The sequence below is a fragment of the Globicephala melas genome, chromosome 12, assembly GCF_963455315.2.
Source record: "Globicephala melas chromosome 12, mGloMel1.2, whole genome shotgun sequence".
Classification (NCBI taxonomy): Eukaryota; Metazoa; Chordata; class Mammalia; order Artiodactyla; family Delphinidae; genus Globicephala; species Globicephala melas.
The window spans coordinates 74,959,839-75,031,517 of record NC_083325.1 but is presented as its reverse complement, the minus strand read 5'-3'; the positions used below and the strand labels follow the sequence as shown (position 1 = coordinate 75,031,517).

Sequence of the window (71,679 nt, the reverse complement as noted above, 5' to 3'; positions counted from 1 at the left end):
TTGAGTGAGTTATCCATCATGCCTATGTGATGAAGCCTCCATAAAAATCCCTAAGGTATGGGCTTCAGGTAGCTCCTGGGTTGGTACAGGGTGGTGCACCCCAGCTCCGCAGATACAGAAACTCCTGCACTGGGGACCCTTCCAGACCTTGCCTTATGTACCTCTTCATCTGGCTGTTCATCTGTATCCTTTATTATGTTCTTTATTATAAACTGGCAAGCATAAGTGTTTCCCTGCATTCTGTGAGCTATTCTAGCAAATTATCAAACTCAAGGAGGCGGTTGTGAGAAACCCCAGTTTATAATATTAAACTCTAGCAAATATGTTTCCTGAAGCTGTTGAGATAATATTTTTTCTCCCTTAATGTTTTAATATGTAAGTAAGTTATATTAATAGGTTTTCTGAAATTTAGACATCTTTGTGTTGGTGAGATAAAGCAATTTTATAATGAGAAACTAAAAAAAAATTGTTGGATTCAATTTTCTAATATTATGTTCAGAAATTCTGCATCTATATTCATAAATGGGTTACCTTTTAATTTTTCTTTCTTTTTTTTTTTTTTTGGCCATGGCGTGTGGCATGCAGGATCTTAGTTCCCTGACCAGGGATTGAACCCGCAACCCCTGTAGTGGAAGTGTGGAGCCCTAACCACTGGACAGTCAGGGAATTCTCAACATTTAATTTTTCTTTCTTGATCTGTTCTTGTCTGGTGGTGGTGAAGACTATTCTAACCTCATCAAATGATTTGGGCAATGTTTCCACTTTCATCTTTTCTCTGATAATTTGCATAATATTAGAACGATCTGTTCTTTGAAATTTGACAGATTGTTTCCTTTTTTTTTTTTGCTGTTGTTTTTCTTCTAAACTTTTTAACTTCTTCTCTTTTTTTTTTTTTTGCGGTATGCGGGCCTCTCAGCGGTGCGGCCCCTCCGGCCGTGGAGCACAGGCTCCGGATGCGCAGGCCACGTGGCCATGGCTCACGGACCCAGCCACTCCGCGGCATGTGGGATCTTCCCGAACCGGGGCACGAACCCGTGTCCCCTGCATCGGCAGGCGGACTCTCAACCACTACGCCACCAGGGAAGCCCACTTTTTAACTTCCGATTTAATTTATTTAATGATTTAGCATACAAGTTATCTATTTTTTCCTAACTTTCAGATTTGTCAAAAATGTAGTAGTAATGTTCTCTTACTCTCTTTCCTTAACTTTATTTGTATTTAATTGTTTAAAAAGTCAAAATATTACAGATCTCGGTTCCATTCCTTCCCACTCCTCTTGCTTCTATCCCAGAGAGAATCACTTTTGACTCTCATAGCTATGTCTTCTTTCTTCTAGAATTCAGACTTCCTTTTCCATATATTTCTGTCTTTTAATTCTTCCATATTTTCTTTACATTCTGTTATAACTTTTTTGCATGATCTATTTAATCCATTTAGATTTTTTAAAATGACATTAATAAGGGAAATAGCTTTTTTTCTCATTGTGTCTAGTGAATTGTACCAGTATAATGTATTGAAAAGTCCTTTCTTCCTCTGAAATCCATTTTCTGCGGGTCCACGGAGCCTGTGCTTCTCATAGCTACTCCCAGCTGATTACTGAGTAAGCTGGGGATACTATGGCAGGCCCTTTCCTGGGAGACAGGGGACTCCTGGGAGGGTGACTGTGGCCTGAGAAGTCCTTGCCCAGCTTTCCTTCTAACTGCACTGAAAACTTCCTCCCAACTTTCCATCCTTCCTTGCCTTTCTCCTTCACTCCAGGTCAGGCATATATCATGGGCTGACACCTCTTCCAGCCTTTCCTGACTTCCTCCCCATTTTCCTTCACTGAGGATTCCCCTGATAAATTTCCTGTACATTTAATCTTGTCTTAGTATCTGTTCCTTGGAGGATCTGTGGTAACACATATGTGCACGTATTGGGACAAGAGTCATGTAGAGATAAGAGAACCTCCAGATATGTTTGGGGATCTGAGGGTGGAGGAACCTTTGCTTACTTCTACGGGGAAGACCCAGGAAAGCACGTCAGGTCATGGAATTCCCCCATTGTACAAGACAACATGATGCAGCATAGAAATGTAGAAATGTTGGCATGACACGTTTAGGCAAAATGCCTCAAGATAGCCTCTCTGGTCTTCTGTGGCTCCAGAGTGGCGCTAGAGTATCAAAACATTCCCCATGCTCCTTACACCTGCAGCAACAGCAGGTCAGCTGTTAAGGTAGAGCAGACCCCAACAATGGCCGTGGAGGACCTGGACAAAGTGAATCCTCCCTGTCTATAGAGCCTTTAGCAACCTAGTGGCTCATTTGAAACTTAATAAGTAGCTGTACCTTATAACTCCTGTTTAGCAAGATATGGTATAAACTCTGGATTGGTGACTAATTGTATCTGGCAGCATTCTTAGTTGTAAACAACAGACACTGACTGATTTATGCATAAAAAGGAGTTTATTACTGTGATACTAAGTAATAAAGCAATACTAACATTTATTAAGCGCTTACATTTTGCCAACCATCATGTGAAATTCTTTGCATGTATGAAACTCATTGTAATCCTTACCACAACCTTTATAACAATAATAGTACCTCTGACACTGATACTATGGTTAACCCCACATTTTGGATGGGAACATAGCATAGAGAAGTTAAGGAACTTTCTCAAGGTCACACAGCCAATTGGTAATAAAGCCAGGGTTTAAACCCAGGCAGTTGGACTCCAGAGCTTCTCCATTGCCCACGACACTCTGTAGAACTTGTGATAGGAGTATTGTGTGTGTTAGGCTGGAAGGATATGAAGGCAGGGACAATAGTCTAGATCATAACATATAAATTATGTGGTGAAACCCTGAGGCTTGCCTTGCCCACACAATGATGCTGCCACTGGACACTGTCCCTAGAAATGTCACCACTCACAAACCAAATGGGTTTTCTGCCTCTTCACATCACAATTCTCTGATTCAAAAGGTAAATGCATCTGAGTGGCAGAACCAAGGCCATGTGCCCACACCGAAGCTGGAAGGGAGTCTGAGGAATATTTTTTAGCTTCTATAGTGGGATGTATACAGGTTCTGCTTCATAAGGTGAGGGACTCCTTATATGTAAAAAAAAAAAGTTCAAATGCTGGGCACCCAAAAATAATGACAAATGTCGTTATACTAGATATTTTGCCTTTCTTTTTCTGTTTTCTGAAAGGAACTTTGTTATCTTGTTTTTCTCCAGCATTGTTTACCAGGTGTTTTGGAGATAATTGAATTCCGCACTTAATGTGTGGGTTGCTCAATCATATCTTAAACTTACAGAGAAGAACAGAGATAATTAAGAGATCCTGGACAGCAGACTGTAACAACTGGATATAATCTTTGGTTGTTTCCCTTTGGGAATAGGATAAGTGTATCAGTTAGCTTTTGCTGTGTAACAAATTACCTTAGCATACAGTGGCTTAATATAGTCATCATTTATTAATCAATGATTCTGCAGGTCAGCGATTTGGGCTGGGTCCAGTGGATAGTTCCGTGGGTCTCGGCTGGGCCCATGCAAGCTTCTGTGGCCTTCCTTCAGTTTTGGAGGCCTTTGGTCAATAACCCCCTCACCACATTTCTGGCTGTTGGCTTGAAGAACAGGACAACTGGTTTTGTATCTCTCACCACTCAGCTCATTCACCTACCTCATGCACGTGATTGATGTCAGGGTTCCAAGTGGAATAAGAGAGGGTAAGCTTGAACGTGCAAGCACTTTTTAAGTCTCTGCTTGCTTCAAGTTTGCTATTGTCACCTGAGGTGACATGAGACCAAACCCTGGGGTAGTATGGGAGGGGACAGAATGATAAGACCTTGAGAGCTGATAGTTAAATTTGCATGAATTTTGCAAGCTAGTGGTTAAACTGCTTGTAGCTCGAAATTGGCCATGGTGCGAATATTTATATCATAGAAATTGGCAAATGCTACAAACCAGGGCTTTTTTTTTTTTTTCTTCTCTTTTCAGAGAACCAATTTAACAGTATGTCACTAGATCTATATGAGGGCATGGGCACATGGAGAGAAATTATAGCAGCTGTTCTGGAAACAATCTAATGAATATGGTCTTTTTTATATTTGAGACTCACAGTTTCTAAGCATGACCATTATTAGAATTGCATATATAAAAGATAGGATTGCATGTGTGTCAAGCAGCCTAGAGTTCACATTATAGTGGTCATTTACTTCTTTTAAAGCATCCTTTCATCTTTTCCAGTAACAGACCCTGCTTGAACCAAGCTAAGCCACTCTCATGACATAGTGATTTATCCAAAGGACAAGCACATGAACCAAACTAATTCAGTCAGAATTATTCCCCAGGGTTTTTTCAAACTGAAGTTGGGGGAGGAAAGTCCCTCTCCTTTCTCTTACAAATTATGAAGATATGAGCTAAGAGCCACCAGCAGTCGAAATGACATTTTTGTAGGGGACAGCTGGCCTAAGAGAGAAAAAGCTAACAGAGAGAGATTTGCATGACAGAGAGACAGAAAAACAGAGAGTGAAAGAAGGAGAGATGAGGGAGAGAGGAAAAGATGGATCCATCCCAACCCTTCTTGCTGTTTGGTTGTGTCTAACACAATATATGTATATTTTTGCCTATAGTAGATTGAATTAACAGTTTCTGTCACTTGCAACCAAATAGTCCTGACTAATACATGAACACAGATATCTTGTTGAAGAGGCAGAGAAACTAGGACAAGGAAGGGACCAGTATTGCAGTGCAAAGACAGGATCTGGGTCAGGGTGTCTTGTTCATTCTTGGGAGGTAAATTATACAAAGGAGAACATTGGTAATATCATATGAAGAGTTCCTCTGAGATTTGTAACTCTCCTCTCTACCCACTGTGTCAGTTCAGGGTATGGTTGCAGATAATGAAAATGACTCCAGACAACTGAAGTAGAAAGAGATTTAACACAGGGAGTTAGGTGATTACAAAATTATTGGAAGGGCAGGAGGGCCAAACTGGACACTGAGCTTCCAGGACTGGCTCTCCTATAACAATGCCACAGAACTGGCCTGCCGAGGAAATCATTGCCCCAGCTGCTGACTTAGGGATATACACCTCCACTGCAATTCACATAAAAAAATTGGACGCCCTGTACTCTATCTCTTTGCAACTACAAAGTTAGACCAGCCAAGGAGGTTTCTGTTTTTGCAACCACAGAAAAAACAAATACCTCCTTGACCATACTTGCCAGCAGAAACACCAGCAGCCACAGAAGCATGTACTCACTTCCAAATCTCACTCCTTACAGGCAACAACAGTTAACCTTTTCTGAAATTTTCCAAACATACACAAACACATGTGTGTGTGTGAACATGTGCGTAAAACAAATGGGATCATGCTGAGTATTGGTCTGGTTGCTAACTGATTTAAAGGACCTTTAAAAGGATGCCTTTTCTAGGTGAAGAATGAAAGAATATAACTGGGTTTCTTAAGCAGATCACTCTGAGCCCTAATTTTAACACGGAAACAGAATCCTTGGGAACAAAGATAAAATATTTAGGAACAACATTAAGAATTAAATTAAATAAATAATGGAAGAGGCACACAATTTCCTTGAAAGTCACATCAAAATGAAGTATTCTTTTGAAAGTAAAGTTTGCATTTGTATATACACACCTTTTTCATTTAAAAACGAAAAGCTTTTATAATTTATGAAGGTAAAAATGCACATTATTAATTTTTAAAAAGCAGAATTTTATAGTTTTATCTAAATGCCATTTCAAAACTTACAGAGCAAAGAGCAAATACATCGCTCTTTCAAAAACACAATATAAAGGGCAAAAGTTAAAACGATTTTTATATACCTGCCAAAGTTAGAAACTAAAGAAAACCTTCAAAAATATAGAAAGAAATAAAAATTCCTGAATCTAAGAGTAAATGGCATGTATAGGCTGATTTCACATAAGAGATAATAAGATCGATATATCACCTAGTCAGTGCCACAGAATCTGACTCTATATAGTTCAGTGCTATAAGACAAAAAAAATGTCTAGATGATGAGAAGAGAAAAAAGAAAGATAGCCACTTGCCGGAGAAGAGCACCGGCCTCATCCTCACTTCTCACTGGGCGCACGCATGTCCCGGGCCCTCCCACATGCCTGGGGACTGTGTGAGGGATACACTGTGTGAGGCTGGGGGAACCTGAGTTACTGCCTTTGTGCGCTGACCCTGCTCCAGGAGCCCATCTCTGCGATTCATTGATCCTGGCGCCGCTCACGACTGTTAATCATCGCAGCCCAGAGGGAGGCCTCTTGAGAGGGAGACTCAGACAGGGAGAGCTTCCACCCCGTCTCTATGGGCAAGCAGTCAGTTGTAAAGTCTGCAACACCCGGCTTCCCGCTCCAGCATGGGAGCGTGCCCCTGGCTAGCCTGCTCTGGGAGTGTGGTGGGGCCATGCTGAGTACGTATGGGGTCAAGAGAGGGAGAGGCTGTGAGGGCAGTTTGGCTCAGACAATGGGGGCCCCTGAGTGAGGCATCCGGGCTTGAGTTAAACTTCAGCATTGGGGAGGAGAGTGGTGCTTTGGAAGATGAATCTGGCTCCTTGTGCTGTAAGGAATTGAGGGTGAGAGCATCTGCGGAGGGGACCTGGGGTGGTAGCAGTGGGTGCGAGGGTCGTGGAGGGACCTGGGACATACGGCAAGGAGGACTGGCCTGGTCTTCTTGCTTGTGGGTGAGGAGGGGGGGGACGGAAGCCAGGACTCGGGGTTTGCCCCTGGGTGACTTGGTGAGCGTGTGATGGTTTACGGAAACAGGGAAGGGGGAGGAGGGGCAGGTCTGAAGGAAAAGGAGGTGTTTTACTTTGTTCAGTTTGAAGTGCTGCAGGCGGTTCCTGTGAAGATAGGGGGTTTGTGTATCTGGAGCTCAAAAGCCAAGTCAAGGTTGGAGATGCATATTTAGAAATAAAGGTGGAAATGGAAGCCACGGGAGTGAATAAGAGTGTTGAAGACAGAAGTTTTCAACGCCACGGACAAGCTGTTTTAAGGGAATGACCAACCTCATAGGAATCTACCAGGCCTGTTCTAAAAGTACCCCCCCACCACTGTTCATCACAGATACACACGTGCACGTTTCCTGCATTCGGGTCACAGCACTCACGCCCCTCTCTGAAGTGCATCTCAGAGAGGAGCTCGTAAACACCTAGCCCCTTAATATGGGGGAGGGGCTCAGAGGTCTGTCCATGCGGGCAACAGGGCACTCAGCGGATAGCCAGCTCCCTTGTTGTCTGCGGGCAGTCACGGCGCCCTGTCCTTAGAGCGGTCCCCTCCCGTAACCTGCCGCACTCGGAGCCCTGGCCCCGGGTCTGGCCTCGGGGATGTCTGAACAAACCACCAGCGCTGGGAAGGCAGAGTGGCTTCCTTGGCACCATAGCTTCCCTGACCCAGGCCCTGCCTCTGGCCCCCACTTCCCAGGGTCTGGGGTTTGCTTCTGACCCGCTCCGGCTCTGGCTCCTGCCCCCAGCTGCCCCTTGCTGGTATCGAGTGCTATGTGAGAGGGCCACCCTCACCTTGACCTTGCTGTTGTCCCCTGGGAGTCTTTCTGACGCTCCCTCCCCACTGCTTTACCTGGGTGCTCTCTGCACTGCCTCTCGGCTCCTGCTTCTTGTCAATTGCTCAGCCGCGGAGGCGGCAGAGACCTGGAGGCTTCCCTTGCTGCTTTCCGGCCCGTGGGCTCGTGCAGGGGAGAAGCTGGCAGGACAGTGACCAAACAAGGAGCGAGCGCCTTCCCTCCTTCTGCCTGCCAGTCTGCTTCTGGTGCCACCTACTGGCAGAACATACCAGGGACCCCTGACGAGGGAGGCGTGGAATCTGCAGGGCTCCAGCCCCAGCGGCACGAAGCAGAGGATCTACGTGGGTCTGGAGCGGAGACACCACAGCTTGAGGACTAACCAGCACAGTGCCCTGCTCACTGCATTTCTTCACAAACTCTTGCTCGTCCTCGGGGTCTCAGCTCAGGTGTGGCTTCCTCCTGGCAGCTTCCTCGGGACCCAGCGCCCTCTGTGGTTTCCCACAGAACCTTGCATCCACTTCTGAAGAGCACAAGCCAACTTGCAGGAAAGCCCTCTCTTTATATGTCTGCCCCCTTACTTGGCTGTGAACTTCTGAAGGAGAGAGACTTTGTCTATTATCTTGTAAAATTCTCAGGGATACCACACAGCTCAGGCAGTCCTTAGTGAGCTGCAGTTCCTGAAGTTGTAAGCACTCTGGAAGAAAGCTGGGAAGTAAGTGAGCAGCGATGTTCCTGGTTAAGCCACTTTTTTTTTTCTGACAATAGTAACGAGTAGCGTTTATCTAACACCTGGGAGATACCATCCACTTCTCTTCACATTCTGCATGTATCAACTCATTTAATCTTCACACACTTATGAATGAAGGTACAGAGAGTTTTAGCAACTTGCCTAATGTCGCACAGGTAGAAGGTGGTAGACCCCAAATTGGAATCCAGGCAGTCTGAATTCCAGAGCCTGTGCCTTTAGCCACTCTTTTGCCCAAGGATAAGGGGAATTAGAAAAATGTGGCCAGGTTATGTGGCTGATGCCAACGATAATAATAATACCACTGATAAAACATGACCTTCATAGTAGATACCTTTGCATTATTGTCTCCCTTTCTGAGGAATTCCCCCTTTCTCTTTTCTTTTGGGGAACCAAGGCTCCCAGATCTCCAAATATATGGTTCTAGAAGAGGGTGCTAAACCTAGTACCCTGCATCCACGGGTGGACACGTGACCCAGGTGGGACCGATGAGAGCCCTCCTTGGCATTTTTCATGTTGGCGCAAATAGATGAGGGAAGCACCTCGTGGCAGGTGAAGCTGGGAGATGCTCCAGGCTCGTGGGAGAAGCCAGTCTGCCAGAGAAAGAAGCTGATTTGCAGAGAGAAGCAGGGATGAGAGAAGAGGAGAGCGCCACCTTTCCCTGTCCTGCTGTTGATACTCTGAACCAGTAAACTCTCCTTTTGCCTCATCTGGTTTATGTCTGGTTTTCTCACACTTGAAACTAAGAGAGCCCTAACTCACAGCATTTTAAAGTTTATGAAATCCTTTCACAAGTAGTTGGTTCTTACACTAGCCTGAGGAGGCAGGCGGGGTAGTATCATCTCCCTATTTTACGCAAGGGAAACTGAGGTTTGGTGCAGCTAAGTGACTTGCCAAGCACCAAGTGAGGGGCGGAGCTGGCTAAGTGGCCAGTGGTTTGCCCTTGGGACCAGGCTTCTGTCTCCTCTTCCGCCTGTGCTCCCAGGGGGCCCGGTGCAAGGGGTGTCTCGGCCCCGCACCTCCCTCAGCACTAGTTGCCTTTGCCCTTGACCTGGCCTTTGCAGCCCCTCATTCCTCTAGTTTCTTGACATGGGGCCTACAGGGGGTGGGGCCACAGGGTGGGTGACGGCTGACTCCAGGACCCTGTGCTGCCCATGACCTTGGAGCTCACAGGGCCACGTAGGACTGAGAGGTGCCGACACACAGTACAGCATCTGTGAGACCTCCAGCAAACGGAGCACCCGGGGCTGGGGCGCCACTCACCCTGCACCGCGCCCGTCCTCTACTCCTGGACTCCCTGACAGCCTGGGAGAAGCTCTTCCTCTCGCCAAACCGGGTTTGGAGTTCTCTCTCTGGTCTGGGCCCTGGCACAGGGAGAGGACTGGGTGGGTGTGAGGGTCTCTTCTGGCTGGGAGCTGGAAAACTGGGGGCACCTCTGGGTTGGGGGCTTGGCCATCCCGCTTGGGGGTGCTGAACGCCAGCACTAGTGACTATTCTGAATCCTGGTTTAGAATCATCTTAACCCTGGCAAGAAGAGCAGTGAGCCTGTGGGTGGAGGGAACTTCCTGTTTACTGCTGGTGTCAGGGCTGGTCTGAGAGTGACATCCTTCTGTAGGTGGTGTGAGCTGTGATGTCCCCCAGCCTCCTCTCAAGCTGACTCACCCCCCGACCCCAACCCCAGTCCCCATCCAGGGTTGGAGGCTGGGCTTCCTGCAGCCCCGGGGAAACAGGTCTGCTCCCCCTTGGTGGCATGGCCTGGAAGCTGTCATTATGCTACCAGCAGCAGCAGTGCCCTACCCTCTCTGTGCAGCCCACCTGAAGCCTTCTCACACCCCCTTTGGTGGTACCCCATTTCACAAAGAAACTAGGGTTGCCAAACTGAGCAAAAAATAAAATACAACAAAAAAGAGGATGCCTAGTGAAATCTGAATTTCAGATAAGCAACAAATACTTTTCAGTGTAATGTTGTGCAATGCTTTATCTGTGAACTCTAAAAGGAGCTCAAGCCCAGGGAGGTGCTGTGGGCTGCATGGGCCCTGTGCCTGGCCGTGCAGGGTTCCTGCCACTCAGCCATGGGCTCTCTACACCCCATGGTCTGCAAGCAGGTCAAACTTGGTCACTGCTGTAGCACCTGCCCCAGAGTCATGGGTGCTACCCTCTAGATTGTGAGGATACTGCTGGAAGAGGGGATATGGTCTAACCCCACCTCAAAGGGAGGCAGATACTCTGCAGCAGTGGTTTCAAAACCTCGTCATGGGCCAGCAGCATCAGCATCCGTGTCCACTTGACTGTGTCACGTGGTGCCCAGACATTTGGTCAAATATTATTCTGGGTGTGTCTGTGAGGCTGTTTCTGGATGAGATTAACATTGCAATCCTTAGGCTGAGTAAAGCAGAGTGCCCTCCCCAGTGGGGGTGGGCCTCATCTAGTCAGGTGAAGGCCTGAATATAACAAAAAGGTTCACCCTCCTGCAAATAAGGGGGAACTCCTCCTGCCTGACTGCTTTCGAGCTGGGACATCCGTTTGTCCTGCCTTTGGACTCAAACTGAAATATTAGCTCTTCCTGGGTGTCAAGCCTGCTGACCTTCAGACTGGAATTACATCATTGCTCTCCTGGGTCTCCAGCCTGCTGGTTGCTGATCTCAGGACTAAGGTCACCTCTAAACCACACATAGATAGCAACTGCTGCACAGTGATAACGTCTAAAGCTTACAGCATTGAGCAGAGTCCTGCTAGGAAAACACTTCAAAAGATAAAACTGCGTAGTGATACATCTAACCCAAATTAGACTATCTATTATATGTATCCTCAGCCTTCATAATCACGTGAACCAACTCTCTCTCTCTCTTTCTCTCTCTCTCTCTCTCTCTCTCTCTATATATATATATATTCCATTTAGACCCTCAATAGTATATATATATATATATATAGTATAGTATATATATTCTATATACTATATATATTATTTCTATATATTCTATATTCTATATATATAGTATATATATTCCATTTAGACCTCCAATAGTGTGTATACACACACACACACACACACACACACATATATATTCCATTTAGACACTCAACAGATTGGACGATGCCACGTTAGTGAGGGTGACCTCCTTCACTCAGTCTACTGAGATTCAGATGCAGATCTCTTCCAGAAACACCCTCACAGACACACCCAAAAATAATACTTTACCAGCTGTTGGGCATCCCACAGTCCAGCCAAGCTGACACATGAAATTAACCATCACAGGCACCCACGATCATTCTCTACTCCTCTCTACTCCACTCACCCTGTTTCTAAAAGATTCTCTTGCCTGGCCTGAGGCATCTGGTCAGTATTCTTGTTGGTTCTGTCTCGCACTGTGGAGCATTTTTGAACAAGTTTCTTCAGCTCTGTGTTCCTCAGTAAGACAAGGAGGTTGAGCCTTACTTCACAGGGAAGTTGTAAGGGTTTAGCAAGCTTCTGAGGATTGAGCACGTGAGGTGGGGGAGCTGTTAAAATTACATGTTCACCCCCTTCTTGCGGCCACTTACATTGGGCATCATGTGTTACCAGAGGGATGGAAAGACTGGCTGGGTTGCACCAGGCCTGTGCACTGGATAACATGAAGGGCTCTGCAGCGGGCCCCGGCTGCAGCCACAAGCACCTCCTGCCACTTGGGCCATATGGTCCAGTAGGCCCCGTGGTGACGGAAGTATTGGTGGTGGGAAAACATGCCATGTAGAGTTGTGGCTGGTCCCAGTGGGAGAATCACAGTGAAGATCCTTGCAGCTCTGGAGCGAGGCCATGCCCTCTGGGCCAGAGAACTAAATACCTTTTGAGAAACAACTTCTGGTATGTTTCTGGGCCCTGGAACAGACAGGATTTCTGAGCACAGGACATCAAGTGACGATGTGGCTGACACTGCCCATCGTGAACTGAGTCCTATCAGAATCCCCAGATCATAAGGTTGAGCAGGCCAGCAGCACTCCACAGTGAGATGGGAGGGGGCATCTCTGAGTGCAAGCAGGACCAGAGGGCACAGCAAGTGGGTAGCCCAGAAAGAAACCCCACGGCTCCCAGCACAGTTGCACCAGTGGCTGTAGGGAGGACCCTAAGTGACCAGCAGAAGGAGGAGAATGAAAAGCAAGCTTGCTTTCTGGATAGATTCCCTTGGTTACGTGGGTGTAAGCTGGAAATGGATGGCAGCCACCCTACAGACTCTAAATAACATAGGTTAGAGCATCACGGGTGTTGATTTTCATTAATTCATTTTCTCATCTATACATTAATTTCATCCATTCATTCTCTTTCATAAAGCACCTGTGGGTTGGCCCCAGTGCTTCCTGCCTCTTCCGGCAGGACCTGATGCTTTTACTCAGGTCTTCTCTCTAGCACATCTCTAGCACTTACCTTTATGTGGGACCCTTTCCATCAGAGTTTTAAAATGCTTACGTTTCTTTCACTTTAAAAACCCCAAACTTAGACTTTCCTGGAAAAAAAAGACCAAAGAAACAAAACTTCACCCCCTTTCCCTCTATGTCTATTGCCCATCTCTCTTCTCCTCTTTATGGCTGAACTTCTTTTTTAAAGTTTTCTTTTAAAAAATTAATTATTTATTTTGGCTGTGTTGAGTGTTTGTTGCTGCCCGTGGGCTTTCTCTAGTTGCGGCGAGCGGGGGCTACTCTTTGTTGCGGTGCGTGGGCTTCTCATTGTGGTGGCTTCTCTTGTTGCAGAGCACGGGCTCTAGGCACGTGGCCTTCATTAGTTGTGGCATACTGGCTCAGTAGTTGTGGCTCGTGGGCTCTAGAGCACAGGCTCAGTAGTTGTGGCACATAGGCTTAGTTGCTCCACGGCATGTGGGATCTTCCTGGACCAGGGATCGAACCCATGTTCCCTGCATTGGCAGGCGGATTCTTAACTGCTGCACCATGCTGCATGCGGGATCTTACTTCCCCGACCAGGGACTGAACCCGTATCCCCTGCGTTGACAGTGCGGAGTCTTAGCCATTGGATCGCCAGGGACGTCCCCAAATAACGTTTTGTATTCCTTGGGTCTATCAGACACACAACAATCAGGATGGTCTTTTAAGAACATAAATCTCAGTATTTCGTATGCTTTATTTGTCTGCTAGGGTTACCATATCAAAATACCACAGACTGGGGGGCTTAAACAACATAAATTAATTTTTTCACAGTCCTGGAGGCTGCAAGTCCAAGATCAAGGTGTTGGCAGGTTTGGTTCCTAGTGAGGATTTTCTCCTTGACCTGGAGGTGGCTGTCTTCTTGCTGTGCGTCCTCACTTGGCCTTTCCTTGTACAAGCCCATGCTCTCTCCTGGTGTCTCTTCATCATCTTATATAAGAACACCAATCACGTTGGATTAGGGCCCCACGCATATTACCTCATTTAACCTTAATTACCTACTTAAAGGCCCTATTTCCAAATACAGTCACATTGGGGGGATTAGGGTTTCAGTATATGAATTGGCAGGGGACACAATTCAGTCCAGGATGGACCAAAAAATCCTTTATATGGTCTTCAAGGTCCTGCATGATCTCCTGGCTCTTGTTTGTTCTCCTGTCTCATGTGATCAACTCTCCCCTGTCTTCTATTTATTTCTCAGTTCCTCAGACATGCAGGCTTCTTCCCTTTCTAGGGCCTTAGTACACTGTTTCTTCTGCTTGAAATATTCCTTTTTACCACCCTCCCCCATGCCCTTAGCCTATATAATGCCTACTTATTCCTCAAAAATTAGCTCACATGTCTTACTCAAGGAAGTTTCCCATGACTCCAACACCAGGCCAGGGCCCCCAACTTATATTTCTTCCTTGCATGACTTACTTCTCTTATGACACTTAATACCATTGTAATTAAATCTTTAACTGTATAATTAATTGTTTAATACCTGTCTCCCTTCCTTGGGATGAAAGTTCCAAAATAATTAGGGACTATATCTGTTTTGTCCAGTGCTATATCCCCAGCATCTAGCATAATGCACCATACACACTGAGACCTTAAAAACAAATTATTTAAATAATTAATTCACAAAGGTTGAAGGTAGATTCTTTATTGGATTTTCAGGTGAAGAGAAATGCCAGAATCATCAATAATTTAAAAACTCTCCCTCAGTGAACCTCTTTCTAGTCAGGAAAGCCAGGGTGATGAGAATTATACCATCTTGGCCTATCTTGGAAATTACAGAGAAGACTCTGGCTAAAACCTCAATGTTAGATTTCTAATCTGCCCATGTTGCTCAATCATGCAAGATCATTTTCGAAGACAGTTGAAGCAATTTGTCCCATGTGATTTTGCAATATCCCATGGCTTGCTCTTCCTTCTAACAAGAGGGAGTGACAACTAGTCCTCTCCTTAAATCTGGACTGGCCCCGTGACTTGCTTTGGCCAGTAGAATTTGGCAGAAGTGATGCTACTTGAGTTTTTGGCCCCGCCCACAATAGTCCTTACAGCATCTGCTTCCATGCTCTTGGAATGCTGCCCCAGGACCACCATGCGAAGTGGCTGGGTTAGCCTCTTGGAGGGTGAAAGAGCGAGTGAAGGGGAATCAAGGCAACCCTGTCGACAACCGGCACCAACCTCTAGACATGCAATCAAGAAGCTCTTTCTGCTCAGCGAAACTTCCAGATGAAATTAACCACACGAGCAAGCCCAGGAGAAGCCAACAGAGGAACCCGCAGAATTGAGAGAATAATAAACTTTTGCTGGGTAGTTTATTACCCAGAAATGGCTGAATGGAATGTCAGTCCTCCTGACTTCCACCTAATAATTCCATTTCTCCTTCTCTAAACAGTCGTGCCCTCCCTCTGGACTCTCTCACCATCACACTAGGTATGAATCATCAGAACACTCCAGAATGTCAATATTTCCAACTATAAATCCAAAAGGGAAAACAGACAAGATAAGTGATTCACACTGGGTTCTATATATGTGGGGTCCATATATGAGTCTGGATGTAGGGCGTTGTCAGGACCATATTCTTGGAAAGGGGGCCACAGTCACTCACCTAGGACATGGAGCTCCCCAGGCAGAAACAGGAGGCAGAGTCACGGTGCACACTTCATTTGCCCTTGGCTGCAATTTCGAAACTTGAAATGAAACCCAGGATTTTTGTCATATGGAAAGCTCCTTCCCATGACACAGGTGGACATCCTAGAAACCCTTCCACGTGAACATATCAGCCTGTCCAATTGCAGCACTTGTCACTGCAGCATGGTTTGTATCAGAAAAAACTTGAAATAAACCAAATGCCCAACAACAGGACAACGGGTAAATATTTACACAGTGGAATATTATACAGGTAAAGTGAATGATCAATAGCTATGTCTCAAAAGACATATCATTGAGTGAGAACAGCAAGTTGCCGAAGTTAGGTAAAGTATAATACTATTCGCGTAAAAATTTAAAACATGCAAAACTCCACCAACTATTCTTTAGGACACATTCATACGTAGTAAATTTGTAAGTACGTCATATCTGAGGGAGGGAGGGTGGGGAACAGGATTGGGGAGGGGTACACAGGAGTTTCATCTGAACTAAAATAATTTGAAATAAACACGGGATATTCAAAGATTGGCAAAGCTGGTGGCAGATATTATTCTCTCTATATTTTTCTTACGTTTGAATCATTATGTGACAAAAAATATAAAGCACCCAGCTCCCACCCTCACCCCCCCACTTCTTCCTGGTCAGGTACATCTTTCCTACAGTCCAAGGTTTTCAATATTGCTTTGCTGGCAGCCCTTCTGCCACTTGGGATAAAGTAAAAGCGTAAAGGTGTCAATGACCTGCTTAGTTTTATTTTATGACACTAGAACTTTAAGTCACGGAGAGTTTCAGAGGGGAAGGGAAGTCGCCTCCAGGGAGTGCTGTCTTCCCAGTGTGAGCTCAAGAAATGACTGCAGGGCTTCCCTGGTGGCGCAGTGGTTGAGAGTCCGCCTGCCGATGCAGGGGACGCGGATTCGTGCCCCGATCCGGGAAGATCCCACATGCCGCGGAGTGGCTGGGCCCGTAAGCCATGGCCGCTGAGCCTGCGCGTCCGGAGCCTGTGCTCTGCAACGGGAGAGGCCACAACAGTGAGAGGCCCGTGTACTGCAAAAAAAAAAAAAAAAAAAAAAAAAAGAAATGACTGCGGAGGGAGTGGATGATTTTGGCAGTACTTCCTGTTCCGACAGCGCTCTGCCAGGCCTGCTGGCCCCTCATTAGCCACGGCAGGCACCTGCTGGCTTTAAAGACAGACACTGCCTGGTTAGAGAAGCTCACGCAGAGGCCTGCTTCTAGAAGGGAGCAGGTGATTCACTGAGGAGGGACAAGGGGATGAGGGGACAATTTGGGAAACCCACTTCAAGGAAGGGAGTGAACAACACAGTATTCACAGCCCAAGGGTTCTGGAGTCACTCCTCTGTGTGACCTGGGCAATTAGAAGACCCTCCGCTGGAGGACCCTGGAAATAGCACCGAGTTTTCAGGCTCCTCTGAGCCAGTGTGGTAGGTGGCTGCTGTCTCCAGCACAGAGTGTTCACTAGATGCTGGTTTCAACATTTACTGGCAGTGTCACCCTAGGCCCTTTACTTAAACTCTCTAATCTCTGTGTCCTTATCTCTGAGTGGTGGAGCTAGTCATAGTGGAATGCAAACAAAAGTGGGCCGACTCACTTCTAGCTCCGTTCTGGGTTGCCTCTAGAAGATGCATAACTCCAGCTCAAGAAAAGCTTGAAAAGAAATGTCAATATGCACATAAATCCCCCAGAGAGGTGGCAAAGGGAGCAACGGTGCAAAACACACAAGAAAATTCCCTGAAGGTCCTCTTTCCCCAGAGCCCTGTCCTCGCGGTAGCTCCTCTCTCAAATCTCTCTTCTCTCAATCTCCTCTCATACCCGCTTCTCTCTGGACCTCTCCTCTGTCCTTCTGGACAAGTTGTTTTCTTCTGGGAGAAGCTCCAAGACCTTTTAAAATGTACATCAACTTAGCCTTTTGGCTCCTTTCAATTCTCCTCTCCACTAATGATCACAAAGAAGAGTCTGCGGTCCAGTGGGCAAACCCAGAATTGCTCTGGAAAGGGGTGAAGGGGAGGTGGCAGCTGGATAAGACTCTCAGTATCAGACACCTTTTGTCTCCGCCACAATCACACCTCGCTCAGGCTTTTTGTGAGAATTAGATGAGGTAATGCATGTCAAGAACTTAATAGTAACTAACACATAAGTCCTCAAACGGTTACTTATTAATCCTATTATTATAATCCCTGTCATTGGTATTATTATTTCTAAGGACTTAGTTACTTTGCTTGAATTCCAAGAACTTTAGCCAAAAGTTTAAAAAATCCAATTGCAGTCAAGACGCTGTGGAACGTTCTCCATTGGGGATGAGCCACCACCATCTGCCCTCTCCTACCCGTCACCAGGGACATTGGCTGTAGTTGGTTCATGGAGATGCGAGGGGTCTGCTGGGCCACCCTCTCATGGTTCTGGGGATCCCGCTGAAGGGCTTTGCCTTCCCCTGGTCTCCCCTCGCGTGCTGGCCAGGATGCCAGGGTGCTTTACACCCTCACCATGCTGTATGGACCATCTTGGGCAGCTCAGCATCCATTGGACCTGAGACACCTTGGTGGCAGCACCTCTGCAGAGGGCCTTACCCTGCAGCCATCTGCCTGGCCTGGCTGCAGAACCAGCAGGTCTGAAGACCACCCCTGGCTCAGAGTCCTGGCCTTGGGAGTGTCCCTTAAGAAGGGCTTAGGCAAACCGGTGTGCGCTGAGAGGCTGGCTCCCAGGAAGGCAGCCGGGACCTGCAGAAATTATGGGGTTCTGGGGACTAGAACAGCCTGAATACAGGAAAACTTGGTCAGAGAGTAATTTCCAAGAACTGAAGGCTGTTCTGTGACAAGGGAGAGACTCCTGTGTCACCTCAGACCCAGCTTCCAGAAGCCACAAGAGGGCGCTCTCCCTCAGGACAGTCTCAGCATGGGATGCTGTTCCCCCGTCCTGCGTGCACGCGTGTTGCTGGGAGGGGTGGGGCAAGGCGAGGCTGGACGACCCTTCACTTAGGAATGACGGCTAAGAGTTTTCAGGTACTTACCACGTGCCAGGTTCTGTTGTAAACACTTGACACGCGACAGCTCACTTAACTCGCAATAGCCCAGTGACGGAGGCAGTGCTAATGTCCCGATGCATAGATGAGAAATTGAGGCAGAGGGAGACGCTGCCCAGACCACACGATGGTCAGCAGAGGCCGGGGAAAGCTGCAACCTGGCTACAGCACACGTTCCATCAACCCATGGCCACCATCTTTCCTCCAACATAAGGTGAGGACAAGCAGTGCTTCTCGGACTTTATGTTCAAACAAATCGCCTGGAGATCGTGTTGACCCCTGGATTCTGAGTCTGTAGGGGCCTGGGCTGGGTTGGGGCCTGAGATTCTCTGTTTCCAACAAGCTTCCAAGAAATGCTAATGTTACTGGTGCCTGACCACACTTTGAGTAGCAAAAGCCTTGAAACCCACAGAATCTTTCGCAGCTGTAAGGATCATGTGTGCCCTCAGGCCCTGTGGGCATCCAGGAGAGCTGGAGCCCTGTCTGGATTGTGGTGGGAGGGAAGAGAGCAGGGCAAGGGCCCTGGGGCATCAGGTCTCCAGAGAGTGGGCTCCCCCTCCTCCTAGACGGACACAGAGCCAGCCTTCCCCTCCCCTCCTCTCATAGCCACAGCAGGTGCCCTGTTTAGGGCATACCTCTCCCAGGAGGGTGGGCGTGGGAGGTGAGCCGGCCCCAACACACAGACACATAGACACGCAGATACAGAAGACACACAGGCACAGATAGACACAGACACAGACAGACACTCATACATAGATAGACACACACATAGACACACCACAGACATATACAAACACACACACACACAGATACACACAGACACACAGATATAGACACACATATGTAGAGAGACACAGACATACACAGACACACACAGACACAGACACAAATAGACACACAGACACAGACACACATATACAGATAGACATAGACACATAGATACAGACACACACCCAACCCCTGCTGGGCCTGGCAGGCCAGATCTCTCCAGGGACTAGACAGAGTGCACATGGCAACCTCACCTGCAGAAGGCCTTTCTCCAAGGCTCCCACTGACCGGGAGAGGAGGTGACAGACTGGGAAGTGACACCTCTCACAGGTCCTGTTGTTTTCCCAAACCTCCCCCTTCCACTCCATCCTTACTCTGCCTGGATGACCAGAGGGGCCTCCTCATCCGAAGCCTGCTTCTCTACTTCCCCTACTTGGGCTGGCTCCCATATGCAGTTAGCATGGCCTTATGACACGAAACGTAACATGCCACCCACACTTTAAAATCTCTAGTGGAATAACATATTTACATTAAAAAAAAAAAAGAAACTCAGGGACTTCCCTGGCGGTCCAGTGGTTAAGACTCCATGCTTCCAATGCAGGGGGCATGGGTCAACCCCTGGTCAGGGTACTATGATCCCACAAGCCACGTGGCACGGCCAAAAAAAAAAAAAAATTCAAAGACTTTTTATTGCCCACAGTATAAACTACTTACTTTCCATACGGAAAGGAGTTAGGTCTGACTGCTTATCCTTAAAAAGGCCAGCTTACCAGGCTGGCCCTTGTCTGGCATCTGGGAACAGAGATTTCGAGTCAGGGGGGTTCCTACACATTAACTGAGAAGAGAGGCTCCCTGTCCCTAAATTGTCTGTAGAAACAGCCAATACGATTCATGTTGAACCCCTGCTTTCCTTCTAGGAGTCTGGAATTTGGGTACGTGCCAGGCAGAGGGTGCCTCTGGGGTCAGCCCTGTATTAGTCAGAGTTCTCTAGAGAAACAGAACCAATAGGATATATTTATGGAGAGGGGGCAAGCGATTCATTTTAAGGAATTGGCTCGTGCAGTTGTGGGGTTGGCACGTTTGAACTCTGTAGGGGAGTCTGGCAGGCTGGAAATTCAGAGTCGAGGTTGAGGCATTTGAGCCCAAATTCTCAGGGCAACAGGGATGTCTACGCTGCAGTCTTTAGGAGGATTCTCCCTTCTTACGGAAATCGCAGTCTTTGTTCTTAAGGTCTTCAACTGTGTGCATGAAGCCCATCTATACTATGGAGAATAATCAGCTTTGCTCAAAGTCCACTGATTTATATGCTAATCTCTTCTAAAAAATACCTTCACCAGCAACATCTAGACTGGTGTTTGACCAAACTGGGCATGGTAGCCTGGCCAAGTTGACATAAAAAGTTAACCGGGCTTCCCTGGTGGCGCAGTGGTTGAGAGTCCGCCTGCCGCTGCAGGGGACACGGGTTCGTGCCCCGGTCCGGGAAGATCCCACATGCCGCGGAGCGGCTGGGCCCGTGAGCCATGGCCGCTGAGCCTGTGCGTCTGGAGCCTGTGCTCCGCAGCGGGAGGGGCCGCGACTGTGAGAGGCCCGCGTACCGCAAAAAAAAAAAAAAAAAAAATTAACCATCACAGCTCCCAGTAAAAATCCCCAGCCCTGAGTCTCTAAGGAGCTTCTTTGGTTGGCAGTGTTTTATGCGCGTTGTCATAACACATTGCTGGGGGAAGTAGATGTGTCCTGTGTGGTTCCCTGGGAGAGGACTCTGACTGCATACTCTCAAGAACAATTTCCCCTGCACCTGCTGTCCCCTGACTTCGCCTCATGTGCCTTCCCTTTGCTGACCTTGTTTTGCCTCCTGTTGTTCTAATAAATCACAGCTGTGAGTACAGCTACCCACTGAGTCCCGTGAGTCCTCTTAGTGAATCGTCGCCTTGGGGATTCCCGGCCCATCCTCAGATGCTCTTATCTGGGCCTGGCCAGCCTCCTCAGTTCCAGCCCCTGCTTCTCTCCACCGTATACCCCACATTCCCGCCATACGGATCTATCTAGTACCTGAATATGCTATGCTATCTCATGCCTCCATACTCTAGAAGGCCCTTCTTTTCCTTTCTTGGTCTGGCTAACTTGTATGCAGCCATCAGGACAGCCTGTTTGGTTATCCATTCCTGTGGAACAAACCATCCTGAAACATAGTGGCTTAAGACAGCAACAGTGTATTATTTCTTATGACTCTGTGGGTTGACTCAAGCAGTTCTTCTCTTTCCCATGGTGTTGGCTGGAATGTTAAGAAGGGTTGGTGCTGGCCACCGGCTTGTAGTTTAGCTGTGGCTATTGGCCAGGGACCCAATTCTTTTCCATTTGGGTTTCTCCACTTGGCTAATTGAGTTTCCATAAAGCATGGCAGCCGGGTTCCAGGAAGAAGCACTCCCAAAGGGCAAGCCCCAATATGCAAGTACTTACCAAGCTGTAGCTTGCATCATTCTTGCTGATGTCCCATTGGCTTAAGCTAGTCACGTGGTCAGGCTCAGACTCATCATGGGAAGCGACCACACAAGGAGGTGAATACTGGGGGTGTGTGGTTTATTGAGGGCCACCAAAGTACCAACATAGCTCTTCCTTCAAGCCTACTCTGGCCCCTCCCCTGTGCCTACCCATTACAGCACTCACCACACTAGATTGAAATAGTTTGTTATGATTATTGTACTGTATTGCCACTTGTATTTATGGACTGAAGCTGCTCTGAGGGCTGGGACTCTGTCAAATTGCTCCCTGGCACAGAGTATGTCTGCGGAATAAATGATTGAATGAGAGCAGCAACTGTCATTACCTCCTTCATATCTGCCTGGTTTAAGCCCTGTCCCTACCTCAGTTTAGACATAGGAAGTTCAACAGCTGTGAGACGCCAACTATGTCAGGTCCTTGAGTGCCTTAAAGCATGGCAGCTAGCCCTATACCGAGGCATACAGGAGGCACCTAACACATGTTAGTGGAATGAATGGATGAATGAATGCGTGAGTGGATTTCCTAGGCATATCACTGAGATTTCCAAGCTACAAATGCATCAACTTCTTTCTTAAACATACATTGTGACCAAGCTGATCAGAAATCACACAACTCCACTTTCCAGAGATGAAACAGTTGCATGTGAGAATTGTGGAAAAGAGAGATTTTTCAGTGTTCTCCTTTCTGATTGAGGACCCTCATGAAGAACAGTCTTTTTTGCTGAGCCATGTTCTACCATCCTGTGTGGCTGGAGCAGAAGCAGAGGTCCTGGAATGGTGGGGTGAACTGTATCCTTCATAGTCTCCTCACGACTGTGACATCTGCTCCCTAGATTGCCTGGTCCTGAGCAGTGGCTCCTAATAGAGGCTCTGTCTCGTGCTATAAATAGTCACAGACCATCTTCAGTGATAACACACTGGAGTGTGGAAACCCATTGTGTATTCAACTCCTCCCTATTGCAAAATTCTGACATCATCAGAGAATAAAAGGAGTGAATCATCCATCCCTGTATAAATACTTTGATTAGATCATTTGCTTTCAAGACTAAAAAAAAATGGGAAGAGAAAAAATCTTGGTGTTATTGCCCTCTGGACTGACATAAGGGTGTAACATCTCCCACCCTGCTCAATGCTAACCCTGAGGTAGCTGTGAGAATAACTTATTCCTTTTTTTGTTTTTAATAAATTTAGTTATTTATTTTTGGCTGCGTTGGGTCTTCATTGCTGTGCGTGGGCTTTCTCTAGCTGTGGTGTGTGGAGGCTACTCTTCGTTGCGGTGTGCGGGATTCTCATCGTGGTGGCTTCTCTTGTTGCGGAGCATGGGCTCTAGGTGTGCGGGCTTCAGTAGTTGTGGCACGCAGGCTCGGTAGCTGTGGCTCGCGGGCTCTAGAGCACAGGCTCAGCAGTTGTGGCCCACGAGCTTAGCTGCTCCGTGGCATGTGGGACCTTCCCGGACCAGGGCTCGAACCCTCATTGGCAGGCGGATTCTTAACCACTGCGCCACCAGGGAAGTCCGAGAATAACTTATTCTTATTTAAGACTATGTTTCTCTAGTTTCCATCCTTTGGAATATTTCATCTTTCGGACCTCGGTATAAGTAACTCAAATAAAAGAAAGTTTTGAAAAATAAAATTCAAGAAAAAGGATTTTTTGTTTTATAAAATTATTTTTTCAGTTTATGAAAGGATTAACAATATTATTTTCTATAGGTGAGCCCTCTTGATCTGTAAAAAATGAAATTCATCTAGTCAGGGGCCACAGACTTTTCTGCCTGGCCAAATCCAACCTGTTCTGTTTGTGCCTTTTTTGGACAGCACAGTAGTTGGTTTTTTTTTTTTTTTTTTTGCGGTACACGGGCCTCTCACTGTTGTGGCCTCTCCCGTTGCGGAGCACAGGCTTTGGACGCGCAGGCTCAGCGGCCATGGCTCACGGGCCCAGCTGCTCTGCAGCATGTGGGATCTTCGCGGACCGGGGCACGAACCCACGTCCCCTGCCTTGGCAGGCGGACTCTCAACCACTGCGCCACCAGGGAAGCCCAGTAGTTGGTTTTTAAATTCGGAACTTTTATTGCTTAGATAGGGCATGTTCTCTGGTTCCCCACAGTTTCCACCACTGCCATTATGTCTCACACACAGTTAACTGCAGGACCCCTGTGGACATTTGAGTTTCCAACCTCTGAGTTCTCTCTTTCATTTTACAGATGGGGAAACGGAGACCTGGAAAGGTTGATTTGCCCAAGGCTGTACAGCTAGGAATTGGAAGACCTAAAAAGTAAGTTTCCAGGTTCCGGGTACGAGGCGCTCTCTCTTCTGCTTACTACATCTCCCCATCACTTTCCGGTAGCTTTGGGGAAGTTAACAAATCTGTGGGAAATTTCAGCGTCTGTCACAGAAACAGCAAGCATTGCTGGGGTGGATTTTGTAAGAACACTTATGTAAGGGTGAGTTCTTGTGACCTTCCTCTTTCCTTTCTGCCTTCCCATTCCTCAGGGTGAGACAAACCTCACCCTGCAATGTCTTCAGACAAACTCAGGCGTGGAAAGAGGAACATTTTCCTACTTCTCCCTCTCAACAAATGGCTCTGATTGGAACATTTCTCCACATAATACACGCAGTAAATGTTTCACATGGTGCAAATGGGCACCTCTTCTGGAAAAATCCTACTGCTTACCCAAAGCCTTGCTCAGCCGTGAACACCAGTGTGAAGCTGACTCCATCCCTCATTTACATATTAGTGAGGTCTTCTCCCATGGTGCGGGAGGGACAAGACTTCACTACCCGTTAGTCCTAAGCTTACTTATCTTTTGTGTCTTCACCTTCCCATCCACTCTCCTTTCAATCTACATTTACTGAATTGAATTGAGAGAATTGAGGTTGATATGAGAGTTCCAGAAAACAATCTACATCTCCCATTTTTCTACCAGAATCAGACAAGGACTAGATGTTGATTCCCTTTTCTGGAAAAGAAAATAAGACGCGTGCAAAAAGGCCCAAATAGCCTCACCTGTTCAAGAAAACATCGCCTAGTGCTGGGGTGAGAGCTGGACAGACTAGGGAGGGGGCTGCTGTTTAGGGGGACAGATGAAAAGTCCTAGAGGTGTCTGGCCTGGAAAGCAGTGATGGAAAGTGGACAGGGAGGTCCCAGATGGCCCCACTGTTTATCTAAGTGTCTGAGCCTGTCTGAAATCCAGCAGTGAGTTTAGAACAAACAAATGGAAATCCTACCTCTAACCCCCACAGGAAGATTAAGGGGATCCAGGGGGTTCATATAAAGGTGACTCCCCAAAAGGGTGGTGAGGGAGGGAGTTGCCAGGAAGCCACCTGAGCTTGTAGACATCTTAGAGCGGTACTATCCAAGAGAAATACAATGTAACCTACATATGTAATTTAAAATGTTCTAGTTGTCACAGTAGCAAACAGAAAAAGGTAAAATTTATTTGAATTATATATCCAAATATATCTAACATATTAAATCTCATATTTAAAAAAAATTCGCTATATGCAAAATATCATGTCAACACGTAATTAATATAAAAATATTTCGTGGACTATATTACATGTTTTTCAATCTAAGCCTTTAAATTCTAGTGTTTATTGTACAGTTACAGCACATCTCAATTCAGATGCTAAATTTTCATCAAAGATGCTCAATCTGTATTTAGATTTCAAAAAATTTCCGGTAAGAAAAAGTAGCTTCATATACTCAAGTTGCTTCAAACATACATAAACATTTCCCAATAACTGAATCGAATATCAGTTTTTATTAATTTTTTATTTAAAAAACTTTTTGGTGGTCCATATCAGTATTTTTTTTAATAGGTCTTTATTGGAGGATAATTGCTTCACAATACTGTGTTAGTTCCTGTTGTACAACAAAGTGAATCAGCCATAGGCATACATATGTCCCCAAATCCCCTCCTTCTCGAGCCTCCCTCCCATCCTCCCTATCCCACCCCTCTAGGTGGTCGCAAACACCAAGCTGATCTCCCCGTGCTATGATGCTGCTTCCCACTAGCTATTTTACATTTGGTAGTGTATATATGTCGATGCTACTCTCACTTCGCCCCAGCTTCCCCCTCCTATCCCGTGTCCTCAAGTCCGTTCTCTAGGTCTATGTCTCTGTTCCTGCCCTGCAACTAGGTTCATCAGTACCATTTTTTTCTTAAGATTGCATATATATGCGTTAGCATACAGTATACGCTTTTCTCTTTCTGAGTCACCTCACTCTGTATGACAGACTCTAGGTCCATCCACCTCACTGCAAATAACTCAATTTCGTTTCTTTTTATGGCTGAGTAATATTCCATTGTATATATGGGCCACATCTCCTCTATCCATTCGCCTGTCGATGGACATTTAGGTTGCTTCCATGTCCTAGCTATTGTAAATAGAGCTGCAATGAACATTGTGGTACATGACTCTTTTTGAATTATGGTTTTCTCAGGGTATATGTCCAGTAGTGGGATTGCTGGGTCATATGGTAGTTCTATTTTTAGTTTTTAAGGAACCTCCATACTGTTTTCCATAGTGGTTGTATCAATCTACATTCCCACCAACAGTGCAGGAGGGTTCTCTTTTCACCACACCCTTTCCAACATTTATTGTTTCTAGATTTTTTGATAATGGCCATTCTGACCAGTGTGAGGTGATAGCTCATTGCAGTTTTGATTTGCATCTCTCCAATAACTAGAGATGTTGAGCCATCTTTTCATGTGCCTCTTAGCCATCTGTATGTCTTCCTTGGTGAAATGTCTATTTAGGTTTTCTGCCCATTTTTTAAATTGGATTGTTTGTCTTTTTGATATTGAGCTCCATGAGCTGTCTGTATATTTTGGAGATTAATCCTTAGTCCATTGTTTCATTTGCAAATATTCTCTCCCATTCTGAGGGCTGTCTTTTCATCTTGTTTATGGTTTCTTTTGCTGTGCAAAAGCTTTTAAGTTTAATTAAGTCCCATTTGTTTATTTTTCTTTCTACTTCCATTTCTCTAGGAGATGGGTCAAAAAAGATCTTGCTTGGTTTATGTCAAAGAGTGCTTTTCCTATGTTTTCCTCTAAGAGTTTTATAGTGTCTGGTCTTACATTTAGGTCTTTAATCCATTTGGAGTTTATTTTTGTGTATGGTGTTAGGTAGTGTTCTAATTTCATCCTTTTACACGTAGCTGTCCAGCACCACTTTCCCAGCACCACTTATTGAAGAGACTATCTCTTCTCCACTGTGCGTTCTTGCCTACTTTGTCGTAAATTAGGTGACCATATGTGTGTGGGTTTATCTCTGGGCATTCTATCCTGTACCATTGATCTATATTTCTGTTTTTGTGCCAATACCATACTGTCTTGATTACTGTAGTTTTGTGGTATAGTTTGAAGTCAGGGAGCCTGATTCCTCCAGTTCTGTTTTTCTTTCTCAAGATTGCTTTGGCTATTCGGGGTCTTTTGTGTTTCCATACGAAATGTAAAATTTTTTGTTCTAATTCTGTGAAGAATGCCATTGGTAGTTTGATAGGGATTGCATTGAATCTGTAGATTGCTTTGGGTAGTATAGTCATTTTCACAACATTGATTCTTCCAATCCAAGAAAATGGTATATTTCTCCATCTGTTTATGTCATCTTTGATATTTTTCAACAGTGTTTTATAGTTTTCTGAGTGCCATATCAGTATTAAATCAATTATTTCTCCAGCTTTATTGAGATATAATTGACATATAACATTGTATAAGTTTAAGGTGTACAACAGTGGTGTTGATTTGATACACTTACATATTGCAAAACGATTACCACTATAGCAATAGCTAACACCTCCATCACATCACATCATTACCATTTCTTTTTTTTTTAATATTTATTTTTATTTGATTGCGCTGGGTCTTAGTTGTGGCTTGCCAGCTCCTTAGTTGTGGTATGCAAAGTCTTAGTTGTGGCACACATGTGGGATCTAGTTCCCTGACCTGGGATTGAACCCAAGTTCCCTGCATTGGGAGCTCAGAGTCTTAACCACTGCACCACCAGAGAATTCCCAACCTGTGCTGAGAACATTTAGGAACTACTCTCTTGGCAACTGTCAAGTATATAATATAGTATTATTAACTAAAATCACCATGCTAGACATTAGATCCTTAGAACTTATTCATCTTCTAACTGGAAGTTTATACTCTTTGACCAACATTTCCCTTTTCCTCTACCATGAATATCAGCTTTTAAATTTAAATTTATTAAAATTATATAACATTGAAAATGGTTCTTTAGTGGTATCAGCAGGATTTCACACGTGGCTATCGGTTACTGGATTGGATGGTGCAATTTTAGAGTGCTCAGGAGCTAGGCCCTGTTGCCCACTGCCAATTCCCCTCAGCATGACCCTGGGCTGGACAGACAGGGAGTCTGATCAGAGGTCAATGCCTACATTCCAAAGTTTAACATTCTAGCTATGGTGATTCTCCTGTGAGCACAGCCTCTCTGTCTTAGGCCTGGGTCAAACTGGGTCACAATCTTGGAACAGGGGAGGGGTGTTTGAATTGCTGTTACTTATAGCTTGAAGACCCCAGAAAGCAGTTTGAAGGCTCAGCTATGTAACTCATGGCTGAATGGGCCCAAACGGACCATATGGGACCACTTCTGTTTTTCCATATGAAATAGTATGGCTAGGCCTAGAAGAGCCTTTCCCTTTTTAAAACTCATCGCATTGAGAAGGAAGGTTGACAATTTTCCTAGAGACCCTAAACTACTTGCTCAAATTAGAAATAATTTAAAAATTAAGTGAGTGTCAGGAATGTCTATGGTATTGCTGGTTTCCAGTAAATGCTTATTGGTAAGTGAATTATTATTACTTCCAGTTATACCAGATTATCCAATAATGGCTTTCTTAACTGGGGGGAAGAAAGCAGATGATTTTTGCAGTTCAAGTTGTTTTACAACTTTCTGTACATTGTAATTAGGTTAAAAGAAAGTCCATTGTTATATAAATTAGTAAGGTTCCACAGCTGTTATCTCTGCTAATCTCTTTTAGAAGTTACTATTTAACTAGGAAGGAATTAATTAATTTTTTAAGTGTATATGAAAAAAGTTCTATGTGTGTATAAATATATATGTGAAGAATTTCTAAAGAAGCTGCTTGTGAAACAAATAGGGGTTTTACATCCTGTGAAACATCTTAAAAATAGTCATAAAATGCATGCTTTTTGGCTAGATAAGTGTTTATATAATCATATATATAAAATATATAGAAAATATTTATAAAATATTTAAATATGATTTTATATATATATATATATATATATATATATATATATATATAAACCCTGTAAATATTGCCACAAGATGGCACTAAAATCTAATGAACACTCCAGTCTCTGGCTGGTCTTGTCTCCGAAGAGTTGGGGGGTGATTTACAGGAGATCTGTAGGAGACAGTGGACAAAAAAGGCCAAATAAATAAGGCTGAAGGAAGATTGGAGGTAGATTAACATCTCCCTTTTGTCTGAAGGATAACTTCCCTCTCTCATTAGTGTGGGTATCTGTCATACAATGAATCTATAGGTTACTAAAGTTAACTATTAAAATGATTTGCTCTCCTTGACAAATCAGTTTTATCCTTGCCCTTTGCCAGTGTATTGTGATGGGAGAGCAGCGGCAGTGAGGAGGCCATTAGGCACATCCCCTAGTTTGGGAGAGTTTATCCCGTGAGTGGTACAGTATTTGAAGTAGCCAGTCTTCACAGAGCTTGTCAAAGGATCCTGGACATGAAAATGAAGACCATGAAAAGAAGCTGCTGCAGAATACAGATTTTTCTACTTGTTTACTTTGGAATAATTTACCAACTGAATATTTTTAGAAATTACTGCAATATTGAGATTCAAGCTTGGAACACCTCATATAATATGTCTGAGAGTCAGGAAATGAGTGAATTGAATCCCTCTTCCTGATTCTTTGTATTCCAGTTTTAAAAAAAATACATGGTACAAAACTTTAATTGTTTGATACTTTCTTAATATTTGAAGCTTAAGGACATAGCCAAGATTCCCAAGCTATATTAAGATAAAGGAAAGCAGTGTTAACAATACAGCTATAAAAGGTTTTGATTAAAGGAAGAAAAATTTAGATTTTTCTAACAGGCAAACTGAAATTAAAAGAAAAGAAAAAGTTGCTAGATTGGAGCCCTAAACAAATGATCCAAAAAAAAAAAAAAAAAAAAAAAAAAACCCTTACTTTCTCCCATGGGATTCCACTTGGAGAAATTATTTACTTACTGACAGTTCAGTTCCTTAGATCTGAAAAACAAAATCAAAAAAACAAAAACATTAGGCATTGTAGTGGAGATAATCCAATGTGAGGGAAGCAGTTTTGGTCACTTGAATGAGGATGGGCTCTGGGGGTTAGTGGCACTAATGTCGTATTTGACCTGATTATATCTGCGGCATCCATTTGGGGACCTACACCTCAACATATGAATCATGTGTGAAAACACCATGGCTCAGCTACAGCTGGCTGCCCGGGTTTGGGTGGATGGTTGGTAAAGCAGTCTGAAGTCTGAGGTAAGAGACTCCAGAAAGTTCCAACTGAGTTCCTGAGCATTTAGGCAAATTCTCCACAGTCGTTTACTGATTCTTGCATAGGGTCAGGCATTATGCTAGGGCTTCAAGATGCTGAGATAAGACAGAATCCAGGCCCTCCAACAGCTTCCAGTCAGAGGGGGAGGCAGAAATATGAGGCAATAACCTCATCATGATGTAGTGGGTCTCTCCTTTCTGAAAAACCAGTAAGCATCCCATGGCCTCCAGAATAGATATGGCCCAACCTGAGTAGTTGGTTCCTCCATGACTGGCCTCCATCCTGAGTTTCACCTCTCTCTCTCTCCACTGAGGGCAGCCACACTAAGATATTCCCTGTTCCTAGAACTTGTCCTACTCTTTCCCACATCTCTGCTTTTGTTCAAGCTGTTCCTCCTTCCTGGGAGATCCTCCTTCCCTCCCTCCCCCTTCCCACCTCTTCTGTCCATTGAGATCCATTGGCTTAGGTTCTTCTAGCTCAGACATAGGTGTCATCTCCTGCAGAATTCAAGGAATAGATGAATTAAGTCCTGGTGGGAGCAGAAGACTGGGGATCCAGCACCCCACCACACACTGATTTGCTGTGTCCCAGCCTGCAAGTGTCTCCTCCTACTCCCTGGGGCCGCAGCCTGTTCTTGCCCAATGGGGTGTGGGGTGGCTGGATTTTATTGTACTATTTACTCTACACAGTTCTCTACCTTACGACCAGGATCCTAATTAATCCTGCCAAACCAGGGCTGAGTCTGCCTTTTTCTGCCTGGTAACTTCCTCCAAGTGGACCTGAACTTCTGCAACCAGCCTCGACCTTCGCTTTTCCCTGCCCCCCCTTCCCCCAATCTTCACCTAGGGACCTAGGCTGGGTGCCGAGAAGGGGGTAGGAGGCAGGACTTGTTAGAGCCAGAGGCTGGGCCCAGGCCTACCCAACTTACAGCCACCCTCTCGGAGATCCAAACCCAGGGCTCAGGGCGAGTACCGGGTGGAGGGATGGGGGCGGCGGACTCGACCAAGGGAGGTGCCGCTTCTGAATTAAAAACAAAAAACCCCGACAGCCTTGCTTGGAATCAAACGTGTGTGTGTGTATATGTGTGCCTCTGTGTGTGTGCGTGTGTGTGTATTTAAAAACAAAATCACATTAAAGGAGCCGCTCCCTCCCCCACAGGTCCGACCACCCGCTGGGAGTTTGAGAAGCAAGGGGGCAATTTTGAGTGGGAGGGATCATCAACGGCCCGCAAAGTGCCGCCTCTCTCGGAACCGCTCGTCCAGGCTCCGCGGGCTCCGGGCAGCTAGCTCCAGCTCTCCCGCTTCGCGCGCACAAGCTGCGGCGAAGACGGGAACCCAGGTGCCACCCGAGCCCCGCAGGGCCAGCCGCCGCGGCGTTGACTCCCCAGTCGCCGCCTCTCCCAGCCCGGCGGTCTGGGCCGTCAATCAAGCTCGCCCGGCCCCGCCCCTGAGCTGCAGCGGACGGCCAATCAGACTCAAGCTCCGCAGCGATGAGCTCAGTCGGCTTGCTTCCCATTGGGCGGCTATATTAAGAAAGTCGCCGAACTCTTTAAATAGTGGGCGCTGGGGCCGCAGCCCGCATCTGCCACCGCAGTCTGGCTGCACTCGTGTGTTCTCTTGTACATTTGCTGAGGCCTAGAGAGACCCGGGAGGGAGCTAGGCCGGGTCCGCTGCTCTAGCCACTTTTTGCGCACAAAGGCGCCGACCCCAGGCCCGGGACGAGGCGAGCGGCCACCGCTCCGGAGCAGCGCGGAGACGCACGGCGCGCCCTATGCCCCGGCGCCCCCACCTACCCCGCCGCGGCAGCCCGAGCACAGCGAGAGAACGCGCCACCCCGGGGCCTGGGTGCAGCTAGCAACCCTTTCCCCCAGCGCGCAGCCCGAGGTGAGCAGTGAGCGGCGAGCGGGACGGCAGCGAGGCGCTCGCGGGCCCCCTCCTGCTGCCCGGGCCCGGCCCGCTCATGGCGGCCATCCGTAAGAAGCTGGTGGTGGTGGGCGACGGCGCGTGCGGCAAGACGTGCCTGCTGATCGTGTTCAGTAAGGACGAGTTCCCCGAGGTGTACGTGCCCACCGTCTTCGAGAACTATGTGGCCGACATCGAGGTGGACGGCAAGCAGGTGGAGCTGGCGCTGTGGGACACGGCGGGCCAGGAGGACTACGACCGCCTGCGGCCACTCTCCTACCCGGACACCGACGTGATCCTCATGTGCTTCTCGGTGGACAGCCCGGATTCGCTGGAGAACATCCCCGAGAAGTGGGTGCCCGAGGTGAAGCACTTCTGCCCTAATGTGCCCATCATCCTGGTGGCCAACAAGAAAGACCTACGCAGCGACGAGCACGTCCGCACAGAGCTGGCGCGCATGAAGCAGGAACCGGTGCGCACGGATGACGGCCGCGCCATGGCCGTGCGCATCCAAGCCTACGACTACCTCGAGTGCTCGGCCAAGACCAAGGAGGGCGTGCGCGAGGTCTTCGAGACGGCCACGCGCGCCGCGCTGCAGAAGCGCTACGGCTCCCAGAACGGCTGCATCAACTGCTGCAAGGTGCTATGAGGGCCGCGCCCGCCCCGCCTTCCCCTGCCGGCGCGCCTCCCCCTCCCGGGCCCAGCCCCCACGAGCCCGGGGAAGGGGAGACCCGCGTGCCCCAAGGACCCCACCGGACTGCCTGGTGTCTGCCTTCAGCCCCGGCCGACGTGGCCCGGCGGCTCAAGGCTCTGGCGCCGGGAATCCGCGTGGTAGGCACCGGGCGCCTGCTTTCCAAGTGTCTGTGCGTCCGGCTGTGTTGCACAGGCCTGGCCGCCCCGCTGAGTGCCAAGGGTCCCCTGACCACCCTTTAGGGAAGAGTCAAGCCTCTTCAGAGCGTGTGGCTGTGTGTATGTTCGACTCCCCGCCGCCGGGTTTTCACCCCATGCCCGCCTCTGCCTCCCGGAGACAAGCTTGGCACCGGGGTGCGGCCGCGCCCCATCAGATGTTCGTCCATAACCAGCGAGCGCCTGCTATCCCCTGTCTGTAACATAGACCTCGGGAACTGCGGGAGGGGAGGGCTGGGGAGGATGGGGTGTTATATAAATATAGATATAATTTTATTTTCGGAGGTAGGATGGTGTTATTTAATGGTGGTGGTGGGTGGAGTGACGGGGCGCTGGAACAGCTCCGGCCCAGCCTGGGTCAGGCGTCCATCCCAGCACGAACAAGACTTGGCCATCTTTCCAAACCCTGGGAAGACGTTTGCAGCCGACTTGGGGATGAGAGGACACAGCTTCTAGACTCATGGCTCCTGCGGGCCAGCCCCCCCCCCCCACGCGAACCCCCTCACCAGACACAGGCAGGAGGAGGGAAAGTGTGCTGCAGGTCGTTTTTGCCATAAGCGAACTTTGTGCCTGTCCTACAAGTGAAAATCGTTCAGTCCAAGAAACGGATGTTATTTGATTTATTTAAAGGCTAAAACTTGGGTGGTTTTTTTTTGGGGGGGTGGAAGAATTCTTTGCACAATTGTTTCATGGTTTGACATTTAATGCACTTGTCATTTGCATAAGACAGTAGCATTCTGACCACACTTGTACACTGTAACCTCATCTACTTCTGATGTTTTTAAAAAAATGATGACTTTTAAAAAAAAGGAGAAGAAAAAGAAACCACTAATTTTTTTTCTTTTGAAGAAAGTGGCAACACTGTTCTGTTTTGCGATTTTATTTGTGCAGGTATGCGCACTCTTTTGAGAAAGGGCAGTAACAAGTGTTAGAGCCTATCTAAAACCTTTTTTTTTTACCCCCACAAGTCAGTCTCTAAAGCTGTGTGAAATTTTCTCTGCATCTCTGTACAGAGAGTAAACCTGCCCCTAGTGTCTCTTTTCTCCCCCTCCCTTCCCCATCCAGTGGTACTTCTACTAAATTGTTGTCTTGTTTTTTATTTTTTAAATAAACTGACAAATGACAAAGTGGTGAGCTTATGATGTTTACATAAAAGTTCTATAAGCTGTGTATACAGTTTTTTTATGTAAAATATTAAAAGACTATGATGATGACATTTATAAAATGGCTCCTGTGGTTTAATAATGTGTAAAAATATTCTTGTGAATTTGGGGGCAAGGGCAGAATTCTGCAGTGGAGGTCCCACCAACTCAGTTTCCCTCATAGTGTTTGTAAGAAATGGGGATGAAATCCCTTCGAGGACGTGTGGGGTTGCGTGGCCATGGGGTACCAGGTTCCTCCCGTCCCAGTCCCGGAGGTTACCCCGGCACCCAGTGCCCAAACCTTTGACCTAACATGTACTGTTTGTATGTCTTAAGCACTTGTGTCGAAGTCCATTATGGGGCCTTTGCTGCCTATTCTTTGAAACTTGGAAAGGTGTCATTTGTGCATTTAAAATTTAGATGACTTTTTTGTTGTTGTTGTTAATCACCGGTGTGGGACCAGGCTCTCTGTCCAAAAGACTGGTTCCTGGGTTCCCTTCAGATCCTCGTGGGGTTACACAATAACCCCACGATTGTAGGGTCTTATCTCTGGCCTGAGCTCCTGGGTGGAAGTTGGGGAGAGCCCAGATCAGAAGCTGATTCTTCTATCGTTGAAGTTTCATCTGAAGGTCTATATGTAGCCTAAAATGCTTTATTCTAAGTGCCAGGAGTGGCCGCATTACAGACAGAACACAAGGCTTTGGGTGACTGTTATTGAAAGTTGGGGCAGGCACACTTTGACGTGGAATCTTGATGAGCTCTAATTTCAGACAGTTAGCCTGCTGCAGTGGGTCCCAGAACCAGACAGGCAGATTTATCTTCAGAGACCGTATTAAAATCCCGCTACAGGTATGATGGCTCAAATCTGCCAGCCTCAGCAGCTTCGAGGAAAGGTAGCAGATACTGCCAACCTCTCCCAACTACCAAAGACGTGGTTTTTGTTTTTGGAATCAACACTTTCTGGGTTTCTAGCCCTTAGTTGCCTGCTGCCACTGCCCCCCCCCGCCCCCCTCCCCCCCCCCGCCCCCGCCAGCTCACCTCCTCCAGGCAGAAGCAGAGAAGGCCCCTTTTGAAGCCCTTTGCTTTAAAACTTGAGGCTTCTGTTTCCCTGTCTTTCCCTAGACTCCCAAGAGCTTTTGTTGAGTGAGGCAAGCCTGGTTGCTGGTGACTTTTCACCCACTTAAAAAACAAAACAAAACAAAACAAAACATTAACAGGGCCTCCTGCACAGCCAGGCTCATTGGCCGACAGAGGGGAATTGTCTGGGCAGCTCCAGGCACAGAGAAAGGAGAGGGTCCACCCAGGTTGGCTTCTCTAAGCCACTGCCTCATCCTTTCCTCAGCTCCTGGCCTCACTCACCTCTAGCCCTCAGCATACTTTTTCTTCTTTTAAAGGCAAAAATTTCCACAGAAAAACAAAATGTTGATTTGCAAGTTTTACAGCTTGCAAATCCTTTGGTACCAGGGAGTGCAGGACTCTGTGAAGAGCTCAAGCTTGGGCTCAATGCCCAGTACTCAGCTTTGCAACCAGCCAAGAGCCTGGAGTCCCAGCCCCCGAAAGGGCCTTTTCTGGGTTTCCTGCCTGCTCAAATCTGCCTGGTACCTATAGCTGCCTTTTTTTTTTTTTTTTTTTTTTTAATTTTAGGAAGACAACAAGCCAGGTGACACATGGCAGCCTGGGTTATGCTTGTTCTAAAATGCGTGGCATTTAATAATCCTGCCGGAACACACTCTTCTTGCTGCATTAGATCCAACTGGAAAATATAAAGACGAATTGCTGTAGGCTGGAAAATCAATTAGGAAAAAAGAGGTAAAACATCTGGTGTTACTCTTAGGATATGAAAATTCATTTTGCACATTTAAAATAAATGTGCTGAGTTCATTTAATTGCCTGTTGAATGGTTTCGTGGAGAATAGTGGGGTGTTTCATTGATCCTGGGCATTTTGTAGCAAGGGGCATTGGCTTGGGTTCTTGTTTAATCTTAATTTGAAATCAATCTGGACTGTATTTCTAGGGTCTTTTTCACATGTGTTTCAGTGTACTTAGAACAGTGGTTTTCAAACTTAAGCATGCATTAGAATCACATGGAGGGCTGGTTAAAACACAGATGGCTGGGCCTAGCTTCCAGAGTCTCTGATCAGTATGTCCGGGGTGGGGACCAAGCGATGCTGATGCTGCTGGTCTGGGGACCACACTTCGAGAACCACTGGCTTAGAATAAAGGAGAGTTCATGTCATTGCACAGAGGAGGGAGGTCATTTCAGCAGGAAAGTAAATCACATTCCCGACGCTGAGGGTGTAGTGCCCCGTAGTCCCGACTGCCCTACCTTGAAAAGCGCAGCACTTTCAGAGAATTTCCCTCCCAGGATGACCCATACATAACCCCTATCTTCTCTTCTCCACATTCTTGTGCAACGGGGGGTTTAATGCCCTTCTAGAGATTTCTTTCTGCCATTCCGAATTCAGAACGCAACAGCACTCTGCTCTGCTGAGACAAGGGATACAAAAGCAAACAGGACACAATCCTTGCCCTGGTGGGCCAGGCAGTTCTGGGAATGCATTCACTGAGCATGCTCAAATGGGGGCGTTAGGCCCAGGGCACAACAGGAGCCCAGGGGAAGGTGGGGAGGCTGTCATGGAAGAGGAGACATTTGACCTAAGTCTTAAAGCAAGAGTGGGCGATGTGCAGATGAAAGATACAGCTTCTTTATATTACTGTGGGGCCTGGCCTCTGGGGAATAAAGCTCTCTTGGGTGAGAACTACCTTCTACTTGTAGCCCTTCTGGTATACATTTCTTCAGTCAAGAAAAATGATGTTACCCAGCCAAGTCAAACAGCCTCTCCCCGGCCCTCCCTGTTCACACACAGGCCGGGAGAGAAGGTTGGTGATGACGGTTTCATTGTTTTCTCTGTGCCTCCCAGGGATGGGGGGCAGACACAAGGGCTAGCTTTGTGGTAACTGTGTTCCTGGGAAACATGCAGCCTGGGCTCAAGGAGGCTGTGACACCACAAAGGGACCTCGTACTCCAGCTTGTTGGGGGACAGACCTTAGCCACTTTACTTGGTCCATCTTCTAGCTGGGGGGAGAAAGTGGGTACTCAGGCAGCTCCTTCAACTCTCAGCAGCCCCTTTCCTGGGCTGGGAGGTAAGAGCTGGCTAGAGAACCCCAGTTCATTCCTTCCAAATATTTATGGTTGACTAAAGGACTCTGTGCCTGGCACTGTGCTAGGAGCTTGGGACTCAGTAGACAAATAGGCAGGCATGGTCCCTCCCCTCACAGAGCTTTCAATCTCTATGTGTGTCTGCACAAGTAATAATAATGATGATGATGACAATAGCTAATGTAGGCATCAGGCACTGTTCTAAGCTCTTCATCTCTATTGTTTTATGTGTGTATTAATTATCTATCATTGTCTAACAAATTATCCCCAAACTTAGTGGTTTAGAACATTTATTTCTTCACCATTTCTGTGAGTCAGGAATCCAGGCACCCCTTAGCTGAGTCCTCTGGCTCAGGGTCTCTCTGGAAACTGTAGTCAAGGTGTTGGCTGCGGCTCGATCGACCTCCAGGCTTGACTGGGGAAGGGTCTGCTCCCCAGCCCACTCATATGGTTGCTGGTAGGATTCAGTTCCTCACTGGCCAAGGCCTCCTTTGAGCTCCTTGCCACGTGGGCCTCTCCGTTGGGCAGTCCAACATGGAAGCTTGCTTCGTCACAGCAAACGAGAGAGAAGAGCCAGAGAGAGACAGTGTGGGCAAGGCAGAAGTCAAAATCTTTCCTAACTTAATCTTGGAAGTAACATCCCATTGCTTTTGCTGTATTCTTTTTATTAGAAGCAAGTAACGGGGTCCAGCCCACACTCAATGGGAGGGCATTACCCAAGGGCATTCATGGCAGAAGGTGGGGTCGTTGGAGCCATTTTCGAAGCTGCCTACCACAATCGTCCATGATGACTTTGAGGTCAGTGCTATTATTCTCAATTACTGATGAGGAAACTGAGCCGTAAGAGGTTGGATAACTTGCTCAGGGTCACAAAACTCATATGGATTTGGAAACCCAGGCAGTCTGGCTCCAGCACAACAAACTTACATATGTGGTGGGATGATGATTTGAGAAAAATCACCCTGAATGCAGTGTGGAGGATGGATTGGATGGAGAGGGGAAAACCAGAGGTCAAAGATCAGTGAGGGGCTTCCCTGGTGGCGCAGTGGTTGAGAGTCCGCCTGCCGATGCAGGGGACACGGGTTCGCACCCCGGTCTGGGAAGATTCCACATGCCGCGGAGCTGCTGGGCCCGTGAGCCATGGCTGCTGAGCCTGCGCGTCCGGAGCCTGTGCTCCGCAACAGGAGAGGCCACAGCAGTGAGGGGCCCGTGTACCGCAAAAAAAAAAAAAAAAAAAAAGACTGGGCTGCATGGAGGGTCCAACGGTCCTCTGATACCGCATGCTCGGAATCAAGCAGGTAAATCACTCTGTTTTGACATGAGCTACGTGAGACACAGCAATGACAAGTAACCAGCTGTTTTTGGCGCAGGGGCTGAGTCCAGGGAAGTTAAGAAAGTGCTCCTGTGAGGCCAGGCTTTGGGCGCTGACAACACCAGCTGAGGGAAAGCCTTCTCTGGACCCCACCCCTGCCGAAATCACAATGTACTCATGCCCGGAGAGATCTCTCAGCCTCTCCCCGGCCCAGTGATCCTGAGATGAGCAGGCAGTGGAAGCACGTTTCTGGGGCTGCAGGCCACCCTCTGCAGGGTCACCTGGGGGACTAGCAGTGCTCAGCGGTTTGTCGATGCCGGGGCTGATCTTCGAGCATCAGAGGAAGCTGGGCAGTTTTGGCTTCTGGGTTGGGAGCCTGGCACAACTGGCCATGTTTTTCATTTTAGAAACCATGATCCAAAAGCACAATTCTTTTCTTCTCTTTTTCTTTCTTTTCAGGATCTCTTTATATATATATTTTTTTAAAATTTTTATCGGAGTAGAGTTGCTTTACAATGTTGTGTTAGTTTCTACTGTCCAGCAAAGCGTACCTGCTCTACGTAGACACAGATCCCCTCGTTTTTGGATTTCCTTCCCATTTAGGTCACCACAGAGCATTGTACAAAGTTCCCTGTGTTCTTCAGCAGGTTTTCATTAGTTATGTATTTTATACATAGTATCAATAGTGTATGTATGTCAATCCCAATCTCCCAATTCACAAAGCAGTAGTTAGATGCCACAAAGTAGGTGGCAGTGCCTTAATCGTATGTGTGTTGTCAGTCCCAAGGGCCTCTTCCATCCTTGTCAAGGGGAGTTCTAACCTTCTCTCCTTTCATACAACACTGAAAGCACAATTCTAAGGGCTCTGCAACTAGGCTTTGGGTTTTTATCACTCTGTGTGACCTCTGTCCTCTGGCTGTCATTTGGAGCTATTTTTCTTCTCCCTTCAATCCTGAAAAGGGAAGAAACAAATGTTCCCAGAAGCAAGTTTCTCATCACTTTGTTAATGATTGATTTCATTTGATTCCAGAACTTGTTTAACCTTTGGATAAACAATCGAAACCTTCTGGAGGCACCTAAGAGGAGTGCAGGAATGCATGTGCTATTTAATTCTGGAGAGCTTACAAATGGGACTCTGACAGAATAAAAAGTACTATTTATATGAGTGCTAAAAAAAGTCACTTGTAAAATACACACTTGTCCGTAGCGGCCAAATATGGGAAAGTGTGAGATCTGGTCGCATAACCAGGCTGGCTCTGTAAATGGGACGTTCTGTCCATCCATCCTCTTCCTCTTGGTTGAGCAATTTTGTGGCTACAGATCTCCTCTGTAAGTCGAGCACTGTGGGCCAAATGGAGATCCAGCCTACACGCGTAAGAAAACACGAACATAAATGAGCCAGCCCGGGATCTCTGAAGTTGTTCTTATCTGTGCCAAGGGAGAATTGTTCAAAGTTTTTACTTCATGGGTAATGGTAGAAATTACAGACTGTATAGTTGGTTACCTGCCAAATCTGAAAGAACAAATCTGAAATGCAGTGAAGGCATAAACAATTCAAAGGGAAAAAGAGTACTAATGGGGCTTAAAATGCCACGAGTTCTCTAGCAGGCTGATAGGATCCAACCTCCGTCCATGACCTAGTGACCAACTAGTAAGCTGTCCCACCAGTTAGCCGAGGGAATTCAGAAGGCCCAGCACTACCATGAGTGGGGTGCAGAAGAGGCCCGACTCTGGGCGAGTGTAACCCTCTCATCCTCAGCTGGGTGTGGGAAGAAATCACGGGTGTGGGAAGAAATTGCAGCTCTGGGAGTTTGCCGGAGACCTCAAGAAAAAGGAACAGGGGTGGAGCAGTGCAGATGTGTCCCCCGTTCTGTCACGTCACTTCTCCCCCTGTATTGTTCATCTTTGTCACCTGCAGTAAAGGCAGTGTGCGTGGTGGGAAAATCAAGGCTTACAGGCAGCAGCCCTCACTCTCTCCTTCACTGTCTGGACATTCTTGATCCAATTATTTTTACTCTCCACTGCCTCAGGTTCTTTATTTGTACAATGGAAATAATTCTGAAGATTAAACAAGATCAAACCAAGTACTCAGCACAGACCCAGCTCATTCTAAGTCCTCAATAAATCTTGATTCCCTTCCCTCTGTTGGACTCATCTTAGCACCTTAAGCACAAGTAGAGGTGGATTAAACTTTACTGGATAAATGAGCGTATAGTAATAACCACTCTTTTGTTTGTCAGGGGCTTTTTCAACTATAAGCTCCTCAGGGTATCACATTATACTCATTTTTAAAGCCCTAGCATCCAGCGCGGGGTCTGACACGTGGTAGGTACTTAGTAACTACTAAGTTACTGAATAAAAGCTCGAGTTCAGAGGGTCCTTGATAAACTGGAGATTCTCAGGGTTGCATAGGATGAATTTCGCACTCAGGGAAGAAGTGCGCACTGTGCCGGTCCCAGAGGATGTGGTGGTAGAATCTGAGCCATCTGAGTGCCAAAGGGAAGGCTATGGGGTCTGGGGAGCAGCAGGCTTTCTTCCTAGGAGCACGGTGCTCATGTGTCCTCAGCAGAGGTTGTACGGGCACTATACCAGTCTGTTGGCCCAGTGACACATAGGGAGGAGCAGGGTGGACAGGGCGCAGAGCCCAGCAGAGCCTGCACACCCTCCCCTTGCTGACGTGACCACAGAGCGAAGGAGAATCAGCAATTTCTCCAGGCGAAGCAAATACCAGGAAAAATGCTGACAACCTCTAAGTGATGGAGAAATGTGTGCTAGAAAGATCCAGCCATGATCTGTGCGTGCAAGACCCAGGGCTCAGCTGTTGCATTTGTAACCCGAGAAAGAGAGTCCCTGCCTGTTATGCAGCTCAGCAAAACCGGCAGACCCCACACCCCACCATGAAAGGGAAAACAAAGAAATGAGGAGACTTGATCATCTGATCACAGCGCCTCTGACAGCAAGAGCCCACAGCTTTATTTCTGTGGGAGTTTTACCAAGCTTACCACAAGTGAGCTGGTTCAGTAAGTGCTTTAAGTCTGGGCAAACTGGTTCTCCTGGCATGGAGGTAGGAGCCCAGCTTAATTAGACTGTGGGCTTAGACTGGAGCAGAGGCCTTTGTTCAGAGTTAGCTCCAATTTTGTTTGTTTTTTTACTTTCTCATTAAATAAGAACAACAACAAAAATTGTATCGTCAGGGATAGAAGCACAGGAGGAGGGGTACAGCATGGAAATTCCCATTCAAATGTGAATCCCTCCCTGTTCACCCTTCCCATCTTTTGGCTTTTTCAGAAAGCTGACCTTGAACTTGAGTTCCTGGTGATGCCTGACCTTGATGGGATCTGGGTTAGTGTCCTGGGGAGGGCTGGTTGCTGAACGGAGACTTGTTTGTTCCCATCTCACTTTGGCAGGTTTTCTCCAGGTGACTTGGAAATAGATGCTTAAATCGGCTCAACTGTGCCAACTTCCAGGTTCTGAGGAGTCTGGGCCAAATCTGGAGGTTTGTGGTCTGGTGACCCCCAGGCCTGGGGAGGTTGCACTCTGGCAGTCAGTGGTAGAAGGCGATGTCAGGGATGGTCACTTGCCTTGTCATTTGTGGAAGCAAGGTCTAATTTCAGAGACTGGCCTGGAAGCAGCCATCGGGATGAGCTGGCTCATGGCGCACCCTCTTCAAACCACACGAAGATTTGTGAGGCCCCTCCTTGGTCAGTAGGCCAAAGGCTGAAACGCCGTCTGAGTTCAAGGAGGCAGGACTGACACTGGATCTGAACTCGCTTTCTGAAGGGCACTAGACTAGCCCATATGATGAGAGTAGCCCATCAGACCCTGGCAGTCCAGGAATCAGAGAGCGAGAAACTCAACCAGTTAGGGCTACCAGGAATGGGGTCAGGCCCTGATGAAAAAATTTGAGGGCTCCCTCACAAGGGAAGACAGGATAAAGATCTACATGTGGGATTTGATCCAGCTCACATCTGGACCCCTGATCCCTGCTAATTAGTATGGTCCCCCCATCATAATGGGCCCTGCGACCTGCCTGTGTGTGTGGCTGGTGAAGGGTGCTAAGCTAACGAGCGGGCTGAGGCAGCAGGCTTGGGGTGAGAGCAGTAGGATGGGCTCCGGGCTCGGGGCTAGGACCCTCGAGAGCTCTTCCACAAGGAGAGCTGGGCTTCCTCTCTGGGGGAGACCTCCTGCCACTTCTCAAACACAGCTGCTGTACCTTCAAGTGATAAACCCCATCTTGATCTAGCTCATGCTTCTGGGCCCAGAGCTGGTGGGAGGAGGAAGGTGGGAACCCGCACCCTCCCTCCCCTGCTTCCCAAAACGAAGGTCTGGTGCCCACCCCATCGTCCCCTTGTGTCTTTGCCCTTACCCTGGCTTCACCAGCCTTTCACAGCAAAGCTGGCTGGAGAGCGTCAGGACCAGGTGGGGGAAATCACCCAAAGGCCGCCTGGTCCATTCCACACACATGGTTTGTACACCTACTGTGTGCCAGGCCTGGGCGAGCCCCGGGCGAAATTCCCATCTCTAGGAGCTCTCTGTGGTAGTGCTTCCTTCACCATCCGAGTATTTCAATAAACAGAATAGAGGGCAGGGCTGCCAAAATTAGAATCCTCTAGTATTTGTGTCTTGGGAATAAACGTGGTATTTAAAGGGTAATTGTCTTTCCATTTCTCGTGGGTAGTGGCTGCTCTGTGCCTCTGGGGCCTAGACAGGTTTGCTCCGTAGGCTTTGCGGTAAATATCACTTCCTTGGGGAAGCCTCCCCTTGACCTCTCAAGACTGGGTGGGATAGCCCACCTACATGCTCTCCAGTGCCTTGCCTTCCCCTTATCCCAACACTTACCATCGTATTCCAGAAGCCACCAGAAGACTGTGAGCCCTGGAGGGCCGAGACCATGCCTAGCATGCTGGCTGGGACACGGACGGTCTGGTGGGCGAACGAGTTGATTGGTCCAGTCTATGTGGGGCTTCAAGGGAAGAACCAACAGGAGACGTTCAAGGGGCAGATTTTGGCTCAAAAGAAAGAAAGATACTATAGCGGTCAGAACATGAGCCAAAGGTCATGAACTCTGCATCACTGAACATGTTCTTGCCGCAGCTGGATGACCCCAGTTCAAAATGTCATAGAGGGAATTCAAGTATCAGATGGCGGAGCTCTCAGGAGGCAAGGCCTGCTGAAGGTGCTCCCAGGTGCTGGAGAAGAACAGGATGAGGGGCGTTAGCTAGGGGTGCTCCTTGCAGAGGTCCCCATGAAGAGACAAGCCTGAGTTTTGTTCCCACTAAGTCTTCAAAGCAGGGCTCAGACGTCATCTGCCTTCCCTGACTTCCTCTATCTTCCTCTTCTGCTCAAAACACATTGTTCCTTTCCTACCATTTCTTATTCATTTTATTTTATTTTTATTTTTATTTATTTATTTATTTGGTTGCACTGGGTCTTCACTGCAGCACGTGGGATCTCCGTTGCTGCGTGCGGGATCTTTAGTTGCGGCATGCGGGATCTAGTTCCCTGACCAGGGATCGAACCCGGACCCACTGCATTGGGAGCATGGAGTCTTAGCCACTGGACCACCAGGGAAGTCCCTCTCATTCATTTTCGATGGGATCTCCTAGAGTATGGGGACCGTGTCTTACTTATAATGACTTGTATCCCGGGCATATAGACCTGGGCCTGGCACAGGTGCTGAGTAAACATTTGTTGAATGACGGACTACATGAGGACCTTTCGTGTAAGACAAAGAGCTTGTGGCCCTACTGGGGAGGCAAAAATAGCACATGTGCAAAGAATTCAAGGAACAATTTAATATTGAACTGTATGGCTTTCTGCCCCAGTGGTTGGTTCATGAAGGAGATAGCTCAGAGTCCGCTGGCCTGCCAGCCATGCCTGAAAGGTCTGGGGAGGGACGGAAGCAAGATGCTTCTTCTCCTGCTAGAATGTGAGCGCCACGCGGGCACGGCCTTTGCTCACTGCTGGGTGCCTGGCACGAAGTAGGTGCTCAATAAATATTCACGGATTGGAGGCACTTTAGTTATTATAGTTTAGTTTTCTTAAAGCAGATAGAAATGGTGTTGACGATTAACTTGTCCTCAGACTATGAAGGTGAACTCCAATAGGAAATACGCAGAATCAGAACATCCCTGCAGAAAGCGCTGGCGTCATGGCACATGACCTGTGCAGTCACACAGAGCCAGCGCTCAGAGGAGCCCTGATCTTAGATAATGTGATGCTGTTGCCATCTCGAAATTCTCAATTTTTGAACAGGGAGCCCATGTTTTAATTTTGCATTGGATCCACAAGTTATGTAGCCAATTCTATCCGCAGAAGGGGATACTATCAATCCATAGCCTGGGCTGGCAGAAGCAAGGAAGTCTCTTTGGCTCTGGGCACTCACCTGGCAAACTGACTTGCCCTGTGGACTCTGGGCAGCTCACGGGGGCTCTGGGCAGCCGTTCAGGTGCTGTCTCCTCTTTTCTGCCTGGTCCAAATCTGCAGCTGTTTCTGTTGTTTTGTTCCATCTGCCCTGAAGTGACCTCAGGGAGTGGCAGAGCAGCCACAGCCAGTGACTCACACCTCCTGTCAGTCCATTGTGCTGTCATTGCCATGGGGAGGACTCTCTCCCTACCAGTCGGACCCTTTTATGGTACACTTCATAACCAGTGGCCTCACCAGTAGGGTTCTAACAGGAACTCCCCACCCTACCCTTTCAAGGAATTTGGGGCATTTTGCCTCCTGGGTTGGAGGACATTGAGTGGCACCCCCAGAGTATCACTTTCCAGCTCTTTAGGGGTGAATCCAAGGAATCTTCTAGCTAAGAATGAGTTTACGGACAACTGGAGCACCATCTCAGGGTGGGAGTGATTTTTCTCTCCCTCTGGTTCAAGGTCTTTGATTCTTGCTGGGCTGGAGCCCTCCTGCAATGCCCAGAGCCCTGCTCATTTCTCTTAGGGACACCACCGAGTTGTCATGCTTATAAGGCACGTGGTGGCAGAGTTTCACAGGATGAGCACCTTCTGTCCCAGGGATCCGTACCTGGTGGTCTAGCGGGATGAGCTGGCCACTGGTAGAGTCACACTTGATCCTGAGAAAAGCCACCCTCTGTCCCCAGAACACAAGACAGTTAGGGTGGCTGGGCTTTGAAAAGGGGATCCCAAGAGCCATACCCATGCTGCCCAGCCCCTGTTGCCCACTGTCTCCTGCTGCCCTGGGGCAGGGCCCGGGATGGAACCAGCAGGCTCATGACGTCCTTGAAAGGCTGCTTTGGTGAGTTTCCAGATATACTCTGGTTGTCCAGTGAGCAGTCATGAGTGTGTGTCCCTGGCATTGTTTTATCATGAACTTTTCTGGCTGTAGTCAAGGCTCACTAACAGGACAGTCGCATGCCAGACGTTTAAATTTGCCCCAGAGTACTTCTTAACGTTTGCTACTTGGAAAACAGAAAAATGGGAATTCAAGTTCATGAATAGAAAACAAAGATTGTGAAGGTAGATTTTTACAATTTCAAAGTCAATGCCGTTACTAGAATTAAGATTTTTTTCCCGTAAGTTACTATTGTTTTAAATTTCCTTTTTTTAAAATTAAAAAAAATTATTTATTTATTTGGCTGCTTCGGGTCTTAGTTGAGGCACACGGGCTTTTCTCTAGCTGCGGCGTGGGGGCTTACTTGCCCCGCGGCATTCGGGATCTTGGTTTCCTGACCAGGGATCCAACCGGAGTCCCCTGCATTGGAAGGTGGATCCTTTGCCACTGGACCACCGGGGAAGTCCCTTAAATTTCTATACACTGCCAGAAGTGGGAGGGAGACCACAGGTTATTTAGTCCAATCTCTTCTTCTTTTTTTTTTTTTTTTGCTGTACGCGGGCCTCTCACTGTTGTGGCCTCTCCCGTTGCAGAGCACAGGCTCCGGACGTGCAGGCTCAGCGGCCATGGCTCACGGGCCCAGCCGCTCCGCAGCATGTGGGATCTTCCCGGACCGGGGTACGAACCCGTGTCCCCTGCATCGGCAGCATCGGCAGGCAGACCCTCAACCACTGCGCCACCAGGGAAGCCCCGACCCCTTCATTTTAAAGATGGAAAACTGAGATCCATGGAGTGTGGGGGGCTGCCCAATGTCACACAGCTCATTAGGAGCAGAAGTAAGAACCCTGGTCCCCTCCAACCCCCCAGGCCCCTGCTCTTTCTCCAACATGTTTCTTAAGATATTTTAGTTATTAACTAAACATTCACAGTTAAAGATCTGAGCAGTAGCTGGAGCAGGGCATGCTATGTTTTCAGTCCATTGGCAGTATAACCTCAGTGGATTTTATGAGTACAGATGGTCCCTGGCTTACCACGCTTCGACTCTGGCTTTTTCGACTTTTACGATGGTGTAAAAGTGATACACACTCAGTAGAAACCATACTTTGAATTCTGATTATTTTCTGGGCTAGTGATATGCAGTGATACTCTCTTATGATGCTGGGCACTGGTAGCCACAGCTCTCAGTCAGCCGTACGCTCATGAGGGTGAACAGCTGACACACTTACAACCACTCTGTACTCAGACCCATCCTGTTTTTCACGTTCAATACAGTATTCAACCAATCAGGTGAGACAGTCAACACTTTGTTATAAAGTAAGCTTTGTGTTAGATGATTTTGCCCAACTGTAGGCTAATGTAGATGGTCTGAGCATGTTTAAGCTGGGCTAGGCTAAGCTATGATATTTGGTAGGCTGGTGTATTAAATGCACTTTCTACTTAAAATACTTTCAACTTATGATGGGTTTATCGGGACACAAACCCATGGTAAGTGGAGGAAGATCTGTATCGTTCTTTTATTTCATCATTTATCACCAACACTTTCGTGAGCAAATGCTTTGTGCCAGGTCTTGGGGTCAGTACTAGGAATACCAAGTAGAATCAGATACGGTTTAAGCTCTCAAAGGCAACTTGTACCAAAAATGTGTGTGTGTGTGTGTGTGTGTGTGTGTGTTCGTGCACGTGGATGCGTGTGCCCCCAGCTAGAAGCCCCGTCCATAGTGTCTTTTACAAGAGATCACTATGCCTTCCAGTTAGGAAACTGGCTTCGATAGCTCTGGTCCAGTGACTTTGAAAGTCAGAGGAGTTAACATTCCCAGTGTCCCATTAGGTAAAAGTGTCTTTCTCTGTTTTATTTCCAGCCAGAGCTGGAGGAGGATTCACTGGTCCTGAGCATGCTGTCTCATTGGCTGATGGAGGCGTCTGTGCCAATGATTAGACACGAACATATGTGAGATCACACACACACACACACACACACACACACACACACACACCCCATGCAGAACGAGCTCTAGAAGCGCAGACTCTTAGTTCTGGATTATAGGATTCTTCTTTGTCAGATGAGACAATTGAGACCCAGAGTAGTTTAACCACTTGCTTAACTTGCTAATTAGTTAATCCAGATAGCTAGTGGATTCCTTAAACCATTTAAACTTTTAGTTTATTCAGGAACTAGAAAAAGGGAAGGGGTTTCTCTTAGAAGTGACTTCATCTGAAATGTCACTGCTCCTAAGATAACATCTTGGAGAGACATCAAGGCGGCCGTGGTCTCTGCAGTTCCTTCGTAGAACCCCAGGAAGTCACAGCTGTTAGGGAGGATTCCAAGCAACTGGAAGTCACATCAGACTGTCCCAGATGCCAGTTGCCCCCTCTGACAGAGGCCTGAGACACCCAGGCTGGGGCTGGGGCAGGTGCTGGGCAAGCTTCCATCTCCCCCCACTTCCAGCCCATAGAGTCCCTATGGGGAGCTGGCAGGGTGGCAGGAAGGATGAAGGATGTGTTCACAGCACAGGTCCCACCACAAGATGTTTTGGTTTAAGCATGGGATTATTGTTCTCTCTTCAAAGCCCAGTGATAAAAGCCTCTCAGGTGTGCCCTGCAGAGGCAGGAGGCTTTGCTGCCAGACCTTCTCTCAGTGAGTAAGTTAGCCCATCCACAGTCTCAGAACCCAGGGCTCCTTGAGTGGGAGAGACATCCTAGTCGACTGAGTACAAGTTCCCACTGATGGGTTCCTTCCAGAATATTCTGCTCCTGCTTGCACTCCTCCAGAGACAGGGCATGTGCTCCTTTACAAGAGCACCGTTTCCAGCTTTCACGGGGAAAGGCCACTTTCCTGTAATGTCGATCTGGGGTCTCAGCCCTGCAGCCGGGGGGCTCACCCTGCTCTCTGCTGTCTGCTGCCCTGTGGAGGTTTGAGTCCAGTGTGTATAGTGCTCCAGGCCAGTCATCCACAGGTCAGTGCTTGGCCACCCGTCCTAGACGTGGCTGTGAGACCCTCGCCCTCCTCTGCACAGGGGGCTCCTGAAAGGGTGAGCTCCAGATCTGCTGGAAAACCAAAAGCCAAAAAGTCCAGTCGCAGACTGACCAAATCAGAGATAAATAGGGCTGTGGTCTCCCTGGCCTCAAGGGTTCTCAACAACATGGAACATAGAAGCCGCAGAGCGATTGGGATTTCCTACCCACTACCTTCCAAACTCTGCCATAAGTGCGTCTTCTCAGCCCGGGAGCTCGGTTAGACGCCCCAGAGCTGCGGCCTCTCCTCTATTCCTCTCTGAATCCTCGCTCTCAGCATAAATTCTAGCTGGAGGCAGAGAGCTTTCTGGGTGTTTTAGAAATAGCCAGAGTACGAACCACTATATGCCTGCTGTCGTCGATTTTATGGGCTCCAGCTTGGGGATTCAAGACTGCAGGCTCACTCTGCACTGTGTTCTGGGCCACTGGTCACAGGAGCCCGTGGTCAAGGGAGCAGTGGAAGTGAGTGGAGATCTGTGCGCTGGGGCAGGAACCCCAGCTCCAGCGTCATGTAAGACTTGATGGTTAACCACCGGCCATTTGGCTGACATCAAGTAAGCGGCGGAGGCCAAGGCTGGGCCAGGTTGCAGCGCATCTGGGGGAACTCTCGGAACAGAGTGTGACCCTGACGTCCCAGAGGTGACCCTGGAGGACTGGGCAGTGTTTGTTTCTGTTTTTGTTTTTGTTTTTTGCGGTACGCGGGCCTCTCACTGCTGTGACCTCTCCCGTTGTGGAGCACAAGCTCTGGAAGCGCAGGCTCAGCGGCCATGGCTCACGGGCCCAGCCGCTCCGCAGCATGTGGGATCTTCCCGGACCAGGGCACGAACCCGTGTCCCCTGCATCGGCAGGCGGACTCTCAACCACTGCGCCACCAGGGAAGCCCTGGACTGTTTCTTAATGAACTCTCCCAGGCACCTTTCACCCACTCAGCAACGTTTATATTCAGCAGAGTAATCCTGGCGAAAACGACTCTTTGATTGCCTGCCTAACTGGATGAGCAAACCCCCTAGGGGTTATTTGAACAAGAGTATAAACGATCTCAAGAATGTGACCTGACCTAGTAAGTACAGGGGAAAATAAGGAAAGCTTCCGTGAGGTCTTTGGGGATTAAGTGGTGGGCGTGAGGGGTGGGTGGATGACTCTGTCATGTGTCCTGCTTCTTATGCACCAATAGGGGCACCATCTAGAAGCAGAAAGAACAAAGGGGAGTTCACCTGCTCTGCAGTGGGCTAGGTAGCTGCGCAGGCCTGTGCACTTAGAAAAATGCTGTTTACGCTTCCCATCAACACACAGTAATGACTCTGGGAATTAATGTGTGTGCTTGGGAGAATGTGTGTGTCCGTGTGCGTGTGTGTGTGTGTGTGTGTGTGTCTTCATTTGATGACCTACAAGAATGAGGGGGCTATTTGTCCTGTGCATGGGTGGAGAGACGACTTAGGAAAAACCCCAAATGTAGTATCGCAAAGCCCAAGGCCGATGTGAATTATCCTGCTGAGCCGCAGCCCGACTTGAATTATCCTGCGAGGCCAACAGTGGCATTGGATTACAGTTACACTAAATAATTCAGCCTGGGAGGTAGACTGCGAAGGATTATGGTGTCGCCCAGATTACTTAACTAAAGAAGAAAGTGGAAGAGGCAGATCATCCTAGGGTCAGACCACATTGTGTCCACTCAGGGAGATGGCTTGGGGTTTCCCTCAAGCAGGGAGGGAGATCCACTCTGTAGCGGTGGAACTCTGGAGTTGCTCTCAGGAAGAGTCATGGATCTGAGCTTGAGCTCTGTTCAGCCCTCGGTCTGTGTGAAGAGGAAAAGCCCGTCGAACTCAGCCACTGCCTCATTCGGGGTGAGGACCCTCTTGTGATTGGGAGACCCTTTTAGGAGCAACCGCCCTGTCTTGATTCCAGCTCCTCTCAGCCCAAGGCTGCCACCTAGGCTGCTGTCACCAGGCCTACTCCCTGAGGAGCAGAGACGTTGGCTACTGTGCCCAATCCCCCTCAGATACCAAGGGACGAGGATGACTATATACTGCTTTATACTGCTTACTCGGAGGCAGTTTATTTGAAACTGATACAGAATTCTTAAAATTAGTAAAGAATTTTATAATTTATAAAATAATTATAATTATACTCCAATAAAGATGTTAAAAAAAAAAGACAGTATGGTACTGGCACAAAAACAGAAATATAGATCAATAGTACAGGATAGAAAACCCAGAGATAAACCCATGCACATATGGTCACCTAATTTATGAGAAAGGAGGCAAGAACATGCAATGGAGAAAAGACAGCCTCTTCAATAAGTGGTGCTGGGAAAACTGGACAGCTACATGGAAAAGTATGAGATTAGATCACTCCCTAACACCATACACAAAAATAAACTCCAAATGGATTAAAGACCTAAATGTAAAACTAGACACTATAAAACTCTTAGAGGAAAACATAGGAAAAACACTCTTTGACATAAACCACAGCAAGATCTTTTTTGACCCATCTCCTAGAGTAATGGAAATAAAAACAAAAATAAACAAATGGGACTTAATTAAACTTAAAAGCTTTTGCACAGCAAAGGAAACCATAAACAAGACGAAAAGAAAACCCTCAGATGGGAGAAAATATTTGCAAATGAAACAACAGAAAAAAGATTAATCTCCAAAATATACAAACATCTCATGGAGCTCAATATCAAAAAACAATCCAATTAAAAAATGGGTGGAAGACCTAAATAGACATTTTACCAAAGAAGACATATGGATGGCCACAAGGCACAGGAAAAGATGCTCAACATCACTAATTATTAGAGAAATGCAAACCAAAACTACAATGAGTTATCACCTCACACCAGTCAGAATGGCCATTATCAAAAAAAATCTAGAAACTATAAATGCTGGAAAGGGTGTGGTGAAGAGGGAGCCCTCCTGCACTGTTGGTGGGAATGTAGATTGATACAACCACTATGGAGAACAGTATGGAGGTTCCTTAAAAAACTAAAAATAGAACTACTATATGACCCAGCAATCCCACTACTGGGCATATACCCTGAGAAAGCCATAATTCAAAAAGAGTCACGTACCACAATGTTCATTGCAGCTCTATTTACAATAGCCAGGACGTGGAAGCAACCTAAGTGTCCATCGACAGATGAATGGATAAAGAAGATGTGGCACATATATACAAGGGAATATTACTCAGCCATAAAAAGAAATGAAAATGAGTTATTTGTAGTGAGGCGGATGGACCTAGAGTCTGTCATATATAGTTAAGTAAGTCAGAAAGAGAAAAACAAATACCGTATGCTAACACATATATATGGAATCTAAAAAAAAAAATGGTACTGATGAACCTAGTGGCAGGGCAGGAATAAAGACGTAGACATAGAGAATGGACTTGAGGACACTGGGAGGGGAGGGAGAAGCAGGGGCGAAGTGAGAGTAGCATCGACATATATACACTACCAACTGTAAAATAGTTAGTTAGTGGGAAGCAGCAGCATAGCACAGGGAGATCAGCTTGGTGCTTTGTGACCGCCTAGAGGGGTGGGATAGGGAGGATGGGAGGGAGGCTCGAGAAGGAGGGGATATGGGGATATATGTATGCATATGGCTGATTCACTTTGTTGTACAACAGAGACTAACACAGTATTGTGAAGCAATTATACTCCAATAGATCTATTAAAAAAAAAGACAATCTAGAGTGTGTGCTCTCTTAGGGCAGGAATGATCATCCTACTTTACAGTACTTTGCATAAGTTGATGTTCAATAAATGTTTCTTGAGTTGAAATAAAAAAAAAAAAGAGGGCTTCCCTGGTGGCGCAGTGGTTGAGAGTCCGCCTGCCGATGCAGGATACACGGGTTCGTGCCCTGGTCCGGGAGGATCCCACATGCCGCGGAGTGGCTGGGCCCGTGAGCCATGGCCGCTGAGCCTGCGCGCCCGGAGCCTGTGCTCCGCAACGGGAGAGGCCACGACAGTGAGAGGCCTGCGTACCGCAAAAAAAAAAAAAAAAAAAAATGTATGTGAAGCAGCAACGAAGACCCAATGCAGCCAAAAATAAATAAATAAATTAAAAAGATAAATAAAATTCCAGGGTCCTGAAATAACCATCATTAGCAAACATTGTGGAAGAGCATTAATGATATCACCATAGAACATACTAGTTAAAACATGACCTTTTCATTTTTGCTTCAAATCCATTTTATATACTGTTAAAAGTCATTTTATAGGAAACGTTTTACTTTTTAAAATTTTATAATTCTTTTTAGAGCTCTTTGCTCACATGTGAATATGGCATTTGATCTTTGCAGCAGTCTTGGGCGATAGGAAGGACGGTGACATTTTGTCATTCCCATCTTACAGCTGAGCACATGAAGGCTGAATGCATTTCCAAATCCACGTAGCTGAGAAGGCACTGATCTGCGATTCCATGCCTGATGCCTTTCCACTGCCCCAAGGTGGGGAAGTCGGGCCATCAGAGTGTAAAATTTTCTTTTTGCTCCACCAAATGAGAGGTGGCACTCAATCTGGTCCTCATAGAAATGCTGTTATAAGGCAGGTCCCGAACAGCTCGGCTGTTACCAGGGAGAGGGTATAATTTGGGGAACTCAGCCTGGGTGGTCTTTATTCTGGAAATCTCACTTGTGATTAACTCTACTATTATCAGACAAGATTACGTGTGGGAACCAGAAGCAGTTGGTTTTGACTCTGTCCCTGGCTCAGAGTCATGCTGTACTCTGTGCTCCTCGGGCTGCTCCCCGGATTCCATGTCTGAGGCCACTCACTCTCCCTAAGCTCAGTGTGAAAGCTGCCAAATGAAACTCGGGCATCACGTCCCCATGGTGACCACTGCTCTCCAGGTCCCACGGTGGCCACGCCCCTTCCTCCCCAGGGCAATGCTCCGGCCCCAGTGTGGGCTGACCCTGACACTCAGCTGTTAGTTGCTGCTAGTTAGGATATCCATTTCAGGTGCTGGAGCCGATGGCCTGGGCCGTGACTCCGGGTGGGAATCTCAGTTGCAGCTTTGGTGAATGGCTATTTCACCTCTGATTTTCACCCCAAAGCACCGACTTTTTCTGTCTCAGTTTCTTAATCTATAAAACGGGTGTTTAAGCAGCTGCCATATTACCACACAGCCGCTGTGATATTCTAGGGGGTGACACGGAGACGCACACGGTGGGCTCCTGCTCTGAGTGCTGCGTTATCTTATTTGTTCTTCAAAACCACCCTCTGGGTAGATATTCTTACCCCCATTTTACGGATGGAGAAACTTTGGCATGGAGAGATTTAGTAACCCGGTGAGAAATCGAAACAGAGCAGCCCCTGACATTTGGAAGCTAGACTCCCATTCACAGCCAGCGGTGTTCTTCTCCTGTTGGACATAAACAATCTCACAGGATACCAGCCTCTCACAGGGCACCCTGAGACCAGGCTAAGATGGACCCAGCAAGACCTCCTTGTAGTTTTGTCTAAGCACAGACAAAAACACTGCTGTGACACCCGCAAAATACCTCTGCCCCTGTGCCCCGGAAGAGTGACAGCAGCTTCTTGACAGCGTGATCCTCGACGTAGCCCTCCTTGTAGAAAGATTTACTGAGATACCCAACCATAGACTTGTTCCATTTTCTAACAACATCCAAACTCCCACTTCCTTAGACCCCCCCACACCCCAAGCCGCCCAACAAAATCCAAACCCTGTAATTGGTTCTTTCTAACACCCTCTTACTGGGACACCCCTGGTGTGCGTTCTCTCTTGCTGCAATGAGTAATAAACCCAACTTGTTCAACTACAGGTGTGATCCTGGTGGATTTCCTGGAGGGCGCTGACCCTTGTCCAGGGTCCCGTAGTTGATGAAGGATGAAGACAGGATTTAAACTGAGGAATCAGACTTTTCTGATTCCAGAGCCTGTGCAGTACCATATGGGACTTCTAGTCTAGGAGAGCGGTGAGAACGAGTAATCTCAGCCCGGTCAAGTGCTTCAAGCTCCCAAGGGAAACTCACAATCAGATGGAGGATCAAAGCTCTGGCATCCACTCCTGGTGGCCTTGACATCCTGAACTTCCCATATGCGCAGGAATCACCCCTGCTTGATGGTTTTCTACATGCTGACTGTTGGAAAGAGGAAACAGTGAACGCAAACACTTCTAACCTGTCATGTGGTCATACCCCTTGGACAGGCCAACAGAAGGGGGACGCCCACGGCCTGCAGAGTGAATGCCCCACCCGCCTCCAAGGCCAGCCTCGTGGTGCCTGACACATGGAGGCTGCCATGTGCTCTGCTGGTGAGGACAGCCAAAACCCCTTCCCAGTATTGTCCTTTGTTCCTGACGATGCCTACAGCAGTGTCTTTGATCCCAGCAGGACACTGGCCTGAGATGTAAGGAGATGACTAGCCATCCTCACAGACCCCTAGAGCCCAGCGGTCCGTATACATGATGGCTTTTGACCCAGACTTTGGCATAGCTCCCACCTGAGAGCATCTGGTACCAATACCAGGGCATCACCCTTGACGCTGCAGCTGCTAAAATAACGACAATTACTGTGGTCCCCATTCACCAGCACCATTTGTAGTACTATGCCAGGACATTTTTTATACTTCTGTGATCCTCATAAAAAACCCTATGAGGTGGATATTATAGGTGGATTTTACAGATGAAGAAGCTGAGACTCAGAAAGTTTGATACTAATCTAAGCTGACAGATCGTAAGTGGCAGGGCCAAGATGTGGCTCGAGATCTGTCTCCCAGCCACTCTACTGCTTCCTCCTCTCTGGTCTCTGAGCATCCGGCTGTCCTACGTGCACCCCGGTGCCTGCAAAGATCATTCGAGACCACGGTGGTTGCTGTGCTCCACCCGACCCCCATTCAGGACAGAAGGACTTCACCCCCGGTTACTGGGACCGCAGCTGGCCGACGGCCTCTTTGGGAATCGCCCTCTGCTGCAGGCAGCTGCCTTGCTGATGGCCGTGCCCCTTCTAGGGCACAGCCCACATCCAGTGACTGATCAGTGGGGGAAGGTAGACAGGCCTGGCTCTTGCCTCAGCTGGGTACAGCTCCGACGGCTACCCCAACTTCAGAGTTCCCTGTGGGGTCAGCTGAGGCCTTGTTGGGACTGCAGTGCAGCCCACCTTCTCCCCCTGCCCAGCCCTGTTTCCTTCCTTCTCACATAGGTGGTCACCCTGAAGGCGCTCCCTGGGAAACTTCCTGCACACTGTTCTCCATCCCAGAGTCCACTTTCTGGGGGGCATCCCCTGTGACAAAGATGTTTTACAAGATTAGCTGGAGGTTTGCAGATTTACCCGCTGGCTTCCGTAAGCACTTTCAGTGTCTATAAGAGGCTGGTGTCCCCAGAAGGAATGACAGGCATTCTTGTGTCCTTGGCGTCAGTCAGCATGGCTTGAATCCTGGATCCATCTGATGGACTGTAGGCTCTGACCCATTTACAGGACGTTTTCTGCCACAAAGTTTTGCTAAACATATTTTTAGTAGGAAAGCCCAGAGTTAGCCTTTTCTTTAAAAAAATAATTTGCAGATTAGAGGGCCTGACAGTCCAAGTTTATTTTTAAGGTAAATGAAGGATATCCTCTTTTATAGTTTAACCCCTAAAGCACAATCAATGATTTACAATGCCTTGACCAGAGCAAACAGTGTGGTAATGAAGATATTATTACCTGGGACTTCCCTGGTGTCGGCCTGCCAATGCAGGGGACATGGGTTCGAGACATGGGTTCGATACCTGGTCCAGGAAGATCCTACATGCCATGGAGCAACTAAGCCCTTGAGCCACAACTACTGAGCCTGTGCTCTAGAGCCCGCGAGCCACAACTACTGAGCCCGCGTGCCACGGCTACTGAAACCCTTGCACCTAGAGCCCGTACTCCGCAACAAGAGAAGCCACCGCAATGAGAAGCCCGCGCACCGCAACGAACAGAAGCCCCTGCTCGCCGCAACTAGAGAGAAAAGCCTGAGTGCAGCAATGAAGGCCCAACACAGCCAAAAAATAAAATAAATAAATTAAATTAAATTAAAAAAAAGATATCATTACATGATTTCACAATTGGTTACTTATTTAGTTCTTTCTGCTGGCCTCTGTGCTAGGGGCTAGTCAGGGAGACACAGATGAAAGTTTCTGCGTTTGGAGGAGCCTACCATCTAGTAGGAGAGCTGACATCAAACCTGTCATAATGAAAAATACAATGATGATGGTTTTGAGGATCTAGAGTCTCGTTTAAAATGTTGAATGAAAAAAAAAGTGGACATTGTATTTCCATACTAATTCAATAAAAGTTATGAAGAGACAGATAAGAAACTGTCGTCCAGAGCTATTACAAAGAGGAGTATGATTTAGGAGTTTGCTCATCTGTCTCCCTAGCTCCAGGCAAGCCTCGGCTGTAAGCTGACTTTGGGGCTGCCCAGAACCTTTAAGAGAAATCTTCAGCTTGAATTGTGTGTGAAAGTGCTTGATGAGTTTGTCCCCTTCAGGCCACCTGCTGGTGTCTTAAGCGTTATTGTCCTAAAATATTGATTGTATCTCTTTCCTACTCAAAAATCTCTAATGCCTCTCCTTCCACCCCCTTTGCCTCCTGGATATAAAGTTCAACCCCTCTTCTTCCATTATTATCCCAAGAATGTTCCTCTGTGGTCCAATTGGTCCACTCTCTGGACTCCAAACTCAGGGGACCCTTCAAAGCGTCCTGGTCTCCTTGCCTTTACTCAGGCCAGTCCCCTCTCCTGGGATGTCCTCTTCACTTCTCTTGACCTGTCCAAATAGCACACATATTTCAGGCCAGCCAGAATTTTATCTCCTCCGTAAAGTCTTCCCCAAACATCCCAACCTGAAGTGACCTGTCACTTCTGAGAGGTCTTGCATTATCCCTTTATGGGACAATGAAACCCCATTGTCCTGTGATAGCCCTTCATTCTGCCCTTGAACTGTCATTTAGATGTGTTCTCTCAGTCTTCCGGGAGTCTACACGTCTCCCCAGCACTAAGCTGGAAGGGTCAGGCTTGGTGTCCCAAGAAGTGTCCCTTCGGGGAGCAGCATTGCCTGTCCTCTGTGCTGTAAATTATAGGGCCAGGCGAGAAACGAGAAGCTTCTCCCTTCACCTCTTCATGAAGATTCGGCACATTTGGCTTCTCCAACTATTGAATAGAATCGAGCCAGCTACTTTGGAGGAAAGAGAGAGCATTTTTCACTGTTGAGAATAAACTAATCCAACTTCCTTTCCTTTTTAAGGAAAGTAATACATCGAAAGGGAAAAAAGAGACTTATATGACCCTAACTTGGTTCTCTGGGAACAGTGTCCCCTGGCTTCAGTCCCGAAAAGAGGAAAGAAAATGTTTTTCAAAATGCTAGTGGCCCTACGCATTTGAGATCCATTTCAGTTTTTTTTTAGAAAAGTGAATTGTGATCCGTGTGTGTGTGTGTGTGTGTGTGTGTGTGTGTGTGAGGGTGCCTGCCGGTGTGTGGTATGTGTCCTGATGTATGTGTGTCCAAATATCCGGTCATGATGCCCTTGAACTTTTCTTAAGTTGAAACAGATCCGGAATGGTGTCCCTACAGCTCCAAGGGATGCCCAGGCCCAGCCTTCATGGGACAGGGCGGGAAGCAGACCCACAGTAGAGGAGGACTTACAAGGGACACAGGGTGTCAGCTGCAGCCGAAGCTGTTATTTTTAAAAGGCAGACACAGAAACCCACAGGACTACACCCTGCTCTTCCTGCCTCCCAAGGCCACGGGTGTGTCCTGGCAAAGGGGAGTCCCTGACACACTCTGCCAGGCTCAGCGGCGGGGAGGGCCCTGAACTAAACTACTCCTTGGCCTTTGCTGCTTCAGTAAAAGCAGAAACCACAACACCCCTCCTCCCAGCAGGGTCCAGGGCCTGGGCTCCAGACACTTCTGAAAGGCCTCCTGCCTGCCTGTCTGGGTACCAAGCCCAGACCCTGGACTCGTTCATTCTTCTCTGGGGCTGCTTTGGCCTCTCTGTTAGGTCCCTCACCTTCCCAAGACAGCCAAGAGGAAACTGAAGTGCCCATCAGTTTGAGGCATGTCTGTTGACACTTTCTCTTGAGAACCCTAAACCTGGGGGTGGGAGGAGCATTTCACTCATGCGGGGTAGGAGGCTCCAAGAGGGGGAGTGGTGCCCGACGGCACCCCAGCCCAAGCCGGTCGTGGAAACTTGGACTTAACGCAGGAGAGAGACTTGATGGGGTTCCTAAGGGTTTGGCTCAGACTGAGGAACCCACCAATTCTGCTTCTGTCTCTGCTCCTCCCAGGGCCTGGGAAGATGGGCACGTGGCAGGGGCAGTCAGAGAGGAGGTGGACAGTTATTCTGAGCAAACTCTCCAGGGGCCAAGCCCAGTGTGAGGTGCCCACACATGCACCATCTCATCCAACTGCTGCTGTGATAGCCAAGCAAGGAGCAGGGCAGTCAGGCTCCGGGAGATCAAAGCCCGAGGGAGGCCAGGGATGCCCCTGCTCACTTGTGACCGTGTCCGAGTGGCATCTAAGAGGACCTCCATACCCGCCACGACAGCAAAAAAGAAGTTGTGTGTGTATCATACAAGGACAGGCTGTTAGGACGTAGTTTGAGGATGGGACTGGTAGGAAGTGCACTAGGGAATTATCAGCGTGGCCAGTGTCGGGAGGGCTGTTGCTCTGGGGATGGCCCTGAATCTGGGCTTGCTCTGACCCTGCCCCTTGTTTCTTCGGATTCCCTGTGTCCACCAGGTAGAACAAGTAGAAGGCCTGGCACTCAGGAGAGGGGTCCAGGTTACAGACGTGCGTTTGGGAAGAAAGAGCCACAGGCTGTTATGGCCTGAGTGTAGGTGTCCCCCAAATTTATATGCTGAAGCTCTAACCCCATAGGAGATGGTATTTGGAAGTAGGGCCTTTGGGAGATAACTAGGTTTAGATGAGGCCATGAAGTCAGGGCCCCTGCGGTAGGATTAATGTCCTTATAAGGCGAGGTAGAGACTGGAGCTAGCTTTCTCCCCACCATATGAGGTCAGAGTGAGAGGGCATCTGAAAGCGAGGAAGAGGGCTCTTTCCAGAATCTGACCATGCTGACACCCAGCCTCCAGAGCTGTGAGGAATAAATGTCTGTTGTTTTAGCCACCCTGTCTATGATATTCTGTTATGGCAGCCAGAGCTAACCTTACACTCTGAGTTCTGGGGAAACTGAGACAATGGTGCAGGCACGAGCTCCCAGCAGTGGGGGGATGGGGGCGTGTCGGGGAGGGTGGCTGTGAAGCAGACCGGGCTGGCGATAGGACTCGGAGTGCACCCAGACTCTTGTCTGGCCGTGCCAGCCTGCCCCTCACCCCCCTTCTGCCTGGGCTGGCTGAGACAGGTAACTTCCTCAGACACCTGCTTTGGACGAAGCAGTGACTCCTGGGCCAGACGTGCACTTTAGCTCCCGCTGTGTAATTAAAGGATAAACAGCAATGGGGAGCTGAGCCCGGCACGCAGCTCTCTGTCTGCGGAGATGCTTGGCCGTGTCTGGCCACGTAGCGGCTCAGCTGACCTCGGGTACCTCCCCTCCCCTCCCCTCCCCGCCCCGCCCCGCCCCTCCCCTCCCGAGGGAATTCTCCCTCTCAGAGCTTTACTCCTAGGGCAGCTGAGTAGTAGGGGAGAAATAACTGAGTCTCCTGGGTGGATAGAGCCTTCAGACCTGCGCGCAGGGCCTCCCTCCGGCACTCTCCTGATGAGCCCAGCCTCCCCCGCCCCTCCCTGCCCCCCACCCCGGTCTCCTGCTGAATTTCTGGCCGATGAGTCCTTCTAATGTGAAGGGCCTGGGACCAGGGCCTCCTGACTACGGAGGGTTTGGCCTCACATGGTATCGGACGGAGTACCGACTTGGTCCCCAATGTGAGGTTGTGGAAGGACGCACTTCGGGACAGGGCCATCAATAAGGAGCCTGGGTGGGCGGAGAGCCCGGGGGGGCGGGTTCTGCGGCCTATGGGGAGACCACGGCCAGATTTCTGCGCTGAGTCAACATACAGGTTCCTTCCAGCTGGAAAACCCTGTGTTCTGTAAGCTTCCTCTTTTATTTATTTTAATTTTAATTTAATTTTATTTTATTCATTTTTTTGTAATACAGCAGGTTCTTATTAGTCATCCATTTTATACATATTAGTGTATACATGTCAATCCCAATCTCCCAATTCATCCCACCACCACTTTCCCCACTTGGTGTCCATACGTTTGTTCTCTACATCTGTCTCTATTTCTGCCCTGCAAACCAGTTCATCTGTACCATTTTTCTAGGCTCCACATATATGCGTTAATATACGATCTTTGTTCTTCTCCTTCTGACTTACTTCACTCTGTCTGACAGTCTCTAGATCCATCCACGTCTCTACAAATGACCCAATTTCATTCCTTTTTATGGCTGAGTAATATTCCATTGTACATATGTACCACATCTTCTTTATCCATTCGTCTGTCGATGGGCGTTTAGGTTGCTTCCATGACCTGGCTGGTGTAAATAGTGCTGCAATGAACGTTGGGGTACGTGTGTCTTTTGAATTACGGTTTTCTCTGGGTGTATGCCCAGTAGTGGGATTGCTGGGTCATATGGTTGAACTTCCTCTTTTAAAGGGCTCAGTGGAGGTGATTTCCAGCTCCTCTTATATCTGCATCCTGAAGGTGCTTTCTGTGCTCTAGAAGTCTGAGCAGCTTCTTTAAACCTGCCTTGGACAGTTGACCAGGTGGTGGTGTGGGTCAGCAAGGAGGATTGGGAAGAGGGAGGGGGAGGGTAAGGCAGGGAGGTTGTAGACTAGGGTGGTGATATTTAAGAAGGATCTGCCCAAACCCGGAGCTATGGACACCTGCGCAGCCCCAGTTCTGTGCTTTTGAGGTGCTGGTTTGGATACTCCATTTTCTGGTACCTTTTAGGAAATGAAAGACACTTAAGAATTCAGGCATCGGCAAGAGGCAACCTCGCTCCTGTCCCTCTGCCCAGCCCTGCAGCCGGCCTGCCTCCCCACAAACACCCACTTCCTGTCTCCTGTTTGGCTCCTGCCCGGGAGCACAGCCAGAGGGAAGTGTCGAGCTCTGGACATGCTTCCAGGTGAGGGAGGACGAGCTTCATCAGATCTGACAGCCTGCTCCTCCGAGATGCCCAGGGAGTGTTGACAGATTGGGCTGCATTTTAAACTGCTTGGTGCAGCCTTTTACCAGTCAGGTGAGGTGTCCCAGCAGGCCTAGCCACACTAGCGCCCACCCTGTGTGTTGTACAGCCGGGGGGGACCGAGGCCAGGAGAGGCGAACGGTCCTGCCTGGGTCCTAAGCTTCCTGGGCAGGATGCAGGGCTTGTTCCTGCTGAGGCTAGGTGGTTGTGCTCTGATGGACCCTCCCCTCCATGCCCGTGGCCCCCTCTTGGGTGTCTGGCTTGGTCCAGGTCTCCGGGCCTGTGGGACAGGCGCCTGAGGGCTGCTGGTTTAGCATCCACAGCAGCAACTCAGAGCCTCAGCCTGATGCCTGGGTCCTGGCTCATAGATGGTCATCCTCATGTCCATTCCTTCTTGAGTGTGGGTTGTGGGTGCCCCGTGATGTGGAGGCTCAGGGAGCCTGCAAAACACTGAAATGTGAAAGGGGCAGCGCAGTTGGGGGATGGAGCCCCAGGCAGCCTCGGGAAACGGGCTCATCCCCTGCTGTGCCATGCAGATCTTCTAAGGTGCATCTTCTCCCCCACTGCACCCGTTTGCTTGGTGAAGGGGTTGAGTGGATGCCCGAAGGCCTGACACTGGGCTGCAGGGCTGCTGCTTGCTCTCTGTATCGCTTTCTTTCAATCTCTCTCTCCCTCTCCCTCCCTGCCCTTCTCCCCACCTCCCTCCCCCACCTCTTGTCAACTAGGACTCCCAAGCCACAGTCTGAACAAACAAGGAGGACCCTAGCCCTTTTTACTATTACTTTCTCCGAGGAAAAATCTTCTAAGCCAAAGGGAAACCCAATTTCTGTGCCCTTTCGTCTTTTTAAAAAAATTACTCCCTAATCTATCTATTAAAAAACAACCTCAAGCAGGATCCTAAATAAATGAGCTTTAAGCAAGGAAGTTATTGATGTGATTCATTCTCCCTCGGGGCGGATATGCAATTTATCTTTCAGCAAAGTGCACAGTGACTTAACCTAAGAACAATGGCCATCAGTCCCATCTGTCTCCATGAGAAAGAAGCAGAATTCCCCATCAGCACCAGGGGCTCTGGCCCCATTAGGGACTTCTCTGGAGGTGCTCCCCTAATGGTGACACTCAACTGAAATGGGCTCAGAGAACGCAGAGCCTCGGGCAGGGGAAGGATGCATGTGGACCCCCGGGGCTGAGAGCTGGGCAAGGGGTCACCTCTCCTTTCTAAGGGGGGACCTGTCCACCTCAGGAGCCTGTGCTGATTGGCTCAACCTCTTCCTCTTCCTCTCTTGCACCCTGGAGTCTCCTTCTAGGTTGCTGCAAGGAGAAGGGTGCCCCCCGGCATGGGGCGTTCACTCCCCTGGTTTTCTGTGCCCTCAGTGCAGTTGTGGGGCTGCTCTGAAGGAGTAGGGGGTTAGGGGTCGGGGTAGAGGGGTAATATTCCTGTGGTTGGCACTACGTTGGCACCTAGGCACTTGGCGCTGTAGCAGCTGCTACCCTGCTCCACAGTCACTGAATCATGGGCTGGAACAGGGCCAGGGACGTGGAATTGAATCCTTTCTTCTTTTTCTTTCCAGAGGAGATAACTGTCATTCCTCTTTCTCAGTTCAACTTGGGGACAAGGCTGCTTCCTGCCCTGGACTTGTCTGAATTGTCACAGCCCCAGTCCCTCACCTGGTTTGCCAGACCTATGAGCTCAGGCTCTCCCTGCCAGCATCACCCACGGCACCCTGCTTTCTGGAAGCCCAGCATCCTGGGACCTGTGGGTGCTGCCGTGGTAGCGTTACAGGCTAAATTATGAGTAAACCTTCCAGGAGCCATGGAACCTCATGGAAACAGAAGCACTTAGCAATTTAAAGCATTCTTAGAACATTTAAAGCATCAGAGAAAAATAGGACCTCACATTTGGAAGAGATTATTAAAGTAATATATCTTCTTCCAGCACAGCGGCCTCTTCTTCCTCATCCATCTTCTTCCTTTCTTCCTCATCGGCTGCCTCTGAAAGGAAGCTTGTCCTCGTGGTAGACAAGCTTCTCCTTTCCTCTGGGAGCTGTGGGATCCCACACTTTGTAGCACCCTTGCAGTTTGGAAGGGCCGAGCACAAGGAACGTGTGTTCCACTTCTAAGTAGAGGCCCCGAAAAGTCATCTTCTCTGATGTCCCTCTTCCCTCTCAGCATTGGTGCAGCCAAGTGTGTGTTGAGATGGCAGGGCCACAGATCAAAGCTACCTGGGTCATGAAGACACGGCATGGAGGACAGTGCCCTGGAGAAAGGCCAGAGCTCCAGCAGCCTTTATGTGAGCTAGAGGTAAACTTGTTGAGATTTGGAAGCCATTGGTTACCACAGTATAACATAGCCTGTCCTGGCTGTGATATTGTGATTTATAATAAGAAATAGATATATATTTGGTCTTCCTCACCATTCCTGGCCCCTCTGCGCTCCTAAGTCCCTTGGAATTTCATAAATGCAGAAAGCTGAAAAGGTGGCTTTTGTTATGTTATTGAGGCAACTTTTGGACCCCCATCTAAGGATGGGGGCTGGTTGCCTGGAGAACCAATCAGGGGATTAAAGGGTTGGAACTTTCTGTCCCATCCCCCAACCTTGGGGGAGGGGTAAGGGACTTGAGATTGTGTTCAGTAACCAATGGCCAATGACGTAATCAGTCATGCCTATGTAATGAAGCCTCCATAAAAACCCAAAAGGACAGGGTTCAGAGAGCTTCTGGCTTGTTGAATACGTGGAGATTCGGGAAGAGTGGTGCGCTCGGAGGGGACAGGGAAGCTCCACGCCCCTTCCCACATACCTTGCCCTACACGTTTCTTCCACCTGGCTGTTCCTGAATTATATAATTTTGTAATAAACCAGTAATTTAGTAAGTAAAATGTTTTTCTGAGTTCTGTGAGCAGCTCTAGCAAATTAATCGAACCCAAAGGGGGCAGTTATTGAAACCTCTGGTCTATAGCCAGTTGGTCAGAAGTACAGGTTTGGGTTTCATCTGGTGTCTGAAGTTGGGGGGAGGGGATGCACAGTCTCATGGGACCGAGCCCTTAACCTGTGGAATCTGATGCTATCTACAGGTAGCTAGCGTCAGAATTGAGTTGAATTGTAGGACGAACAGCTGGTGTTTGGAGCATTGCCTGGTGGTGGTGGAGTGGGGAGCCTCCCGCCATTGAAATTGCTACTGGAACCCCAAATACTGGCTAATATACCCAGCATGTGTTCCAAACTTATAGGAATGGGAATTCACCATGATTGAGGTTTTGGGGTTCATTGCTGAGCAGCTGTCAGAAAGTTCATTTTCCCCTTGAAGTGAAATCTGCTTCTCAAAACTCCCTCATTTCCCAACCCAAGGAGGTGAAATTCATCCCTAGAACTCTCCTATCTCTCTGTATTGTGGTTCTCAAACTTTAACATGCATTTGAATCCCTTGGGGGGCTTGTTAAAACACAGTTGGCTAGGCTCCATCCACAGTTTCTGATTCAGTAGGCTTGGGACCAGGTCTGGGAGTTTGCATTTTTTTAAAAAATAAATTTATTTATTTTGGACTGCGTTGGGTCTTCGTTGCTGCGCACGGGCTTTCTCTAGTTGCGGCGAGCGGGGGCTACTCTTCCTTGTGGTGTGCACAGGCTTCTCATTGTGGTGACTTCTCTTGTTGCAGAGCACAGGCTCTAGAGCGCAGGCTCAATAGCTGTGGCTCGTGGGCTCTAGAGCGTGGGCTCGGTAGTTGTGGCGCGCGGGCTTAGTTGCTCCGCGGCATGTGGGATCTTCCCGGATCAGGGCTCGAACCCATGTCCTCTGCATTGGCAGGCGGACTCTTAACCACTGTGCCACCAGGGAAGTCCCAGGAGTTTGCATTTTTAATGCGTTCCCAGGGGATGCTGCTGCTGGTGGTCTGGGGGCCACACTTTGAGGACAACTGCTCTGTAACTTCTGTTAGAGCTCCACGCCCCAGGAGCCGACTAGCCTTGCCGGTCATGGCTGCAGAGGTACTCCCGCTCTGCTCAGCCCCACAGAACAGAATCCTGTGCTTTGACCCCCACGCTGAGCTGGGAACGTTCTGCCCCAAACCCACTCCCCCATGGGCTGTAGGCCTCCCTGGGCAGGGCCCACAGTGTATTTTTTTGTTTTAGTATTTATTTATTTTTGGCTGCGTTGGATCTTAGCTGTGGCACGTGGGCTCTTCATTGTGGCACACGGGCTTCTCTCTAGTTGTGGTGTGTGGGCTCCAGAGCACATGGGCTTAGCTGCCCCGTGGCATGTGGGATCTCAGTTCCCCGACCAGGGATCGAACCCGCGTCCCCTGCATTGGAAGGCAGATTCTTAACCACTGGACCACCAGGGAAGCCCCAGAGCTCACAATGTATTCATCTCTGTGGCCCTCAGCCTGACACCGGGAGGATCACAGCAGTAAGTAGGCACTCAGTAAATGCTTACTGAGTGGATAGAATACGGTGTCCTCACCTCTGAAATCTCACTAACCTTCAGGCTCTTGGTATGGAGATCCCCGTGGAACTCACACTACCTACCTTGAGGAGGTCAGGGCTGATGCCAGCTTACAGGTGCGTTGGACAGGAGATGGTGAACAGGGGGTGTGCATCAAGCTGTCCTTCAGTAGATGGAAGGGATACATAAACTGGTACATCCAGACAATAGACTATTATTCAATGCTAGAGAGAAATGGAATATCAAACCATGAAAAGACATGGAGAGAGATTAAGTGCATATTACCAAGCGAAAGCAGCCAATCTGAAAAGACTACACACTGTATGACTCCAATTCTATGACATTTTGGAAAAGGCAAAACCATAGAGCTAGTAAAAGGATCCCAGGGGTTGGCAGGGGTGATGTAAGCTGGAGCACAGAGGATGTTTAGGGCAGAAAATACTGTGTACGATACTACAAGGTGGATGCACGTCAATTTACATCTGTCAAACTCCACAGAATATACAACAGAGTGAGCCCTGATGTCAACTATGGACTTTGGGCTATAATAATGTCATCGACTGTGACAAATGCCCCACTCCGGTGGGGGACGTCAATGGCCGGGGAGGATGTGCCTGTGTGGGGCAGGGGATACATGAGAACTCTGCACCTTCCTCTCAGTTTTGCTGTGAATCTAAAGCTTCTCTAAAAAGTCTTATCAGAAACCCCCAAAAGCCCCCCAAACAGGAGTGTGCCTATCTTCTCTCCAGGAGGGCTCGAAGCCAGCAGTCCGATGAGGAGTGTCCTATTCCTGTGAAGACCCAACTTGGCCAGCCTGCTCCTGCCGCCGGATCTGCGAATGACTCCCCAGTGCTCTCATGGGCCAATTCTGACTTCTGGGAAGGACTGTGTGGTCTTGATTTTTTGCAAACACAGACAGGCTAACTCATGCTTGGCGGTATTGCAGATGGCATGGGCTGCAGCTTCCTGGGGGGGCCTGCTGAGCCAGGCCCTCAGCTTTTCTGCCCAGAATCGATGAGCTACTTCTTAAGGCACCATTGCTGATCACGTGCCTGGCTGGGGCTCCTGGAAAGGAGGCCCCCAAAGCCATGGACTGTGATTCCATTCCTGCTGGGCGCCAGCTCTGAGAGCGCGGGAGGGCCATCTCCAGGCAGGACTGCACCAGGAGCGGCCTGTTAATACGAGGACCTCCGATCCTTAGGACAGGAAGTTTCAAGCCTGGCTTTGGGGTGTCCGTCTCTGTTCCCAGGAGAGGGCTGACCCTACTGGAAGTCTGTGATGCCTTAACCCAGCTCCGTAGCTCTGGAAACCAGGCCCACTGTGGAGGCGTCCTTCCAAATTCCAAGTGCTTACTCATGACTCGTAGAGAAATAGGCAGCCTCACCCTGAGGCTCTTCTTGGGTCAGACTGCTGTCTAGGGCTCTCCGGCTGGGTCTTCACAGTGGTCAGTGGCCAGAGTTGACCCCAGGCTCTATATGCTAAGCTCCAGCCTCGTCCAGAGTCACACACCTTTCCCGTCCTCCAACTACTCCTTCTTCTTCTTTTTAAAAATTTTATGATCAAAGTACTTAACCATACATACAGAAAGTTGAGAGGACAGTTTATACCCACCCCCTAGATATAACAATTATTAACATTTTGCAACATTTGCTTCACATACATTTTTTTTTTTTTTTTGAGGTACGCGGGCCTCTCACTGTTGTGGCCTCTCCAGTTGCGGAGCACAGGCTCCGGACACGCAGGCTCAGTGGCCATGGCTCATGGGCCCAGCCACTCCGCGGCATGTGGGATCTTCCCGGACCGGGGCACAAACCCATGTCCCCTGCATCAGCAGGTGGACTCTCAACCACTGCGCCACCAGGGAAGCCCACTTCACATACATTTTTGCTTAAGTATTTTAAAGCAGACTACTGACATGCGTTTTACCCCTAAATATTTCATTCTGCGTCTCTAAAAAAAAAAAAGAGTTGTTACATAGTAGTATCATTGTCACATCCATCAAAATTAACAATTCCTTCATTTGTCTAATACCCTGTCCCATTCAAATTTCTGCAATGCTAGCAAAACTGTCTTTTGTGGTTGGTTTACTCAAATCAGAATTCAAGCCAGATCCATGCTTTGCATTAGGTCATTATATCTCTTAAGTCTCTTTTAAACTAAGTCTATACCATCCTTCCCATGGTATGGACAGTTTGAAGAAACCAGGTCAGCTGTGCAGGTCAAACCCAGTCTCATGACCTGTAGATTCCCAGGCAGAGCTGGAGAGGGAGAGGCTCTGCTCCTTTCTTCCTGGACCTGGGAGTCCCCAGCAGACAGCACACTGAAGAGGTACAGGGTCCCTTGTGGCCCTGAGGTGTTTCTGCTTTGAGGCCCAGATCCTCAGAGAAGCTCTCCCTCCTTGGGGAGCCACTGTGACATGTAAAAGGGGCCAGGGAAGATGGCTCAGACCGAGAATGAAGCTTTGAGACATTCGTAGTCACACCAGATCCCTCTGGGAGGGAAGAGTCACACTGAGTTCTCTGGGAAGGACCTTTGAAGATGAAGGTCAATGACTCAAAGCTTGTCAAAGCCAGGCACTCTGGTACCTCCGATCCCTCTGGGAGAAGGGGCCTGGCCGGGCCTGGCAGCCTCCCTTCCCGCCCACACACAGTCCCGTTTGACGGATGCTTGGCCCTGCCCTTTGGCTCCCAAAGGGCCCCTACCCAGGGCAGCTTCTCTTCTGTCTCCAGTTGTGTAGCAGCTGTCGTCATCCACCCACAGTTGCTGTGGCAGCAGCTGTGACATTGTCCAGACCGCTTCCTCCCTGCGCGTAGGGCTGCAGCTCCCCTTACCCCCTGCTCCCTGCCCCAGCCTTCCCCAGCTCTCCCTGCGCCTTCCAGGCTTGTGCCTCTGTGCGCGCTCACTGCGAACAAACAGAGCTTCCCAAATCAGTCTGGCAGTTCACACCCGCTCATGGTGAGAGGCCGGACAGCACTCAGGAGGAACTTGTCAAGCAACGGTAAAAAAGAGGAGGCAACATTGTCCTCTATAGATGAGAAAAATTACTTTAAAAGTTGATAACCTCCAGCGTTGCCAAGGGTGTGGGGAAGCAACCTCTTGCTGTCTCAGTGGAGTATAAACTGGTCAGCCTTTTGGAAAATAAATTGGCAACACCTATCAACATTAAAAATGTACATGTTGGACTTCCCTGGTGGCGCAGTGGTTAAGAATCCGCCTGCCAATGCAGGGGACACGGGTTCCATCCCTGGTCCGGGAAGATCCCATATGCCGCGGAGCAACTAAGCCCGTGCACCACAACTACTGAGTCTGTGCTCTAGAGCCCGCGAGCCACAACTACTGAGCCCACATGCCTCGAGCCCATGCTCCTCAATGAGAAGCCACCGCAATGAGAAGCCCGCGCACCACAACGAAGAGTAGCCCCCACTCACCACAACTAGAGAAAGCCCGCATGCAGCAACGAAGACCCAATGCAGCCAAAAATAAATAAATAAAATAAATAAATTTAAAAATGTACATGTCTTTTCATCTGTTCTTTCATTCAACAAATATTTACTAAGTCCCGCGATGTGCCAGATACTATTGTAGTTGAGTGTTGGAGGCACAGAAGTGAATCAGACAGCTAAGACATCTGCTCCCGTGAAGCTTATATTTTAGTGAGAAAAGCAGACAATAAATGAGTAAGTCTATACTATAATTTATAGTAAATGCTATCAGTAAAAATAAATCCAGTATGGAGATCAGGTGTAGGGTGAGTTGTGGCTCCTTCAGTCCTTTCGCATAGGAATTCCACTTCTAGGAAACGCTCAGAAATGCTTACACACGTGCATGAAGACACGCACAAATGTTCATAAGAGCAAAACGTGTAGACGCCTAGATGCCTAAAAATAGAGGGGCTGGTCGATGAGTTGTCCATCCACACAAATGGATAATCGGCAGCCCTTGAAAGAAGGAAGCGGCTCCACATGGCTGAAGATTATTGAGCAAAACCAGGATGTCTTAGAATAATATACACGGTAGGACCCGTATTAGTAGAATGATACTTACATATATCTGCAAATGCAGAGGAGAAAGTGCTTCAAATAATTAACGGTGCTTTCTGGTATAAGAAAGGTAAGTAATTGTAAGGGGGTAATTGTAAAACGGGACTTGCACTTTTTACGCAAAATACTCCTGTATTGTTTGAATTCTTTGACAAAAAGTACCGCCAGCATATATTTATCCATGGGTTAAGTAAAAAACAAAGCAGAATGTCAGAAGTAGACGCCCCACATCTCAGCAAAGATGCCTTTCCTCAGGATTCTTTCGCATAGGAATTCCACTTCTAGGAAACGCTCAGAAATGCTTACACACGTGCCTGAAGAAAGTTAAACGGCTCCTCACTTTGTCAAATTGACTCTGACCTGCAGCTTTTCGTCCTGAGGGACAAAGTGAAGGGAAATGAGTGTCTGCTCCCTAAATCCAAAACTCTCAACAGCCTCTGTAGCCCCAAATTGCAGAGTTAAGAGGGTAGGGAAAGGACAGGAGGTGAAGGACCTGCTTTTACTGAACAGGGTGCTGGGCCAGGAGTTTAGCTGTGTCCACGGGGAAAATGCTCTTCCCGCCATTTGGAGATGAGGAAACTGAGGTTCAGAAAGTAGCTCACCCAGGGTCACGGGCTGCTGAGTGAGAGTCAGGGTTTGAAACTACATCTGTTGAGCTCCAGAGTTCGTGCCCTTGTCTGGTGTGGATGGGCAACAACACTTCCCCTCCAGGGGGACCCAGCAGTGGGCGGGTCCCTCTTCTGCTCTCCAGCCAAGCTGGGTGTTGACCCATCCCTAAGCCCAGGGCCTAAGGAGGCCATCATCTTCTGGGCCCCTAAGTCCTGGCTCCTGGGAAATTGGGGACCCATGGTAGCTTCAATCTGCAACCATGACCATAATCAGAGTTGAGAAATGATAGTGAAAGTACTAATGATAATAATAACCAATACAGAACATAGAGTGAAAATAGCGATGGGCATCGTTCTAAGCATTCTGCAAACATTGATCCATCTAATCCTTTACTATTTTAGCTAGTATCACCCCCCTTTTACAGATGAGAAACCTGAAGCACAAAGCATTTAATAACTGGCCCAAAGTCACACAGCTAGAAAAGGACAGAGCCAGGATCCAAATTCGTGTAATCTACAGAGCCTGTGCTCTTGACTGCTGTTACACTGACTCCCCCAAAGCTAGTCAACACGTGCAGTCCTTAC

At 48.1% G+C, this 71,679-nt stretch overlaps 1 protein-coding gene and 1 non-coding gene across 2 annotated transcripts; one reads left to right on the top strand and one right to left on the bottom strand.

The window, feature by feature from the left end:
• The first annotated feature begins 31,739 nt into the window (after window positions 1–31,739).
• RHOB (ras homolog family member B) lies at window positions 31,740–33,942 on the top strand. The gene has a single exon (XM_030858321.2). The coding sequence runs from the start codon at window positions 32,124–32,126 to the stop codon at window positions 32,712–32,714; it is 591 nt and encodes a 196-aa protein (XP_030714181.1). The 5' UTR covers window positions 31,740–32,123; the 3' UTR covers window positions 32,715–33,942.
• A 5,360-nt stretch (window positions 33,943–39,302) lies between these two features.
• Window positions 39,303–39,428, bottom strand: LOC115854356 (U6atac minor spliceosomal RNA). The gene has a single exon (XR_004039980.1). It is a non-coding gene; the product is annotated as a U6atac minor spliceosomal RNA (small nuclear RNA).
• Window positions 39,429–71,679: the final 32,251 nt, after the last annotated feature.

Bases quoted from the DNA above. Each gene is read 5' to 3' on its own strand.
- RHOB (XM_030858321.2), top strand. From the start codon at position 32,124: ATGGCGGCCATCCGTAAGAAGCTGGTGGTGGTGGGCGACGGCGCGTGC.